The 72,089-nt window shown below is 40.8% G+C and overlaps 2 protein-coding genes and 1 non-coding gene across 3 annotated transcripts; 2 read left to right on the top strand and 1 right to left on the bottom strand.

Moving 5' to 3' along the window:
- The first annotated feature begins 16,629 nt into the window (after positions 1-16,629).
- GTF2A2 (general transcription factor IIA subunit 2) lies at positions 16,630-24,410 on the top strand. The gene is made up of 4 exons (XM_065872385.1): positions 16,630-16,750; positions 17,677-17,781; positions 21,184-21,310; positions 24,105-24,410. Exons 1-4 carry the CDS (start codon positions 16,679-16,681, stop codon positions 24,128-24,130), a joined length of 330 nt encoding a protein of 109 aa, XP_065728457.1. The 5' UTR covers positions 16,630-16,678; the 3' UTR covers positions 24,131-24,410.
- Positions 24,411-49,614: 25,204 nt separating this feature from the next.
- GCNT3 (glucosaminyl (N-acetyl) transferase 3, mucin type) lies at positions 49,615-51,431 on the bottom strand. Its single transcript, XM_065872390.1, has one exon. The coding sequence runs from the start codon at positions 51,384-51,386 to the stop codon at positions 50,064-50,066; it is 1,323 nt and encodes a 440-aa protein (XP_065728462.1). The 5' UTR covers positions 51,387-51,431; the 3' UTR covers positions 49,615-50,063.
- A 14,972-nt stretch (positions 51,432-66,403) lies between these two features.
- Positions 66,404-66,476, top strand: TRNAG-UCC (transfer RNA glycine (anticodon UCC)). Its single transcript has one exon. It is a non-coding gene; the product is annotated as a tRNA-Gly (tRNA).
- The last annotated feature ends 5,613 nt before the right edge of the window (positions 66,477-72,089 follow it).

Here is a 72,089-nt window from a genome sequence, read left to right as displayed (position 1 = left end):
CTGATATGAGATTTGCTACTCCAGCTTTCTTTTGGTTTCCATTTGCATGGAATATCTTTTTCCATCCCCTCACTTTCAGTCTGTATGTGTCTCTAGGTCTGAAGTGGGTCTTTTGTAGACAGCATATATACGGATCTTGTTTTTGTATCCATTCAGCCCGTTTGTGTCTTTCGGTGGGAGCATTTACTCCATTTACATTTAAGGTAATTATTGATATGTATGTTCCTATTCCCATTTTCTTAATTGTTTTGGGTTTGTTATTATAGGTCTTTTCCTTCTCTTGTGTTTCTTTCCTAGAGAAGATCCTTTAGCATTTGTTGTAAAGCTGGTTTGGTGGTGCTGAACTCTCTCAGTTTTTGCTCGTCTGTAAAGGTTTTAATTTCTCCGTCGAATCTGAATGAGATCCTTGCTGGGTAGAGTAATCTTGGTTGTAGGTTTTTCTCCTTCATCACTTTAAATATGTCCTGCCACTCTTCTGGCTTGAAGAGTTTCTGCTGAAAGATCAGCTGTTAACCTTATGGGGATATGTGTGTTATTTGTTGTTTTCCCCTTGCTGCTTTTAATATGTTTTCTTTGTATTTAATTTTTGACAGTTTGATTAATATGTGTCTTGGCGTATTTCTCCTTGGATTTATCCTGTATGGGACTCTCTGTGCTTCCTGGACTTGATTAACTATTTCTTTTCCCATATTAGGGAAGTTTTCAAATATAAACTCTTCAAATATTTTCTCAGTCCCTTTCTTTTTCTCTTCTTCTTCTGGAACCCCTATAATTCGAATGTTGGTGCGTTTAATGTTGTCCCAGAGGTCTCTGAGACTGTCCTCAGTTCTTTTCATTCTTTTTTCTTTATTCTGCTCTGCAGTAGATTTTTCCACTATTTTATCTTCCAGGTCACTTATCCATTCTTCTGCCTCAGTTATTCTGCTATTGATCCCATCTAGAGTATTTTTAATTTCATTTATTGTGGCGTTCATCGTTGTTTGTTTCATGTTTAGTTCTTCTAGGTCCTTGTTAAATGTTTCTTGCATTTTGTCTATTCTAGTTCCGAGATTTTGATACATCTTTACTATCATTATTCTGAATTCTTTTTCAGGTAGACTGCCTATTTCCTCTTCATTTGTTAGGTCTGGTGGGTTTTTATCTTGCTCCTTCATCTGCTGTGTGTTTTTCTGTCTTCTCATTTTGCTTATCTTACTGTGTTTGGGGTCTCCTTTTTGCAGGCTGCAGGTTCGTAGTTCCCGTTGTTTTTGGTGTCTGTCCCCAGTGGCTAAAGTTGGTTCAGTCGGTTGTGTGGGCTTCCTTGCGGAGGGGAGTAGTGCCTGTGTTCTGGTGGATGAGGCTGGATCTTGCCTTTCTGGTGCGCAGGTCCACGTCTGGTGGTGTGTTTTGGGGTGTCTGTGGACTTATTATGATTTTAGGCAGCCTCTCTGCTAATGGGTGGGGTTGTGTTCCTGTCTTGCTAGTTGTTTGGCATAGGGTGTCCAGCACTGGAGCTTGCTGGTCATTGAGTGAAGCTGGGTGCTGGTGTTGAAATGGAGATCTCTGGGAGATTTTCGCCGTTTGATATTATGTGGAGCTGGGAGGTCTCTTGTGGACCAGTGTCCTGAAGTTAGCTCTCCCACCTCAGTAGCACAGCACTGACTCCTGGCTGCAGCACCAAGAGCCTTTCATCCACACGGCTCAGAATAAAAGGGAGAAAGAGTAGAAAGAAAGAAAGAAAGAGAGGGAGGGAGGGAGGGAGAGAGAGAAAGAAAGAGGATAAAAGAAAATAAAGTAAGGTAAAATAAAGTTATTAAAATAAAAATATATTAAGAAAAAAAATTTTTTTAAGTAAAAAAAAATGGACGGATAGAACCCTAGGACAAATGGTGAAAGCAAAGCTATACAGACAAAATCTCACACAGAAGCATACACATACACACTCACAAAAAGAGGTAAAGGGGAAAAAATAATAAATTTTGCTCTCAAAGTCCACCTCCTCAATTTGGGATGATTCGTTGTCTATTCAGGTATTTCACAGGTGCAGGGTACATCAAGTTGATTGTGGATATTTAATCCGCTACTCCTGAGGCTGCTGGGAGAGATTTCCCTTTCTCTTCTTTGTTCTCACAGCTCCCGGGGTTCAGCTTTGGATTTGGCCCCGTCTCTGCGTGTAGGTCGCCAGAGGGCGTCTGTTCTTCGCTCAGACAGGATGGGGTTAAAGGAAATGCTGATTCGGGGTCTCTGGCTCACTCAGGCCAGGGGGAGGGAGGGGTACGGAGTGCGGGGCGAGCCTGTAGCGGCAGAGGCCGGTGTGATGCAGCAGCAGCCTGAAGTGCGCCGTGTGTTTTACCAGGGAAGTTGTCCCTGGATCCCGGGACCCTGGCAGGGGCGGGCTGCATAGGCTCCCCGGAAGGGGGCTGTGGATAGTGACCTGTGCTCACACACAGGCTTCTTGGTGGCGGCAGCAGCAGCCTTAGCGTCTCCTGCCCGTCTTGGGGTCCGTGCTTTTAGCCGCGGCTGGCGCCCGTCTCTGGAGCTCCTTTAAGCAGTGCTCTTAATCCCCTCTCCTCAAGCACCAGGAAACCAAGAGGGAAGAAAAAGGCTCTTGCCTCTTCGGCAGGTCCAGACTTTCCCCCGGACTCCCTCCCGGCCAGCCGTGGCGCACTAACCCCCTGCAGGCTGCGTTCATGCCGCCAATCCCAGTCCTCTCCCTGTGCTCAGACCAAAGCCCAAGCCTCAGCTCCCAGTCCCGCCCATTCTGGCGGGTGAGCAGACAAGCCTCTCCGGCTGATGAGTGCTGGTCGGCACCGATCCTATGTGCAGAAATCTCTCCGCTTTGCCCTCTGCACCCCTGTTGCTGTGCTCTGCTCTGCGACCCCAAAGCTCCCCCCATCCGCCACCCGCAGTCTCCGCCTGTGAAGGGGCTTCTAGTGTGTGGAAACCTTTCCTCCTTCACGGCTCCCTCCCAGTGGTGCAGGTCCCGTCCCTATTCTTTTGTCTCTGTTTATTCTTTTTTCTTTTGCCCTACTCAGGTACGTGGGGAGTTTCTTGCTTTTTGGGAGGTCTGAGGTCTTCTGCCAGCGTTCAGTAGGAGTTCTTCCACGTGTAGTTGTGTTTCTGATGTGTCTGTGGGGAGGAAGGTGATCTCCGCGTCTTACTCTTCTGCCATCTTTCCCCTCTCTCCCTATTTCATTCTATTTTTGTGGCTGAGTAATATTCCATTGTATATATGCCACATCTTTTTTATCCACTCCTCTGTCAGTGGACGTTTAGGTTGTTTCTGTGTCCTGGCTATCATAAATAATTCTGTAATGAACACTGCGGTGCATGTATCTTTTCGAAGTACAGTTTTCTCCAGTTATATGCCCAGGATTGGGATTGCTGGATCATGTGGCAGCTCTATATTCACTTTTGTTTTGTTTTGCAGTACGTGGGCCTCTCACTGTTGTGGCGTCTTCCGTTGCAGAGCACAGGCTTCGGACGCGCAGGCTCAGTGGCCATGGCTCGCGGGCCCAGCCACTTCGTGGCATGTGGGATCTTCCCGTACCGGGGCACGAACCCGTGTCCCCTGCATCGGCAAGCAGACTCGCAACCACTGTGCCACCAGGGAAGCCCAATATATTCAGTTTTTTAAGGAACCTCCACACTGTTCTCCATAATGGATGCACCATCAGTGTAGGGAGGGTTCCCTTTTCTCCACACACTCTCCAGCATTTATTGTTTGTAGATTTTTTTGATGATGCCCATTCTGACCAGTGTGAGGTGATACCTTATTGCAGCTTTGATCTGCATTTCTCCAATAACCAGTGATCTTGAGCATCTTTTCATGTGCTTCTTGGCAATCTGTATGTCCGCTTTGGAGAAACATCCATTTTGATCTTCTGCCTATCGTTTGATTGTTTTCTTTGTTTTGTATATTGAGCTGCATGAGCTGTTTGTATATTTTGGAGATTAATCCTTTGTAGAGCGCCTCGTTTGCAAATATTTTCTCCTATTCTCTGGGTTATTTTCGTTTTGTTTATGGTTTCCTTTGCTGTGCAAAAGCTTTTAAGTTTAATTAGGTCCCACCTGTTCATTTTTGTCTTTATTTTCATTACTCTAAAAGGTGGGTCAAAAAAGATATTGCTGTGATTTATGTCAGAGAGTGTTCTGCCTGTGTTTTCCTCTAAGAGTTTTATAGTATCTGGTCTTACATGCAGGTCTTTAATCCATGTCAAGTTTATTTTTGTGTATGGTGTTAGAGAGTGTTCTAATTTCTTTTTACATGTAGCTGTCCAGTTTTCCCAGCACTACTTACTGAAGAGACAGTCTTTTCTCCATTGTATATTCTTGCCTCCTTTGTCATAGACTAGTTGACCATGGGTGCATGGGTTTATTTCTGGACTTTCCATCCTGTTCCATTGATGTATATTTCTGGTTTTGTGCCAGTACTATACTGTTCTGATTACTACAGCTTTGCAGCACACTTTGAAGTCAGGGAGCCCGATTCCCACAGCTCCATTTTTCTTTCTCAAGATTGCTTTGGCTATTCGGGGTCTTTTGTGTTTCCATACAAATTGTGAAAGTTTTTGTTCTAATTCTGTGAAAAATGTCATTGATAATTTGATAGGGATTGCACTGAATCTGTAGATTGCCCCAGTTAGTATAGTCATTTGGACAATGTTGATTCTTCCAATCCAAGAACATGTTATGTCTCTCCATATGTTTGTGTCATCTTTCAAGTTCTTTCATCAGCGTTTTATAGTTTTCAGAGTACAGGTCTTTTGCCTCCTTAGGTAGATTTATTCCTAGATATTTTATTCTTTTTGATGCAATGGTAAATGGGATTGTTTCTTTAATTTCTCCTTCTGCTCTTTCGTTGTTAGTGTTTAGAAATGCATCAGATTTCTGTGTATTAATTTTGCGTGCTACAAGTTTACCAGATTCATTGATGAGCTCTAGCAGTTTTCTGGTAGCATCTTTAGGATTTTCTATGTACAGTATCATGTCATCTGCAAACAGTGACAGTTTTATTTTTTTTTCTTTTCCAATTTGGATTCCTTTTATTTCTTTTTCTTCTCTGATTGCCATGGCTAGGACTTCCAAAACTATGTTGAATAAAAGTGGTGAGAGGGCTTCCCTGGTGGCACAGTGGTTGAGAGTCTGCCTGCCGATGCAGGGGACACAGGTTTGTGCCCTGGTCCGGGAGGATCCCACATGCCACGGAGCGGCTGGGCCCGTGAGCCATGGTCGCTGAGCCTGCGCGTCCGGAGCCTGTGCTCCGCAACGGGAGAGGCCGTGACAGTGAGAGGCCCGCGTACTGCAAAAAAAAAAAAGTGGTGAGAGTGGACATCCTTGTCTTGTTCCTATCTTAGAGAAAATGCTTTCAGCTTTTCACTGTTCAGTATGATGTTAACTGTAGGTTTGTTATATATGGCCTTTATTATGTTGAGGTAGGTTCCCTCTATGCCCACTTTCTGGAGAGTTCTTATCATAAATGGGTGTTGAATTTTGTTAAAAGTGTTTTCTGCATCTGTTGAGATGATCATATGGTTTTTATTCTTCATTTTATTGGTGTGGTGTATCACACTGATTGATTTGTGGATATTGAAGAATCCTTGCATCCCTGGCATAATTCCCACTTGATCATGATGTATGATCCTTTTAATGTGTTGTTGGATTTGGTTTGCTAGTGTTTTCTTGAGGAATTTTGTATCTATGTTCATCTGTCATATCGGCCTGTAATTTTCTTTTTTTGTGGTATCTTTATCTGGTTTGGGTATCAGGGTGATGGTGGCCTCATAGAATGTGTTTGGGAGTGTTCCTCTGCAATTTTGGGGGATAGTTCCAGAAGGATAGGTGTTAACTCTTCTCTAAGTGGTTGATAGAATTTGCCTCTGAAGCCATCTGGTCTTGGACTTTTGTTTGTTAGAAGTTTTTAATTACAGTTTCAATTTCACTACTTGTGATTGGTCTGTTTATATTTTCTAATTCTTCCTGGTTCAGTCTTGGAAAGTTATACCTTTCCAAGAATTTGTCCAGTTTATTGGCATATAGTTGTCCAGTTTATTGGCATATAGTTGCTTGTAGTAGTCTCTTACAATCCTTTGTATTTCTGTGGTGTCCATTGTAACTTCTCAGTTTTCATTTTTTTTAAACATCTTTATTGGAGTATAATTGCTTTACAATGGTGTGTTAGTTTCTGCTTTATAACAAAGTGAATCAGTTACACATATACATATGTTCCCGTATCTCTTCCCTCTTGCGTCTCCGTCCCTCCCACCCTCCCTATGCCACCCCTCTAGGTGGTCACAAAGCACCGAGATAATCTCCCTGTGCTATGCAGCTGCTTCCCACTAGCTACCTATTTTACGTTTGATAGTGTATATATGTCCATGCCATTCTCTCACTATGTCCATTTCTAATTTTATTGATTTGAGCCCTCTCCTTTTTTTCTTGATGAGTCTGGCTAAAGGTTTATCAGGTTCATCTTTTCAGAGAACCAGCTTTTAGTTTCATTGATCTTTTCTGTCATTTTCTTCATCTGTATTTCACTTACTTATGCTCTCATCTTTATGATTTCTTTCCTTATACTGACTTGCAGTTTTGTTTGTTCTTCTTTCTCTAGTTGCTTTAGGTGTAAGGTTAGGTTGTTTGAGATGTTTCTTATTTCCTGAGGTAAAATTGTAGTGCTATAAACTCCCCTCTTAGAACTGCTTTTGCTACGTGCCATAGGTTTTGGATCGTCGTGCTTTCATTTTCAGTTGTCTCTAGGTATTTTTTGATTTCCTCTTTGATTTCTTCAGTGATCCATTGGTTGTTTAGTAGCATGTTGTTTAGCCTCCATGTGTTTGTGTTTTTTACAGTTTTTTTCTTATAGTTGATTTCTAATCTCATAGCGTTGAAGTCAGAAAAGATGCTTGATATGATTTCAGTTTTCCTAAATTTACCAAGGTTCACTTTGTGGCCCAAGATGTGATCAAGCCTGGACAGTGTACCATGTGCACTTGAAAAGAATGCGTATTCTGCTGCTTTGGGATGGAATGCTCTATAAATATCAATTAAGTCTAACGTGTCCTTTAAGACCTGTGTTTCCTCATTGACTTTCTGTCTGGATGATCTGTTCATTGATGAAACTGGGGTGTTAAAGTCCCCCACTATTATTGTGTTACTATTGATTTCCCCTTTTATGCCTGTTAGCATTTGCCTCATATATTGAGGAGCTCCCGTGTTGGGTGCATATGTATTTACAATTGTCATATCTTGGATTGATCCCTTGATCATTATGTAGTGTCCTTCCTTGTCTCTTGTAACATTCTTTATTTTAAAGTCTGTTTTATCTGATATGAGTATTGCTACTCCAGATTTCTTTTAATTTCCATTTGCATGGAGTATCTTTTTCCATCCCTTCACTTTCTGTCTGTATGTGTTCCCAGGTCTGAAGTGGATCTCTTGTAGACTGTGTGTATACGGGGTCTTGTTTTTGTATTCATTCATCCAGTCTTTGTCTTTTGGTTGGAGCATTTATTCCATTTACATTTAAGGTAATTATCTTTATGTATGTTCTTATTGCCATTTTCTTAATTGTTTTGGATTTTCTTTTTAGGTCTTTTTCCTCCCATTCCTCTTTTGTTCTGTTCTCTTTTGATGACTAACTTTAGTGTTGTGTTTGGATCCTTTTTTCTTTTTTGTGTGTGTATCTGTTGTAGATTTTCAGTTTGTGATTACCATGAGGCTTTGATATAGCAGTCTATATATAAATAAGATTGTTTTCTGTTGCTGGTCTTAATTTCAAATGTATTTCCCATATCCTGTATTTGTGCTGATTTCGATATCATATTTTTGATATGATATCGAATTGCTGATTTTGATATCATATTTGTGTGTGGATGATTTCCTACCTTTACTGTATGTTTGCCTTTAACAGTGAGTTTTTCTGTTTGTAATTTTCCTGTTTCTCATTGTGGCCTTTTCTTGTCTACCTAGAGAACTTTCTTTAGCATTTTTTGCAAAGCTGGTCTGGTGGTGCTGAATTCTCTTAGCTGTTGCCTGTGTGAAGCTTTTGATTTTGTTGTCGAATCTGAACGAGAGCCTTGCTGGGTAGAGTATTTTTGGTTGTAGGTTCTTACCTTTCATCACTTTAAATATATTTTGCTACTCCCTTCTAGTCTGCAGTTTCTGCTGAAAAATTAACTGATAACCTTATGGGAATTCTCTTGTATGTTATTTGTTGCTTTTCCCTTGTTGCTTTTAATATTTTTTGTGTGTTTAATTTTTGTCAGTTTCATTACTGTGTGTCTTGGCGTGGTCCTCCTTGGGTTTAATCCTTTATGGGACTCTGTGCTTCCTGGACTTGGGTGACTTTTTCCTTTCCCATGTTAGGGAATTTTTCAGCTATTAATCTCTTCAAATATTTTCTCAGGTGTCTTCTGTCTCTTGTCCTTCTGGGACTCATATAATGTGAATGTTGGTGCATCTAACAAAGTCTCAGAGGTCTCTTAAACTGTCCTATTTTTTTTTTCATTCTTTTTTCTCTGTTCTGTGGCAGTCATTTCCACCATTCCTTCTTCCAGCTCCCTTATCCGTTCTTCTGCCTCATTTATTCTGCTATTTATTCCTTCTAGTGTAGTTTCATTTCAGTTATTTTATTGTTCATTTCTGTTTGTTTCTTCTTTAGACCTTCTAGCTTGCTCTTAAACATTTCTTGCATTTTTTAGGTCTGTGCTTCCATTCTTTTTCCGAGATCTTGGATCGTCCTTACCATAGTTACTCTGAATTCTTTTTTGGGTAGATTGCCTATCTCCACTTCATTTAGTTGTTCTTCTGGGGCTTTATTTTGTTTTTTCGTCTGGGACATATTTCTCCAATATCGCATTTTGTCTGACTTTCTGTATTGTGGGCCTGTTCCACAGGCTGCAGAGTTGTAGTTCTTCTTGCTTCTGCCCCCTTGTGGATGAGGCTGATCTAAGAGGCTTTTGCAGGTTTCCTGGTGGGAGGGACTGGTTCCTGCCCACTGATGGGTGCAGCTGGGTCTTGTCCCTCTGGTGGGCAGGGCTGTGTCAAGAGGTGTGTTTAGGGCTTCCCTCGTGGTGCAGTGGTTGAGAGTCTGCCTGCCGATGCAGGGGACACGGGTTCGTGCCCCAGTCTGGGAAGATCCCACATGCCGCGGAGCGGCTAGGCCCTTGAGCCATGGCCACTGAGCCTGCGCGTCTGGAGCCTGTGCTCCGCAACGGGAGAGGCCACAACAGTGAGAGGCCTGCGTACCACAAAAAAAAAAAAAAAAAGAGGTGTGTTTAGCAGGCAGCTGTGGGCTCGGGATGACTTTTGGCAGCCTGTCTGCTGATGGGTGGGATGTGTTCCCACCCTGTCAGTTCTTTGGCCGGAGGTGTCCCCGCACTGGAGCCTAGAGGGTGTTGGGTGGGGCCAACTGTTGGTGAGAAAATGGCGGCCTCTAGGAGGGCCCATACCAATGAGTACTCCCCAGAACTACCTCCACCTGTGTTTTTGTACCTGCAGTGAGCCACAGCTGCTCCCTGCCTCTACAGGAGACCCTCCAATACCAGCAGGTAGGTCTGGCCCAGGATCCCGTGAGTTCACTGCTTTTTCTCCTGGGTCCTGGTGTGCACAAGACCTTGTGTGTGCTAAGAGTGAAGTTTCTGTCTCCCCCAGTCCTGTGGAATTCCTGCAGTCAAACGCCACAGACGCTCAAAGCCAGATGCTCTGGGGGCTCCTCCTCCCATTGCCAGATTCCCAGGCTGGGGATCCTGATGTGGGGCTCAGAACTTTCACTCCTATGAGATAACCTCTGTGGTAATCATCATTTTCCAGTTTGTGGATCGCCCACCCATTGGGTATGGGATTTGATTTTATTGCGATTGTGCCCATCCTGCCATCTCAATGTGGCTTCTTCTTTGTCTTTGGATATAGGATATCTTTTTCGGTAGGTTCCAGTCTTTTTTTGTCAATAGTTGTTCAGCAGTTAGTTGTGATTTCAGTGTTTTTGTGAGAGGAGGTGAACCCATGTCCTTCTACTCTGCCATCTTGTCTCCCATCCCACAGTTTCTTTATCCATTCATCCTTTGATGGACACTTAAATTGTTTTCATGTCTTGGCTATTGTGAATAGTGCTACAGTGAACATGTGGGTGCATATATCTCTTCCAGTTAGTGTTTTCTTTTTCTTCGGATAAGTACTCCAAAGTGGAATTGTTGGATCATATGGGAGTTCTCTTTTACTTTTTTGAGAAACGTCCATACTTGTCCATAGTGGCTGCACCACATTTTGCATGCCTACCAACAATGCACAAGGGTTCCCTTTAATCCACATCTTCACTGACACTTGCTATTAATTGTCATTTTGATAATAGTTATTTTAACAGGTGTGAGGTGATATTTCACTGTGGTTTTGATTTGCATTTCCCTGATAATTAGTGATGTTGAGCAGCTTTTCATGTACCTGTTGGCCATCTGTATATGTTCTTCGGAAAAGTGTTCACATCCTTTGCCCAATTTTTTTTATAGAAGTATAGTTAATTTACAACATTGTGTTAGTTTCAAGTGTACAGCAAAGTGATTCAGTTATACATATATTATAAATATATATATGTATTTTCAAGTTCTTTTCCCTTATAGGTTATTACAAGATATTGAGTATAATTTCCTTTGCTATACAGTAGGTCCTTGTTGCTTACCTATTTTATATGTAGTGTTGTGTATATGTTAATCCCAAACTCCTGATTCATCCCCTGCCCCCTCCCCTCCCCAATTCTTTTGGTAACCATAAGTTTGTTTTCTGTCTGTGAGTTGATTTCTGTTTTGTAAATAAGTTTATTTATATCATTTTTTAGATTCCACATGTGATATCGTATGATATTTTGTCTTACTCTGTCTTTACTTAATATGATCATCTCTAGGTCAGTCCATGTTGCTGCAAATGTTCTGTCCAATTTTTAATTGGATTGTTTTCTTTTTTACTATTGAGTTTTATGTATTCTTTATATATTTTGGATATCAGGCCCATATGAGATACATGATTTGCAAATATTTTTCCCCATTCAGTAGGTAGCCTATTTTTTTTATGGTTTCCTTTGCTGTGCATAAGCTTTTTAGTATTATCCTGTCCCATTTATTTTTGCTTTTATTGCTTTTGGTGTCAGATTCAAAAAATCATCACCAAGACCTGTGTCAAGGAGCTTACCACCTATGTTTTCTTCTAGGAGTTTTAGGGGTTTTATGGTATTAGGTCTTACATTTCAAGCCTTTAATCCATTTTGAGTTCAGTTTTGTGTATGGTGTATGATAATGGTCCAGTGTCTTTTTTCTTGGATGTGGATGCCCAGTTTTCCTAGCACCCTTTATTGAAGAGACTGTCCTTTCCCCATTGTTCTTCCTTCCTTCCTTCCTTCCTTGCTTCCTTCCTTCCTTCCTTCCTTCCCTCCCTCCCTCCCTCCCTCCCTCCCTCCCTCCCTGTGTTGGGTCTTTGTTGCTGCACGCTGTCTTTCTCTAGTTGCAGCGAGCAGGGGCTACTTTTCATTGTGGTGCGCGGGCGTCTCATTGCAGTGGCTTCTCTTGTTGCAGAGTACAGGCTCTAGGCGCACAGGCTTCAGTAGTTGAGGCGCGGGGGGCTCTATCTACAGCGCAGGCTCAGTAGCTGTGGCGCACGGGCTTAGTTGCTCCGCGGCATGTGGGATCTTCCCAGATCAGGGCCCGAACCCGTTCCCCTGCAGTGGCAGGCAGATTGTTAACCACTGCACCATCAGGGAAGCCCTCCCAATTGTACATTCTCGCCTCCTTTGTTGTTAATTACTTGACCGTACATGTGTAAGTTTATTTCTGGGCTCTTTATTCCATTCATCTAACATCTGTTTTTATGGCAGTAATGTACTGTTTTGATTACTGTAGCTTTGTGATAGAATTAGATATCAGCAAACATGATGCCTCGAGCTTTGTCCTTCTTTCTCAAGATTGCTTTGGCATTTTGGCGTCTTTGTGGTTTCATATATATTTTAGGACTGTTTGTTCTATTTGTTTGAAAAATGCCATTGGAATTTTGATAGGAATTGTGTTGAAACTGTAGATTGCTCTAGGTAGTATGGATATTTTAATAATTTTGATTCTTCCAGTCTACGTGCATGGAATTTCTTTCTGTTCATTTGTGTCATATTCAGTTTCTTTCATCATTGTCTTATAGTTTTCAATGTCCAGGTCTTTCATCTCTTTGGCTAAATTTATTTCTCTTTGGCTAAATTTATTTCTAAGTATCTTGTTCTTTTTGATGCAATCGTAAATGGGCTTATTTCTCTTTCTGATAATTCATTATTAACTTATAGTTATTTTCTGGTAACTCTAAGACTTGTTAAATGGGCAGGACACAAGATTCTGTACTCTCACTTTGTCAAGTTTATATCTTCTTACTGGGACCCCTTCTTGCCCTTTTTATCCCCCCTCAGCTACCCACATACATTTTACTAACTGATTTTTTTGTGTTCATTTATTTATTGAACAAATATTTCATTGTCTCCTATTACGTCTCAGGTAGTGTTTGTTCTAGACGCCTGGTTTACTTCAGTGAACAAAAACAGACAAAAGTCCCTGTCCTGGTAGGTCGTACAGTCTATTGAAGGATACAGAAAATAAACATAAACTAAGGAAACTGTATAACATGTTAGAAGGTGATGGTGCCATCAAAGAAACATAGCAGGGTGAGGGGGATTGGGCAGTTCCAGAGTGGAGGTGGGAGTTGGGGTTTTAAATATGGTGGTCTGTTTAGGCCTCATTAAGTATGTGCTATACTTGAAGGAATTAAGAAAAACAAGAGGGTATCTGGGAGAAGAGCATTCCGGGTGAAAAGGACAGTCTTTACAAAGGCTTACATAGGCAGGAACATGTCTGTCATGTTCCAAGAAAAACAAGGAGAAGCCAGTTTGTCTGGAGAAGGGCAAGAACAAGGGGGAGATGGCAAATGAGGTCAGTGAGATAATGGGTAGCCAGATTATTATAAGGACTGAATGAAATGGAAACCATGGGAGGTTTGCACAGAGAAGAGATATGTTCTAACCTGTGTTTTAAAAGATCACCTGACTGCTGAATTGGGATTAGAATCTCAGGGGCAAGCATGGAAGCAGGGAAAGCAGTTAGGAAGCTATTTCAGGAATCCCAATGACAGGTGATGGTGGCACATACCAGGGTGATAACAATGGACATGGTGAGAAATGGTTGGATTCTGAATCCATATTGAAGGTAGAGTTTACAGGTTATGCTAGGGATTGGATGTGGAGGTAAAATGGCCAGACTGGGGGTAGGGAGGGGTGGTCGGGAATAACTTCGAAGGTTTTTGCCTAAGCCCATAGAGGTATGGAGTTACATCAACGGAGATGGGAAGGACAGCACATAGAGATGTTGAGTAGGCAGTTGGATCCAGGAGTGAGAGTTCAGGGCAAGGTCGGTTCTAGTATATGAATTTGGGAATCATCAGCAATGGTATGTAAAACCATGACACAAAGCGATATCACCAAGGAACAAGTGTAGACAGAAAGCAGAGAACCAAAGCGGTGTCTTGTGACATTAAGAGTTAAGGGAGAAGAGCCTCAACCAACAAACAATATTGAGAAGGATGAACCAGTGCGTTTAAGAGAACAGCCCAAAAAGTGTACTGTCCCAGAAGCTAAGCCAAGATCCTTTATCAAAGAGGAGGGAGTAATCAGCCATGTCAAATGATTAAGTCTGGTGAGAACTAAGAATTGAGGATTATTAGTTTTAGCATTGCCACCGGTGAGTTTCACCATGTTTCATTTGAGCGCTTGAGGCAAAACTGTATAAGGAGTGAGTTTAAGAGAAAATGTGAGAAAAGGAAAGAGAGACAGTGAGTACAGACAACTCAGGAGTTTTTGCTGCAAAGAGGAATAGAGAAATAGAGTGTAGCTGGCCAGAGAAGCGAGTTGAGACTATTTTTTTTTAAGATGGGAGAAGTGCTGCCTGTTTGTTTGCTGATGGGAAGGATCCGTAGAGATGGGAAATTCGATAGGGATAGAAGGAATAGTTGAATTGTTGGAAAAATATCCTGTCTGTAACAGGGGAGATAGGACCAGATCCACAGTTAGAAGGATTGTATTTAGGTAACAGCATGGATAGTTTGACTATAGTGACAGGCAGAGTATGTGGGTGTAGATATTGGTAGGTGGTTAGATGTAGTTTTGAGAGTTGAAGTTTTCATTGCTTCACTTTCCTCAGTAAAGTAGAAAACCTATTCTAAATGTATCTAAGTGCAATACAGTTTGATATTAGCATTTTGACATATCACCTGGTTATTTATTCACTAACAAATACTTATTGAATTCATACTAGGCATTGTTCTAGATGGTAAATATATAACTGAGCAAAAGTCTTATCTTGAGGGAACGTCTGTTTTAGTGGATGGAAATAGAATAAGCATATATATGTCAGCTTCAATTAGTGATATAAATGAAAATAAAGCAGTGTAAAGGGGAAGGGAGGTAGTTCCTTCTTATAGGTTGGTCACAAAAGTCATTTCTGATGAAGTGACATCTGAGCAGAGATCTGAATCGGATGAGAGGTAAACCCTGCAGGTGTCTGCGCAGTACATTTGAAACAGAAAGAACAGCCAGTGCGAAGGCCCTAAAGCAGGAACATCTTGCCATGTTGGAGCAAGGGACTAGTATGGCTGAAGCAGAGTGAATGAGGGAGTAGGTGGAAGAAGTCAAGTTCAGAGAGGTAGTGGGGCGGGGGGGCCCAGATCATGCAGGCCTTGTAAACCATTAGGAGGACCTTGGTTTTTACTCTGAGATAGGATGCTGCGTTGGGAGGTTTTGAACAGATGAGTGATGTGATTTTATTTGTTTTAAAAGGCTCAGCATGGCTTCTCTGGGGGCAGGGGTGGGATGGACAAGGGTAGAAAGAAGGAGACGCCTTACTTGGCTATCACCATAAATCTTAGTGACAGGTTGATGGTGACTTAGTGCTAGCAGTGGCGATGGTCAAAGTTGTTGGATCCTGGTTATATTCAGAAGGAAGAACTGAAAGGATTGGCTGACAGATGGCACGCAGGGTGAGAGAGAATTTGACTATGAGGTTTTGGGGCCGTCTTACTGGAAGACTAGATTTACTGTTAATTGAGGTGGACAAACCGAGGGCAGAAAAGGTTTGAAGGAGTATCCAGAATTTGGTTTGTAACAAATTTAATTTGATCTACCACTTTATGTTTCCATCCAGTGTGTCAAGTAGGCAGTTTTATACATGGCAACACGGGCATATAAAAGGTCAGGACTGGCAATGTAAGTTTGCACATCATCAGCAGATAAATAGAACATATTTAAAGCCATAAGCCTAGATGAGGTAACTAAGGGAGTAAAGCGTATAGAGAAGACATGAGAAGCTTTGGGGCACTCAAGTAGTCAGTTACAAGTTAGATTGCTGAGGAGCAACCAACAGAAGGAAACAAGAAACAGTACTATCCAGTGAGGTGGGAGGAGAAAACTGAGTATGGGGTCCCAGAAGCCAAAGAAAAGACTTCAAGAAGGCAGACATGATCAAGTGTATCAAATGCTCACTAGGTGTGTAATGTGAAGACTGATAACATTATTTTTGCTGAGTTTTACCTGATGTTTACTCCTGAGTACGCCTGTCTCCTTCTGTCCATCTCTAAACTGAAAGTGCCATGAGGTCAGGTATCTAATACATGACATGTAGTAAAAGCTCAGTATTTGCTGAATATGTGCTACTGGCACCCTCTCAGAGCCCTCATCCCTCATCTCTTTCTAATCTTGCACTTGAGTACATTGTTTACATTGCTGCCCATCTGTCTGACCTTTCCTGTCTAGAAAGCTTCAGGGGCTCCCCATTACCTGCATTATAAAATCCTGGCACCTCTCCTGACAAATCCATCCATGTCATCTTTTTCAGCCTCATCTCCTACCACTTCCTATGCATACCTATACCCTAATATGGAACAATTTATAGTTCTGTCTACAGACTGTATTTCATCCTTCTATGGCTTTACTCATTCTATTTATTTTTTCAGCCTAAGATGACTTTCCTCCTTTGCTTGGCTAAAGTCTAGCTTGAAGAATCAGGAAGCTTTTGTTAGCCAACTCATTCAGTCCACAGGCAGCCTCCATAATAACTCTATATAATCTCTATCACAGTTCTTATTCTCTAACTTTTTTATGTGTCTGTTACGTTTTCTAAAGTATAAATTTTTTAGGGTCAGAAGTATATGTTTCTTTATCTTCCTCTCCATTGTACCTGTCACAGTGCTATTTTCTGGGTAGGCACTCTAAATACTGAATTGTAAGAGAACAGGAAAATGAGGGGGAAGGCATTCTAATGTGAGCTGAAGATTGTCTGGATCAGTGGCTTGACAGTAAGTAGAAAAGAATTGTACATGGTAAATTCTAGACTAGGTCAAAAGGTAGATATTTGAAAGAAATGGTAAAGATGTACATTTTAATATATATATCTATACTTTGTACAAAGGAGTATAAATGCCTGTGTCGAAATAATAGAAAAAATAAGTAGAAAAACTATTTTTAACTATTCCTTGCAATTCCTCAGTTATTATATAGTATGCTAATAGTATATATTAGAAAATATGAAGTAGACTGTTACATATGTAATTTATAATTTTTTTAATACTTTCATATTAAATTTTTAGGATATCAATGCAAGCCTGAATAAGAAAAAGAATTTCTCCCTCCTAAGCCATGGCATATCAGTTGTACAGAAATACCACTTTGGGAAACAGTCTTCAGGAGAGCCTCGATGAGCTTATACAGGTGAGGGAGTAAAAATCAACATTTTTATTTAGATGGATCTATAATAATTCTTGTTCTCATACTTATGAGAATGGCATAGTCTACGTAGCTTTAAGATAACTTTGGATAAGTTAATACAAGTCTTGAGATTTAAATTAGAATTTTGAATTTATATTTTAATTTTAGGAAAATTAACCTTTTTATGTAAACCTCTCATCCAAGAACATATTTCCATTTATTTTCATATATTTTGAGCTTTGATAAGATTAGACTTTTTTTTTAACGTATTATTGGTCCCAAGTTTTTTATTTAAAAGAAACTTGGTTCCTTCAATTTATCGAACACTTCTTTCCAGATACTGTGAAGGAGTGGTAGACGAAGTTTTGTCCTGGTGTTGTAACATCACTGCATGTTTTCTTTTCAAAATTATGTTTGTGTCAAGATAATGCAAGAAAATATTGTCAGCCTTTGCTTCTTAGTTGTCAGTTATGGCAAAAAAAGAAAAAGGGATTCTAGTTTAGAGGCTCTGGTTAATTAACCTCAGTTAAATTTTAGATGATAATTCATAATTTTTTGTTTTTTTAGCTTTTTAAAAAATTTTATTTTTTGCTGTGTTGGGTCTTCGTTTCTGTGCGAGGGCTTTCTCTAGTTGCGGCGAGCGGGGGCTGCTCTTCATCGCGGTGTGTGGGCCTTTCACTGTCGCGGCCTCTCTTGTTGTGGAGCAGAAGCTCCAGACGCGCAGGCTCAGTAGTTGTGGCTCACGGGCTTAGTTGCTCTGCGGCATGTGGGATCTTCCCAGACCAGGGCTCGAACCCGTGTCCCCTGCATTGGCAGGCGGACTCTCAACCACTGTGCCACCAGGGAAGCCCTATAATTCATGTATTTTTGTTTTATTTTTTCTTTAATGTTCTTCTCTAAGAAGATTCATGACCTTTATTTTTTCTCAGTCTCAACAGATTACCCCCCAGCTTGCCCTTCAAGTTCTACTTCAGTTTGATAAGGCTATAAATTCAGCGTTGGCACAGAGGGTCAGGAACCGAGTCAATTTCAGGGTAAGGATATTTTCTTAAATCTAGAAGCTGCACCATGGTTGTTACAGTAGTGCTTTTTAGGACACCTACATATTTATTAATCATAAAAAGAGATGGCTTAATCAAACTTTGGAACTTGTTTGATAACAACTAAATCCTGCTTGATTAAATCTGTATACTAAGTTCATCCACTTAATGTGAGATACAGAGTTGTTTTTAGATTCTTATTCCATTGTTTTTCACAAATCAGCCTATGTATGTTTGGCTACCTTCCCTGAAGAGTTACTGAGATTTCAAATGTCTGAAACATTATCTGCAGGATTGAAGGTAAGTGAGAGTAATCTCTAAGGATCAGTTATGTTTTTTAAACTCTGACCAGGGAAGTTCAGAGTTCTTTCTAGAAACTTCACGTAGCCGCCCACCTACTCTTTATAAAGACCTGACCTGTTGGCAGATAATGGTCTCTTCTGGTAGCTTGGTCTCATTTGAATCATTTCTACTTTGAAATCCCAAACTGAACAAGACTGTCTTTCTCAATTCGATGGTAAATTCAGATTACAAGATATGAAAATCAACAAATGAAAAGAATATAGATGTTAATTTGCATTTAAGAGAACATCAGTGTTTGGGGTTTTTGGTTTTAGTTTGTGATGAAAAGCACAAAAGAAAAATTTTATCATTTATTTAACGAACATTTCAATGCCTATTAAATACGAGGCATTGTTCTGGATATTGGGTATACAGGGCAAAAGAAGCCAGGCCCCGTTTGACTTATTTTAGTGAAGGGGTAAAATCTGCATGTATTTTATATTCATATAAATAAGTCACATGATTTTCACATGCCTAACAATTATCTGGAGTAAAACGTGGCTTTATAAAATTTTATCAGTGGATTCTTGAATGTTTAACAGTAATAATACTGGCAAAGCTTCCTTTTTGTACAACCCTACATACAACTGTGCCTAGTTTGTCATTCAGAACCTGATCCTTTAATTCTAAATTGATCCATGTTGATACATACTTGCCCATGTAGAAAATGTGTTTGACTACTTATCAGAGTCGTAGGGTTCACAAGGCCTGAGTGGTCTTCTAGTTGTATTATTGTAGGTTTCTAGTTTGGATCTCTTTAGCAAAAGGTAAATTAACTGTAAAAAAGTGTTAGTAGATATATGTAAAAAATATATGTATTTATTAGAGGTGCATTAAAGATACAGTTTAGCCACATGTTATCTATCATATAGAAGGAAACTTTTAATATAAAGAACAGAATTTCAGCATAGTTGAATGTTCACATGCTAATCATAAATAGCAGTGACTTGCCTGCCACCAACTGGATATGACAGTAACCCACACACTTATAAGATCACTGATTATACACAAGCCAGAAATGAACATTGAGGTTGGCCTTTGGTTGTTCAGCCTTCCAACGGCTCAAACTATAGTCCAGGAAGAGATCTAATTTAAAAAAAATTTTTTTTTTACGTTTACAACTGTGCATCTTTTTACTTAATACGTCCTGAGTGATTTTCTATGCATTACTCCCACCTCTCCACTGAAACTTCTCTTGCCAAGTTATTTATTGCTAAATCTAATGCATAATTAGTGATACTATTGATTAGTCTCTTTTGAAACGCATACTTCCCTTGAAATCTTACTATTTTGGCTTTTTTCTTATATTCTCTGGCCTCTCTTCTCAGACTACTTTGTATCACTTCATTGCTGGTTTTCGTTAAGGGTTATCTAGGGCTCCACATATTCTCCTTGAATGATCTCATCCAGTCCTTGGCTTTAAAATTGATATGCTCCCATGCTTGCTTCTACACTCCAGCTGCTTACTGGATATGGTAAGATGTAGCTGAAACTCAAATTTAACTTTCCTCCCAAACCAGTTTTTTCTATGAATGCGTTGTTACACAAGCCAGAAACTTGGGAATAACGAAGATTTCTGTGTTCCCCACCCTACCGTATCCAGTTGGTTATCAAGCGTTGACAGATCTACCTTTTAAAATCTCTCCACTTCCCGGGATCCCCTTGCCTCTGTTATCGCCCAGCCACTTTCACCTGTCTGATTCAGCCAGCTAAAAGCTATCGGCTTCTTAGCTTGACTCTCCTTCCTCCAGTCAGACTCCCCTCTAGTCTGTTCATGTTATCACCAAAAATGCAAATTGCAAATCTCATCATGTTACTCCTCTGCTTGAAATCCTTCATTGACGTCCTAATGCCCTCACAATAGGGAAAAGCTTGCCCAAGGTTCTCCATGATCTCTCTCACCATAGGACCTCCTGTCATATTCTCCTTTCAGGAACTTACTGTCCCATTCCAAGTGTTTGTCTTTCTTTCTGCTGTCCCACCTTTCCCTTGACTCTTTTTCATTCTTTGGGAGTCAAGCTTTCTCTGTCCTACTTGGATGCCTCTACTGTACTCCCATTGTACCCAGTAACAATCTTTCATAGCACTGTTACACTATGTATTTACTTGTTTTAGTGATCTCCCCTGCTAACCTAAGCTTCTTGGATGGCAGGGATCCTATGTGTATTGCTCACCGTTGTATCCTCAGTGCGTTGTATAGTCTAACAAATAGTAATTATTCATATTTATTAAATTTATTCATTCATAGCCATTATAATTCCCGTAATCATTCTAACTTAAGCCATTAATGAGAACTCAATTTTTGATATCACAAGTAACACTGCAGGGAACAGTTTTGTGCTGAATTTTTTTTTCTGAAGGCATATAAATGTCTCATTGAATACTAGATTTCATATGTAAATACTTGTGCATGTATATCTCTCTCAGGTTTTGATTATATTCTGTTGGTGTCCACCCTTGCACCTTCATCACACTTTTCGAAAAGTTCCTTTTAATGTTCAGATAAAATTTTTTTAGGAGAAATATGTATTAATTAGAAGAATGTGAGTTGCACAGGACAATAATGTAATTTTAGTGGCTAATACAGTAGTGCATCTGAGCTATAAGTCACAGGATGAAAATGAACGTTTCTAGGAATTCCCTGCTTTTGTACAAATTCAGAGAATCAACATACACAGTAAAATCGGTTGCGTTTAAAAAGTATTTTTTAAAAAGTATTTATATAAAAAATTCAAATGCATTTTCATAATTTAGCCACATGAGGGCAGTAGAAATACAGATTCAAATTTCCATTCAATTTTTCTTCAGATTTCAGGTAAGTAATTTGCAGGCTTTTCCAGTGCTGAAAATAGTCTGCTAACTAAACTATTTTTTAACTCAACTCTTCCCGTAAGTGATTAACACTTAAGAGTGCTTGCTTAAGATTTTCCTTAATTTTCATCCTATTTTGAGAATTATGTACTTGTAGCTAGGTTTTCTTAAATTGTCTGGAGAAAAATGTGAGGGAGAAAAAAAATGACTTTTCATGGTTTGTCTAAATGTTTTGTTTTAAAGGGCTCTCTAAATACATACAGATTCTGCGATAATGTGTGGACTTTTGTATTGAATGATGTTGAATTCAGAGAGGTGACAGAACTTATTAAAGTGGATAAAGTGAAAATTGTAGCCTGTGATGGTAAAAGTAAGTGTTTGCCCTAATTACTGTGAAAGCAAAGCTACTTGAAATCTTGTTTTCATGAGTCTTTAGAAAACTTTCATCTGACATTAAGGGAGAAAAGGGCCAGTGATCCACTCCCAGATAGAGAGACCAGGCTTCTTTCTCAGCTAGATTCTGGATTCCAGATCTCACATAGTCCTCTTACTAACTTTAGGTATAAACATTTCATATGGTATAAACATAAACATTTCATATGACACACAGACTACTTCCACAGGTTGACTTTGTGTGCAGGGTCGGGGGGGAAGCATATTACTCAGCTTTTCTTCCCTATTTCAGTTGCAGATTTGAAGTGTTTCTAAAGCTTTCCTTTTTCTTTAAGGAAGTGTTTAATTTCAACAATTTTATCCTGTGGTTTCTGTTTTGTTGGATACCTATACATACATTTCAAAAATGATTATTTAAAAGACTTTAAATAACCATAAGAGCCTTATCAGTCATAATAGTAAATATCTAGTCCTCTGATCTGTTACATGCAGATATTTTTACAGCAGACCTAGGAACTTCTTCAGGTCCTTAAATGTTTCAAAAACTATACATCTCTGCTTTCTGTTCCATGATTATTTCTTTTTACTAGTTGAATTTTAACTATATAAATTATACTTACTTTTACTTTGTAATCTGAACAATTTGTGTTTAAAGCAGCTATTCCTGAAATTAAATAGAGAATACTGTCACTTTCCAAGAAGGGGAATTTTGAAAAGCAAGAGAAAGAGAAATGTAGAAAGCAGGACCCTCCGTTTCTTAGGTTGTAGGTTAGGTTTTTATGTTTTGGGTTTCAAAGAAATGCCCTATCACTGAAAAGCTATAAAGACAGAAAACCACACAGAAGAAAAACGTCATTTGTAACGTCATCTGGAGATAACATTATCACTTAATATTTTAATGTGTAACCTTCTAGTCTTTATTTACACATATCTTTACAGTAATATATGTATGCACGTACTCATCTGCAAATATATCCTTTTTCACACATAAGTCATTAACTGTTCTCTTAAACCTGATTTTTGGTAGCTGCCTAGAATTATATACATACCTTTATCCCTTTTTAAAGAAATATCTTCCAGATGTCAGAGTCTCTGAAACTAGCAATGTTACAGTGGCTCACACATTTCATTTCGGAAGGTTAACTAGGGATAATCATTCTAAGAACTTTAAGATGACTTTTTTATATAATTACCAAATAGCTTGTTCTTTGCTGTAACAACAAAAAAAATCTCTGTTTATAATTTTATAGTTCCTGGATCACAGATAACATTTCTGTATGTCAGATAATGTATACTTTTTTCATGTCTTTCTTATAATTTAGGCTAATAGTACCCTTATAACCCTTAGGTTTTCAGATTTTTACTAGCCTATAGAATTTGAGCATTAATGTATAATTTCTAGACCACTATCAAAATGAGTTAATAATGATATGGATCAGCACTGGTCACAAAACTCGCATGCTGATGGAAATGTTTCCTGTCTGTACCCTCCAGTAGCCACATCTGACTGTTAAGCACTTGAAATGGATTAGGGCAAGTGAGAAATTTAATGTTTTAATTTTTGTTTAATTTTCTTAACTTTAAATAGCCACATGTGGTTAGCCAGTAGCTACCACATTGGACAGCACAGATGTAGACTAGTAGAGTGTCAATCGATCAATCATTTGAAACATAGCCAAGAACCAAAAAGTCAGTGAAGGCCCCTGAGCAAGCTTAATAATATCAAAGAGTCCATGTAAACATATGTATTTTACTTAGAGGTAGTCTTTAGAGTATATTTCTCTTGCTTCTTAAAGATACAAGATTGTCTGTTTTTTTCACACTTCAGTGTCTATAAAATACAAATCAGCCTTACCTACTGCAGTGGCTTCTGAGGAACTTGCCCCACTTACAGCACAGTACAGTAATTGTTCTTCAAAGAAACGATTGTTGAGTATTCAAGCAAAGCTTAGGGCTTCCCTGGTGGCGCAGTGGTTGAGAGTCTGCCTGCCGCTGCAGGGGACGCGGGTTCGTGCCCCGGTCCGGGAGGATCCCATATGCCGCGGAGCGGCTGGGCTCGTGAGCCATGGCCGCTGAGCCTGCGTGTCCAGAGGCTGTGCTCCACAACGGAAGAGGCCACAACAGTGAGAGGCCCGCGTATCGCAAAAAAAAAAAAAGAAAGAAAGAAAAGCTTAGATTGTGTTCCATGCACTCGTGTCAGCAGAAAATACAATCAATCATTAAAGTAGAAATAGTTGTGGCATTTAGAGGTAGAAGCTTAAGTAATAATTAATAATACCATTCCTTAGTAACCAGATAAAGGCAGTACTACTGCGAAATAAGCCCATTTCTTCTAAAAGTCAGCTTTCTGAAATAAAGTTCAATTCCAAATAGAGAAGCAGAGAAAGTGATTGATAGTGGCTAGAATTTTGGTCTTTTTCTCGCCAGGAATTAAAACTATTCTCTTCTATGTTATAGTCCTTTGTGGTTTTAAATTTGTGGACAGTAGAGGACTTGAAAAAAAGTATAGCAGCTGTATGAACCAAATGTAGCATAACTTGATTTCTCTTAACGTAAATGTGGAGACTGAGCGTTAACTTTCCTTTTAAGACAGAGGGAAAAAGACATTTACGTGCACAAGGTATTACTGTGGTCAGCTTTTCTTTTCCACCCTTGTCTCCCCTTCTTCACCACCATTAGTTCCTGTTTTACTTTTGAAAGAAAGATTTTTCTCAACATATTTAAATTTAAGTTGCTGCTTGAATTTACTGTGTCTCTCCTCTGTTTCCTAGATACTGGCTCCAATACTACAGAATGAATAGGAAAAAAATGGCTTTTTAATGCCATCCTGTTATTGTTCATCGCTTTTTGAAGAGAAGCATAGAAGAGACCTTTTTTTTTAATTTATTCTAGCATTGCAGAAATGACTACACTGTGCCGTACTATCAGAGAATTCCAGTAGAAAGAAGCTTATAATTCTGTACCTTGTTACATTACCTTATTATACAGCATGAAGAAACAGAACTTTTTTTTAATGACAACTCAAACATTGTGGCCTTCCTAAGACCATTCTTTAATAAATTCATTTTAAAACTCAATGTGAGTAATAACTGCTAGAGCTACTGAGCAATATGGAGATACTAGATAAGCATTTTGACAGAGCACCGTGTTCCTTGCAAAGGAAATTAGAAAATGCATTCATTTCAGTAAAGTTAGTTTTTATCAATTGTTAGTTTAACTGATGAAAGCATTAGCAGGGGCAAGACCAAAATTCCAGACTAGAACTTTACTTACAAAAATTTGTTTTGAAGTACAAAACCAAGGGTAATTATTGGCATGAAAAATCTAAGTAGAACTCAACTAGGAAAAATTAAACAGCATGTAGTCTTTACATGTAAATTATTTCTTAAATTGTCCATATGAGTCAGGTTTCATTTTTAGAATATTCTACATCTTACCAGTTATTGGACTTTCAATAAAAAGTCCTATTACGGGCTTCTCTGGTGGTGCAGTGGTTGAGAGTCCGCCTGCTGATGCAGGGGACACGGGTTCATGCCCCGGTCCGGGAAGATCCCACATGCTGCGGAGTGGCTGGGCCCGTGAGCCATGGCCACTGAGCCTGCACGTCCAGAGCCTGTGCTCTGCAACGGGAGAGGCCACAACAGTGAGAGGCCTGCGTACTGCAAAAAAAAAAAAAAAAAAAGTCCTATTAAACGTATCCCATATCTTTGTGTACTTGAAGGAAAAAGTTTCCTTTGTCAATCTAGGAATATATGATGAAGAAAGTGGCATTTCTAAGATGTCACAGAGGGAGAATGTTTATCATTTAGTAGAAGTAGGCTTTTACAGCCCCATCCTGCGGTCATTCCCAGTTCAACCCTTTTCAATGTGAAGCCGTCCTTTCACTCTCACTCTGCTGAGAGATAATAGAGTTGGCAGTAATCGTCAGCAAAATAGCTTTTCATAAACCTATTAAAGTACTAAAAAAGACCTTTATATTGCACACCGTCGCCCTATTTTTTAGTTGTAGAAGCATGTTATATAATAGGTTTCATCATTTTTAAGTAGTCAGTGCTCAGGTCTGATCTATGTAAGATAATGGCCAACATCACTAACTTCATTATCAGTGCTGTGTTACATATATTCTTCCGGATAATCCTCACAACAGCCCTGGAAGAACTTTGTTCCCCTTTTACAGATTTAGAAGCTTAATTACCAAAGGTTACCTAATTAGGATTTTTCTTAATTGCAGTGGGTCAAGATCAATACCTTTTTATTTTGGAGGTTCCACATAATGGGTAGGAGACAGGTTATATTGATAGTAAACTTACAATGGTTGTAGAAATTTCTGTTTCTTAAGGAGTAAATTATGGTTTAAACTCTTTTCATGTTACTAACAGTCACTGAGATCTTAAGAAAAGTACAGGGCTGGAGGTGTATACTTTGAGGGATTTAAAATCCTATAAGTGATGTCACTAGATTGTGCTTTCAAACATACAAAAGTAACATTGACCTAGATGATGAGTTTCTTACAGGAAATGGTTGACTGCCATGACCTACTAATTGGACTAATGCCTTCGTGCTCCTAGTATTACCTCAGCACGTCAGTGTAGTCCTTGATTCTTAAATTAAAACTAACTTTCATCCTTGTAGCCCATTCTGCACAGTCTATTCCAGTGTTCTCTTCGTGACCTTCCCTACCAATGAGCACATAGTCTGCTCCAATTAAATTTGAGAAAGAAACAAGTCAGATCTCAGATTTCTCTTTTGTCTTGGTTATGCTGTTTCCTTCATTTCTCATGACTTTCCTTTCAGAATCAAGATCCTATCCATCATTCAAAACTTAAACCCGCTTGTATCTGAGTACAACCCATATTGAGCTCTTCCCTTGTGAGCTCTTACTTAACAAAGGAGTCATGAGAAAACACAGCAAAGGACAGGAAGGACTTACATCACTCTCAGTGCTCACTCATACTCATCCAGGTAACTGGTGTGGAATACCTAGGGTTTATAGTGTACCTAGGTGTAAACCCTAGAGATTATACCACATTCCACCAGTTGAAACCAATTCTGGTATAGACAGCCACCACATACACACCTCTCTTTTCGCCTGGGCAGGAGTACAGATTGGTTGACATCAATCCCAGCGTCTTAAGGTATGTTATCGTCAGTTTTGAGTGGGTCATAATTGAATCACTAATAGTAAAATATGTAAAATACATACATATATTGGAATGTATGTGTGTGTTTTCACTCAACTGGAGAAGCAATTATTTGTAGCATAGTTATAAAATTTGGAATCAATAAAACAATGCATGGTAAGGGAAAGTGCAAATTCTCCATAAGAATCTGCAACATTTGTTCTGTCAGTCCATTCTAAAAATGCCCCCTAATTTGGTGAAAATTCATCCAGCTATTTTTTTATATGCCATAGTAATAATAGAATCTTATTTTTCTAGTACATAGGTAGACAGAATGTGCTTGGGGTTTGGGGCAAGGCATTCTACCTTGTAAGAGGTATAAGAACTTTGCAACATACAGCAAAAGATTTAGCAGCATTAGTTCAAGAGAGCATCGTGCTAGAAAACTGTCAACAGTATTCTCTCGTGAATGTCCTCTTATTCTCTGATACTTTCTTCTCTGCTTTTACTCATTCTGTTTACCAAAGTGAGCCACAAAACACCTTGAATAGCCAAAGCAAGAACAAAGCTGAAAACATCACACCTTCCTGCTTTCTGACTATATTACAAATCTATAGTAATCAAAACAGCATGATAATATTGGCATACAAACAGACACATAGATCAGTGGAACAGAATAGAGAGCCCAGAAATAAAGCCACATGTATATGGTCAATTAATCTATGACAAAGGAGGCAAGAGTGTACAAGGGGGAAAGGACAGTCTTGTCCATAAATGGTGTTGGGAAAACTGGACCACTCTCTTACACTACACACAAAAAATTAACCAAAATGGACTAAATTAGACTTGAACCTAAGACCTGAAGCCATAAAACTAGAAGAAAACGTGTGTAAAGCTCCCTGACATCAGTCTTGGCAGTGAATTTTTTGTGTTTGATACCAAAAGCGAAGGCAACAAAAGTAAAATTAAGTGGAACTACACCAAACTAAAAAGCTCTGCACAGCAAAGGAAAAACCATCAATAAAATGAGCAGGCAGCCTACAGAAGAGGAGAAAATATTTGCAAATTATATACCTGATAGATTTATATCCAAAATATAAGGAATTCAGACAATAGCTAAAAAACAGTTCTGAATAGACATTTTCCCAAAGAAGACATAAATACAGCCAACAGGTACATGAAACTGTGCTCATCATTAACCAGGGAAATGCAAATCAAAACCACAGTAAGACATCACCTCACACCTGTTAGAATGGCTACCAGCAAAAAACAACAAGCATTGGTGAAGATGAGAAAAGGGAACCCTCGTGCACTGCTGGGAAGAATGTAAATTAGTACAACCAGTATGGAAAAGTATGGAGATTCCTCAGAAAATTAAAAATAAATTTACCTTATGATCCAGCAATTCCACTTCTGGGTATTTATGTGAAGGGAATGAAATCACTATCTCGAAAAGATATCTGCATCTATGTTCAAAGCAGCATTATTTACAATAGCCAAGACAGGAAAATATGTGTCCATTGATGGATGAATGCATAAAGAAAATGTGTCATCTATGGCCCACAAAGACCAGATCATTCAGCCATTAAAAAAAGGAAATCCTGTCATTTGCAACAAAACAGATGGATCCTGAGGGCCTTATGCCAAGTGAAATAAGTTAGAGAAAGATAATGTATGACCTCATATGTGGAATCTCAAATAAATTGCACTCATGGATACAGAGAACAGATGGGTTGTTGCCAGAGGCAGATGGTGACGGGGTGAGCAAAATGAGGGAAAGTGGTCATGAGATGCAAACTTGCAGTTATAAACGAGTCCAGGGAACGTAATGTACAGCACAGTGACTATAGTTAACAATACTGTGTTGTACACCACCAGTTTGAACTGTGCGAGTCCACTTATACAGGAATTTTTTAATAGTAAATACTACAATGCTGCACGGTCCACAGTAGGTTGAATCCACAAACGTGGAACCACAGATGCAAAAGAACCACATACACAAAAGGCCAACTATAAGTTATACATGGGTTTTCAACTGCAGAGGATCAGCAACCCTAACCCCCTCATTGTTCAGGGGTCAACTGTGTATATTTAAAAGTTGCTGAGAGTAGATCTTAAAAGTTCTCATCATAAGAAAAAAGATTTCTAACTGTATGGTGATGGATATTAACATGATGGTAATCATTCTGCAGTATACATGTATATAAAATCACCATTTTGTACACCTAAAACTAATGTTATATGTCAATTTTAATCTCATTTTTTTTTTTAAGTTCCCATCTTCAGAGACTTCTAGTCATTCCAGAATAACAAGGACAGGACTTAACTTCCTTCCATAAACAACTAGAAAAGTAGACAAAATATATGAAAGTGTTTTCCAGACATTGGAAAACAGGCAGCACAAGGCTGTAATCTCTGAGAAAGGGGGCAAAGCAATAGTTGAGGTCTACAACCTTCCATCTCACTGCATGGAGGCAATACCCAGACTCTAGGAACTTCCCTGGTGGTTCAGTGGCTAAGACTGGGTCCCAGTACAGGGGGCCCAGGTTCAACCCCTAGTCAGGGAACTAGGTCCCACATGCCGCAACTAAGAGTCTGCATGCCACAACTAAAGATCCCACATGCCGCAACGAAGATCTTGCATGCCACAACTAAGACCTGATGCAGCCAAATAAATATATATATATATATATTTTTTTTTTTTAAATACCCAGATTATAGACACAGGGAGAGGGTAACCTAAACAGAGCCTGACAACCTTGCTGAGTTGAGAAGACTCTGAGATCAGAGTTTAGGAAAGCTGAGATGATTGAAAGATGCAGCATTCTAGAAAGGAATCAAAACAGTGGTCCCCTAGAGTGTTTGCTGTGTACTTGGTTGCACATAAGTAGAATGACGCCTTACAAACCCAAGCAAAGAGTAGCTAGGGAGTTAGTTATAAACAGCAATTCCCAAAGCTCACATAGGGTGGGGAACCAGAGTAAACTGTTCTCAGTAGTCACTAAGGCATCAAATAGAGTGAGATCCCAGAGGGTCATGCCTCAATAGTAGGCTAAAATGGAGTAAAAGCTACTCTAGCTTAGAACCACCCTAGCTAAGGTGAAAAACAGGATTTGAGGGGATCAAACATTAATAAATAATTGTCAAAACATTTATATATATAGCATTTTTCACAGAATTAGGACAAAAAATTCCACAATTTGTGTGGGAACACGAAAGACCCTGAATAGCCAAAGCAATCTTGAGAAAGAAAAATAGAGCTTGGGGAATCAGGCTCCCCAACTTCAAACCATACTACAAAACTACAGTAAACCAAGGCAGTATGGTACTGGCACAAAAACAGAAATATAGATCAATGCTACAGGACAGAATGCCCAGAGATAAACCCACGCACATATGGTCACCTACCTAATCTATGACAAAGGAGGCAAGAACATACAATGGAGAAAAGACAGCCTCTTTGATAAGTGGTGCTGGGAAAACTGGACAGCTACATGTAGAAATGAAATTAGAACACTACCTAACACCATACACAAAAATAAACTCCAGATGGATTAAAGGCCTAAATGTAAGACTAGACACTCTAAAACTCTTAGAGGAAAACAGGAAAAATACTCTGACATAAACCACAGCAAGCTCTTTTTTTGACCCACCTCCTAGAATAATGAAAATAAGAACAAAAATAAACAAATGGGACCTAATTAAACTTAAAAGCTTTTGCACAGCAAAGGAAACCATAAACAAGACGAAAAGACAACCCTCAGAATGGGAGAAAATATTTGCAAATGAAGCGACAAAGGATTAATCTCCAAAATATGCAAACAGCTCATGGAACTCAATATCAGAAAAGCAAACAACCCAAGCCAAAAATGGGCAGAATACCTAAACAGACATTTCTCCAAAGAAGACATACAGGTGGCCAAGAGGCACGTGAAAAGATGCTCAACATCACTAATTATTAGAGAAATGCAAGTCAAGACTACAATGAGGTATCAAATCACGCAAGTCAGAATGGCCATCATCAAAAAATTTACAAACAATAAATGCTGGAGAGGGTGTGGAGAAAAGGGAACCCTTTTGTACTGTTGGTGGGAATGTAAATTGATACAGCTGCTATGGAGAACCTAAATGTCCAACGACAGATGAATGGATAAAGGTGTGGTACGTATATACAATGGAATATTACTCAGCCATAAAAAGGAATGAAACTGGGTCATTTGTAGAGATGTGGATGGACCTAGAGTCTGTCATACAGAGTGAAGTGGGCCAGAAAGAAAAACAAATATCGTATATTAACACATATATGTGGAACCGAGAAAAAAAATGGTACAAATGAACAGGGCAGGAATAGAGACATAGATGTAGAGAATGGACATGTGGACACGGGGTGGGGGGTGAGGGAAGAGCAGGGTGGGATAAATTGGGAGATTAGGATGGACATATATACACTACCATGAGGAAAATAGATAGCTAGTGGGAACAAGCTATAAAGCACAGGAAGCTCAGCTCGGTGCTCTGTGACGACCTAGATGGGTGGGATGCGTTGGGGGAGGGGGCGGGTAGGAGGGAGGTCCAAGAGGGAGGGAATATAGGTATACATATAGCTGATTCACTGCATTGTACAGCAGAAACTAACACAACATTGTAAAACAATTATACTCCAATTTAAAAAAAAATACAGCACAGAGACAATAAGACTGGAGAAAATGAAGAGCCTCAGTGACGTGCGGGATCATATCAAGTGGAGATTTCTACATATTGTGTGCCAACAACCCCCCCCCAAGAAGGAAAGGAACAATTTTTAGGAAATAGTCAAATGTTTCCAAATTTGATGAAAATGATAAATCAACAGAGAAAAGAAGCCTTAATAAACTCTAAACAGGATAACCACATACCTCATAATATCATTGCTAAAAACCAGTGATAAAGAGAAAATTTTTTTAAGTAATCAGAGGTAAAAGTCACTTTGTAACCACAGAGACAAAGATAACCCACGGGTTTCTTGTTAAAAACTATGTACTTAGAAAACAATACAACAAAATCTTAGAAGTGCTTAAAAAAAGGGCCACCTCACATCCATTAAAATGGCCACTATCAAAAACAGAAACACAAAATATGTGTTGGTGAGGATGTAGAGAACTTGGAACTTTTGTACACCGTTGGTGTGAATGTAAAATGTTGCAGCTGCTATGGAAAACAGTATGGCAGTTCCTAAACAAGTTAAAAATAGAATTTTGATATAATCCAGCAACTTTACTTCTGCATTTATACCCAAAAGAATTGAAAGCAAAGACTCAGAAATATCAGTACACCCATGTTCATAGCAGCACTATTCACAATAGCCAAAAGGTGGAAGCAACCCAAGTGTCTATCAACAATTGAATGGATAAACAAAATTGTATATACATATACAATGAAATATCATTCGGCCTTAAAAAGAAATCCTGACACATGCTAAAATGGATGGACCTTGAGGACATTACGCTAAATGAAATAAGCCAGTCAAAAAAAGATAAACGTTATATAATTCCATTTATATAGAGAGCAGTCAAATTTTTAGAGAAAGAAAGAATGGTGGTTGTCAGGCTGTGAGGGCTAGAGGATTGAGTTGTTTAATGGGCGTAAAGTTCTGGTTTTGCAAAATGAAAAAGTTCTGGAGATTGGTTGCTCAACAACATGAATGAACTGTACACGTAAAAATGATTAAGATGGTAAATTTTATGTCTATTTTACAACTGTTATTAAACTTATAAAAAATGCTGAGGGAAAAATCTGTCTCCTCCCTGCCTATCACAGATCTGTTTGCTCTGCTCAAGCCTCACCACTTCTAAGATTTCCTCACCATTCTGCTTCACACGTTTCTTAACCTCCCCTGAACTCCCAGACCACCATACGTAGTGTTATGTAATCTACCTGTCTTGAAACTTAACCTGCAGGAGCCTTGAAAAAGACCAAGTCTTCAGCTTGTTTGGAGGCCCCTCTAGTGCCTACTTTATTTTTTTAAATAAATTTATTATTTTTTTTGGCTGTGTTGAGTCTTTCGTTGCTGCGTGCGGGTTCTCTCCAGTTGCAGCGAGCGGGGGCTACTCTTCCTTGCGGCTCTAGATGTGTGGGCTTCAGTAGTTGTGGCTCATGGGCTCTAGAGCCCAGGCTCAGTAGTTGTGAGGCACAGGCTCAGCTGCTCTGCAGCATGTGGGATCTTCCCGGACCAGGGCTCGAACCCGTGTCCCCTGCATTGGCAGGCAGATCCTCAACCACTGCGCCACCAGGGAAGTCTATGCCTACTTTAGAGGAAATGTATCGGTCATTGTCCACTGGGAAAAAGAAACCACATTAAGTATTTCAAACGGAAGGAATTTAATACAAGGAGTTTGTTACAAAGGTGTTCAAACAGCTTGAGCAACAGATGAAACGTAAGTGTGTCTAAAGAATAGGAACTGAGGAAGCAGCTAACATCCCTAGTGCTGGAGGAAGCAAAAAGGAAAACAGTATGACTCGGAGCCCAGAGTCACTATGCCACTGAGGCTGCTACTGTTGAACCATCTGCCTGATCAGAAACTAATTGTCCTACACTAACCAGCCACAGCTGCCACTGCATCTACTGTCACTTCTGCTATCACTGCCGTTGCTTGTGACACTACCAGAATGTCTAAGAAAGGTAGTTTCTCCCTTCTTCTCACCTTCCAGTATCCCAGTAGTGCCTCTCAAAGGCAGAACTAAACAGAAATCCAGCTGCAGGGAGTCTGGGAAATGTAGCTTGTGGATCTCCTCCTGCCACAGCAGTGCAAAGGGAAATACAGAAGAGTTGATACGCATCTGAAAGAAAAGAGAATATCCAGCACCCTCCTTTGAGAGGTGCTGGATATATATATATATATTCAGCATATATTCCCATCCTTTTGCCTGTTTTGAGGTTTACATACAACAACAAACTATCTCTTCTACAAAATATGCTTAATCCATCCCCCACAAGAAAGACACAAATTCCTACCACTATGAACATCTGCTAGAGATGTTAATTCCTTTCCTAGTTAATTCAACACACATACCCACTCCCCAGATATTCTGTACTGTTAAGACTACGTTATAAAAATTAGTCGCCACTGAAACTTTTATATGTAACAACAGAAGAGAGAGGGAAATGATTAACATGTAATGTTTATACACACACACACACACACACACACATGGAACAGACAGCATAGTTCTCATTTTTATAAATTAAATAGCCATCAGACTGATCTTTCTTTTCATAGCCCATATCATTTTCCAGTTGCCTTCAGTCAGCACCTTAGCTGACTGGGGGTCTTTACCTGGTGGGGAGACCCTAAACTTCATTCCTGAAGTATTTAAGTTTTTAGTGAATTTTCCTTTAATGAATTGCTATAGCCTTAACTTTTACAACTGAATATGGGGGCACTAAGGAGGCACTCCAGAGAGTCACATTGTTTAGCAGCAGCCATATGTTCCTTGATAATTAGGATCAAGCACCACAGTCAATATAATAACCCCCTTCTTTTCCCATTGGTCTAGTGGCACAAGAACCCTAAATGCTCAAATGGGAGTCTCAATTTCCAGTTCACTGGGAGCATTGTTGGTTTCCTAGTGGATGTGTTCTTCCTTTGGGACCCAACCAGCAGAGCCCAAAATTACAGGTACGGGAAGCAAAAATTCTTTGAGTGGGTTATTAGATGTAACTTTGCCAAGTGTCATTCTCACTTACCCCCTTGATTCCTGGACCTTTTGATTCAATGACAACCCATTAGCAGAGAGCATCCCTAATGCACGAATTGTGGTTTATAAATACCATTCACACTTTAAAAATAAAAACTATGAGAATGGCTGATTAAAGGTAAGGGATAGGAAATATAATAAGCTTCGAAAGTCTTCTTGAAAGAGAAAATAAGGAAGTTAACCAAAATTACTAGAGTCATGTCACAAGGAAACAGGAGCCATCTTTAAAGGGTTCTCACTAGTTTTCATATGCTGAATAATGGTCCCCAGGGATATCAGGTCCTAATCCCTAGAATGTGTAAATGTTTCCTTATATGGTAAAAATTTTGCAAATGTTACTAAGGATCTTGAGGTGGGGAAAGTATAGGATAATCAGGATAGGTCCTAAGTGTAATCACATGTATTTTTACAAGAGAGATGCAGAAGGAGATTTGACATACAGGAGAAAAGCAAGCAATATGACCATGGAGGTAGAGCTTAGAGTGATGTGGCTACAAGCCAAGGAATGCTGGCAACCACCAGAAGCTGGAAGAGACAAGGAACAGATTCTCCCCTAAAGCCTCCAAAGGGAGTGTGGCCACGCCAACACCTTGACTTGGCCCAGTGAAACCGATTTTGAACTTTTGGCATCCAGAACTGTGAAACAATAAGTTTCTATGGTTTTAAGCCACTATGTTTGTGATAATTTGGTACTGTAGCCATAGGAAAATACACTAGCCAAAGATAGAGCATTTTGAGCTTCATCAAATAATTGCAGTGAATCACAGCATATGAAGTATGTGGTGTTTTGTGTGTGTGTGTTTTTTTTTTTAAACAATTCTTGAGTGCTAAATGAATACACATAAATTTGTTTGTCATCAGGTAACCAATTCATTGTTCTGAAAACTGGTAACGGGAAATAATTGTTCTTCAGAGTAGCAATACTGTTGATAAGGAAAAGTTTTGCTTTATAAAAAATTTTAAATAAAAAAGGATTTGTAGGGCTTCCCTGGTGGCGCAGTGGTTGAGAGTCCGCCTGCCGATGCAGGGGACACGGGTTCGTGCCCCGGTCCGGGAAGATCCCACGTGCCGCGGAGCGGCTGGGCCCGTGAGCCATGGCCGCTGAGCCTGCGCCTCAGGAGCCTGTGCTCCGCAACGGGAGAGGCCACAACAGTGAGAGGCCTGCGTACCGAAAAAAAAAAAAGGAATTTGTAGAATTAGGATACCACCATTTTGCAATTTGTTATGAAATAAAAGAACAGTGATCATCAATGGCTACTAAAACGATTAGGTAAAAAGGTTACGGGAAATGTATAATCGGGCTGACAACTTCCAAACCCCACAGTTCAATCCCAACATTAAAAAAGAAGAAGAAGAAGAAAAAACAGACCAAACAGACATATGTACCTCCTGATGTGATGGAATAGGAAATACAAAATACCAAAATGAAATTTTCTTGACAAAAATTCAAACCTGAATCCCTTCAAGCTTCTAAATCTAAATACCAGTTTACAAGAAATATTGGGGATGGGAATATATTAAATAATATTGCTGAGATCCTATCAGCAGAATCCAAAATATGGGGAACTGTTGAGGAAAAAGACCGAGTTTGTTCAACAAATAAACTGCCAATACAATAAACGTAGAGGGAGGAATCTACAATTAAAAGAGATTTAAGAGATATATCAACCCAACATGTCTTAATTCAAATAACCCACTGTAAAACATAATTATGACACAGTGGGGGAAATTTAAAAATATTTGGTATCTCATTAAATTAAGGAATTACTATTACTACTTTAGGTATGATATAGTTGGTTGAGTTTTTTAAATGTTTATTACTTATCTCAATTGTGATATACATACTAAAGAATGAATGGAAAAATGTATTTGGGCTTTACTTCAAAACAGCCCAGTTGGGGTTGGAAATTTAGGCCAAGGGTAGATAAAACAAGGGTGGTCAGGAGTTGATAATTTTTGAAACTGGATGATGGGTACTTGGGAATTTCATTATGCTATTCTCTCTATTTACGTATATGCTTGAAGATTTCCAGATTAAAGATCTCTTTTAAAAGTATCTTCTACAGATCCTCATTGCTTACAGATAAAGTCCAAACTACTTGACAGAAGCAGAACACTAGGTTTTCTGTAATCTGGCCACCTTCTAGGCTCATCTTCACCTGGCCTCATTCCCAGCTACCTCCTCTTTACCTATAAAGAGCTACGTTTATTTCCCTGTACATACCCTGTATTTTCGTGCATTTGGTAATCCCACTTGCTTACCTAGAAAACCCTTCATTACTTTCATCATTTTGTGAACTCCAAGACCTAGTTCAAGTGTCACTGTTTCTAAAAATCTTTAATAGACTCCTTGAAATAGGACTACTCCCTCACTTCAATAGACTCCTTGAAGTAGGATTAATCCCTCACTTCAAAGCAATCCCAACACATCATGGACATGACACTCCAGTACACCCCTTATATCATCCCATCATCATCCCCTCCCCTCCCCACGTTACTCAGATAAAATTCTATGGTCCATCGTTATGATCACTCCCTTTAATGTAACCTCAGCTCCTTTGCCTCTCGCTCGTACTTGCTAGGATAAATCACAAACCTGAGTAAATGCTACCCTCTGCCTACTGTATGCCTGTAGTCTTGAAGCTAAACGTGAATGAGTGGCTGATTTCTTTTCAAACTCACTTTCCCTAATGTCATTGGGTTCTTAATACTGCCAGGCATCATTTTTCCCCCCTTAATCTGGCTTATTTTCCAGTTTCCAATCTGAAACAATCATTTAATACATTTTCCTCTCTTTTCTAAACTTCCAATATCTCTTCCCCCATACACATCTCATAAAGTCATCTTTATTTCACTGAACAAAACAAAGGTAATCAAAAGAATTTCCAGGATAACCAAATGGCAATAAGCGTATGAGAAGCTACCGGGTTGGCCAAAAATTTCGTTCGGGTTTTTCTGTGCCATCTTACGGAAAAACCCAAAAGAACTTTTTGGCCAAACTGATACTTAACATCATCAGTCATTAGGGAAATGCAAATTAAAACCACCATCTGATACCACCAACACCCAGCAGAATGATTAAAATGACCAAGACAGATGAATAATATTAGCAAGGAAGTGAAGCAAATGCACCTCTCACACGTTGCTGGCGAGAGTTAAATTGGTAGATGATGTTGTAAAAACTATATGACAGTATTTACCAAAGGTAAACATATGTATACCTTATGGCCCAGCAATTTCACTCCTACATACCTACTCGATTGAAATGTATGCATATGTTCCCTATAAAACATTTCAAGAGGTTCATAGAGCACAATTCATAATATATAGATAAAAGCTGAAAGCAACCCAAATGTCCATCAGCAATAGAATAAAGTATGGTATATTCATATAGGGAATATTACACAGCAGTAAAAATCATTGAGCTATGGCTACACACAACAACATAGGTGAACCTCAATGTTGAGCTTAAGGAGCCATAAACAAAAGAGAACATAGTATTTATTTTAAAAATTCAAAAACAGGCCAAAAAACCTATGGTGTTGTTACTGAACGCAACTTGGGTCCACTCACCTGACACGCAGCAAAGCCAATCTAACACCAGGCTGTAATAAAGGAAAGTACTGCATTTATTTGCAAGGCACCAAGCAAGGAGAATTAGCAGCTAATGCTCAAAAGACCCAAACTTCCCAATGGCTTTTGGTTTTTAAAGGCAACTTTAGGGGTGAGGGTTGCAGGATTCGTGATCAGCTTGTGGACTTACTTCTGATTGGTTGGTGGTGAGGTAACAGGGTGAAGTTTCAGGAATATTAATCATTAATCTTCTGGTTCCTACCAGTCTGGGGTCTATGATCTTGTGATCCACATGTAGTCAACACCCTCCACCAGATGTGAGTCTTAGTTTCTGCAGAACAACTCAAAGATATGCATCAGACTGTTATCTATATCCCTTCAGGAGGAACTAGGAGTCCTCTGACTCTTGTTCAAGCCCTTTGTTTCGCATTTTCTACTTCTCTAATCATTAATTTGAGTCTGCTATTCGAAACTTCAGGAAGGCCTAGGAAAGGAAAGCTTTTTCTACAAACCAGAACTGGAGACACAGAAGGGCTTGCATCCAGGAGCGCCCTGCAGGGTCCTGCTCAGTTTCAGTGTCAGGACAGTGGTTATCCTTGCTGCAGCTTGGGTAGTAACTGGAAAGGGACACAGGAGCCCTCTGGGTTGCTGGTAATGTTCTGTTTCTTGATCTGGGTTCTAGTTAATACAGCTTTGTTCACTTTGTAAAAATTACAAGCTATATATTTGGAAATTTTATACTTTTCTAGATGGATATTATACCTAAAATAAATTATTAAAGAATAGAAAAATAGAACTCCACAAATTTCACAAACCACCACATTGACCCATCTATGTACATCTGAGCCCAACTGCCCTGCCTGCACTCCTGTTACTGTGGGTGAACTGTTGTTCACGCTTCCATCAGAGACAGGCCCTTTCTCCTGTGCACCACATAACTACCCTCTTCTTCACAAGGGTGTCACCCTGGCAGGTATCCCATCTCATTCCTACATCTTCTCTTCTTGACTAGATCTTTCCCGTCAACTACAAACATGCTATCACTTTCCTAATTTTTAGGACAAACTGCTCTTAACCTTCCATTACTTTTATTCTCCTTCTCTTGCCTTAAAGCAAGACTCAAACAATTCATCTATACTTGCTGAATCCAGACTTGTTCTAACATTCTCCTTGAACCACCTCCAATCATGTTCTCACCTCCACACTCCACAAAAACTGATCTTATCAAGGTCACCTCCACATTGTTAAATCCAACAGTCACTTCTTCATTCTCATCTTAACTCATTAACCAGTTTTGGGCATAGTCATCAACTTCCTCTTTCCTGAATCACCTTCTCCTTCACGCTTCTAGAATATTATTCCGGTTTTCCTTCTATTTACTACACTAGCTGCTTCTTTCCAACTCTCTCTTGTTGGTTCCTCTTTGCCTCTGTGATCTCTGCATTTTTTTTTTCACATCTTCATTGGAGCGTAAGTGCTTTACAATGTGTTAGTTTCTGCTGTACAACAAAGTGAATCAGCCATATGTATACATATATCCCCATATCCCCTCCCTCCCACCCTCCCTATCCCACCCCTCTAGGTCATCACAAAGCATCAAGATGATCTCCCTGTGCTATGCGGCTGCTTCCCACTAGCCATCCATTTTACATTTGGTAGTGTATACATGTCAATGCTACTCTCTCACTTCACCCTAGCTTCCCCTTTCCCGCCGTGCCCTCAAACCCATTCTGTACGTCTGCGTCTTTATTCCTGCCTAGCCACTAGGTTCATCAGTACCGCTTTTTTAAATCCCATATATATGCATTAGCATACAATATTTTTCTCTTTCTGACTTACTTCACTCTGTATGACAGATTCTAGATCCATCCATTTCACTACAAATAACTCAATTTCGTTCCTTTTTATGGCTGAGTAATATTCCATTGTATATATGTGCCACATCTTCTTTATCCATTCATCTATTAATGGACATTTAAGTTGCTTCCATGCCCTGGGGCTACTCTCTTCATTGTGGTGGGTGGGCTTCTCATTGCGGTGGCTTCTCTTGTTGCGGAGCATGGGCTCTAGGTGCGCGGGCTTCAGTAGTTGTGGCACACCGGCTCAGTATGTGGCATATGGGCTTAGTTGCTCCGCAGCATGTGCAATCTTCCCGGACAGGGACCGAACCCATGTCCCCTGCATTGGCAGGTGGATTCTTAACCACTGCGCCACCAGGGAAGTCCCACGTGTATCTTTTTGAATTATGGTTTTCTCAGGGTATATGCCCAGTAATGGGGTTGCTGGGTCACATGGTAGTTCTGTTTTTAGTTTTTTAAGGAACCTCCATACTGTTCTCCATAGTGGCTGTATCAATTTACATTCCCATCAACAGTGCAAGAGGGTTCCCTTTTCTCCACACCCTCTCCAGCATTTATTGTTTCTAGATTTTTTGATGATGGCCATTCTGATCGGTGTGAGGTGATACCTCATTGTGGTTTTGACTTGCATTTCTCGGATGATTAGCAATGTTGAGCATCTGTTCATGTATTTGTTGGCCAACTGGATGTCTTCTTTGGGGAAATGTCTGTTTAGGTCTTCTGCCCATTTATGGATTGGGTTGTTTTTTTGTGTGTGATATCGAGCTGAATGAGCTGCTTGTATATTTTGCAGATTAATCCTTTGTCTGTTGTTTCACTTGAAAACATTTTCTCCCATTCTGAGGTCTTTTTGTCTTGTTTATAGATTCCTTTGCTGTGAAAAAGCTTTTAAGTTTAATTAGGTCCCATTTGTTTATTTTTATTTCCCTTCCTCTAGGAGGTGGGTCAGAAAGGATCTTGTGGTGATTTATGTCATAGAGTGTTCTGCCTATGTTTTCCTCTAAGTGTTTTATAGTGGCTGGCCTCACATTTAGGCATTTAATCCATTTTGAGTTTATTTTTGTGTATGGTGTTAGGGTGTGTTCTAATTTCATTCTTTTACATGTATCTATCCAGTTTTTCCAGCACGACTTGTTGAAGAGGCTATCTTCTCCACTGTATATTTTTGCCTCCTTTGTCAAAGATAAGGTGACCATACGTGCATGGGTTTATCCCTGGGCTTTCTATCCTGTTCCATTGATCTATATTTCTGTTTTTGTGCCAGTACCATACTGTCTTGATTACTGTAGCTCTGTAGTATAGTCTGAAGTCAGCGAGCCTGATTCCTCCAGCTCCATTTATCTTTTTTAAGATTGCTTTGGCTATTCGGGGTCTTTTCTGTTTCCATGCAAATTGTAAAATTTCTTGTTCTAGTTCTGTGAAAAACGCCACTGGTAATTTGATAGGGATTGCACTGAACCTGTAGATTGCTTTAGGTAGTAGAGTCATATTCACAATATTGATTCTTCCAATCCAGGAGTATGGTATATCTCTCCATCTGTTTATGTTATCTTTGATTTCTTTTATCAGTGTTTTATAGTTTTCTGAGTACAGGTCTTTTACCTCCTTAGGTTTATTCTAGGTATTTTTTTTGTTGTTGTTGCAATGGTAAATGGAAGTGTTTCCTTAATTTCTCTTTCTGATCTTTCATTGTTAGTGTACAGGAATGCAAAAGATTCTGTACATTAATTTTGTATCCTGCTGTTAACATTACCAAATAAATTCATTGATTAGTTCTAGTAGTTTTCTGGTGGCATCTTTAGGATTTTCTATGCATAGTATCATGTCACCAGCAAACAGTGACAGTTTTACTTCTTCTTTTCCAATTTGTATTCCTTTTATTTCTTTTTCTTCCCTGATTGCTGTGGCTAGGACTTCCAATAATATGTTGAATAATAGTGGTGAGAGTGGACATCCTTGTCATGTTCCTGATCTTAGAGGAAATGCTTTCAGTTTTTCACCATTGAGAATGATGTTGGCTGTGGATTTGTCATATATGGCTTTTATTATGTTGAGGTAGGTTCCCTCTATGCCCACTTTCTGGAGAGTTTTTATCATAAATGGGTGTTGAATTTTGTCAAAAGCTTTTTCTGCATCTATTGAGATGATCATATGGTTTTTATTCTTCAGTTTGTCGATGTGGTGTATCACATTGATTGTTTTACATATATTGAAGAATCCTTGCACCCCTGGGATAAATCCCACTTGATCATGGTGTATGATCCTTTTAATGTGTTGTTGGATTCTGTTTGCTAGTATTTTGTTGAGGATTTTTGTGTCTATGTTCATCAGTGATATTGGACTATAATTTTCCTTTTTGTGTTACCTTTCTCTGGTTTTGCTACGAGGGTGATGGTGGCCTTGTAGAATGAGTTTGGGGGTGTTCCTCCCTCTGCAATTTTTTGGAAGAGTTTGAGGATAGGTGTTAACTCTTCTCTAAATGATTGATAGAATTAACCTGTGAAGCCATCTGGTCCTGGACTTTTGTTTGCTGGAAGATTTTTAATTACAGTTTCATTTTCATTACGTGTGATTTGTCTGCTTATATTTTCTAATTCTTCCTGGTTCAATCTTGGAAGGTTGTACTTTTCCAAGAATTTGTCCATTTCTTACAGGTTGTCCATTTTATTGGCATATAGTGGCTTGTAGTAGTCTCTTATGATCCTTTGTATTTCTGTGGTATCCATTGTAACTTCTCATTTTTCATTTCTAATTTTACTGATTAGAGCCCTCTCCTTTTTTTTCTCGATGAGTCTGGCTAAAGGTTTATCAATTTTGTTTATCTTCTCAAAGAACCAACTTTTAGTTTTATTGATCTTTGCTACTGTTTTCTTCATTTCTATTTCAATTATCTCTGTTCTGATCCTTATGCTTTCTTTCCTTCTATTAACTTTGGGTTTTCTTTGTTCTTCTTTTTCTAGTTGCTCTAAATGTAAGGTTAGGCTGTTTATTTGAGATTTTTCTCAAATAAAAGGTGAGAAAATTGAGGTGAGTTTGAATTGCTATGAACTGCCCTCTTAGAACTTCTTTTGCTGTGTCCCATAGGTTTTGGATCAGCATGATCATGGTGTTTTTGTTGTCATTTGTTTCTAGGTTTTTTTGAATTTCTCCTTTGATTTCTTCCGTGATCTCTTGGTTATTTAGCAGCGCACTGTTTAGCCTCCATGTATTTGTGGGTTTTTTTCCTGTAATTAATTTCTAATCTCATAGCATTTGTGGTTGGAAAAGATGCTTGATATGATTTCAGTTTTCTTAAATTTTCCAAGGCTTGATTTGTGACCCAAGATGTGATCTATTCTGGAGAAGGTTCCATGTGCACTTGAGAAGAAAGTGTATTCTTCCTCTTTCCAGCAGAATATCCTAAAAATATCAATTAACTCTATCTGCTCTATTGTGTCATTTAAAGCTTGTGTTTCCTTATTTATTTTCTGTCTAGATGATCTATGGGTGTAAGTGGGGTGTTAAAGTCCCCCACTACTATTGCGTTACTGTTGATTTCTCCTTTTATGGCTGTTAGCATTTGCCTTATGTATTGAGGTGCTCCTATGTTGGGTGCATAAATATTTATAATTGTTGTTTTCTTCTTAGACTGATCCCTTAATCATTATGTAGTGTCCTTCCTTATCTCTTGTAACAGTCATTATTTTAAAGTCTATTTCATCTGATACGAGTATTGCTACTCCAGCTTTCTTTTGATTTCCATTTGATGGAATATCTTCCATCCCTTCACTTTCAGTCTGTATGTGTCACTAGGTCTGAAGTGGGTTTCTTATAGACAGCATATATAAGGGTCTTATTTTTGTATCCATTCAGCCAGTCTGTGTCTTTTGGCTGGAGCATTTAATCCATTTACATTCAAGGTGACTATCTTGAATGTATGTTCCTATTACCATTTTCTTAATTGATTTGGGTTTGTTCTTGTGCGTCTTTTTCTTCTTGTGTTTCCCGCTTAGAGAAGTTCCTTTAGCATTTTTTGTAAAGCTGGTTTGGTGGTCCTGAATTCTTGTAGCCTTTGCTTGTCTGTAAAGCTTTTGACTTCTCCGTCAAGTCTGAATGAGATCCTTGCTGGGTAGGTTTTTCCCTTTCATCATTTTAAGTATGTCCTGCCACTCACTTCTGGCTTGCAGAGTTTCTGCTGAAAGATCAGCTGTTAACCTTATGGGGATTCCCTTGTATGTTATTTGTTGATTTTCCTTTGATGCTTTTAATATATTTTCTTTGTATTTAATTTTTGATAATTTGATTAATATATGTCTCGGTGTGTTTCTCTTTGGGTTTATCCTGTATGGGACTCTCTGCACTTCCTGGACTTATTTCCTTTCCCATGTTATGGAAGTTTTCTACTATAATCTCTTCAAATATTTTCTCAGACCCTTTCTCTTTCTGTTCTTCTTCTGGGACCTCTATAATTTGAATGTTGGTGCGTTTAATGTTGTCCCAGGTCTCTGAGACTGTCCTCTATTCTTTTCATTCTTTTTTATTTATTCTGCTGCCCGGCAGTTATTTCCACCATTTTATCTTCCAGCTCACCTATCCGTTCTTCTGCCTCAGTTATTCTGCTATTGATTCCTTCTAGAGTATTTTTAATTTCAGTTACTGTGTTGTTCATCACTTTTCTCTTTCATTCTTCTAGACCCTTGTTAAGCGTTTCTTGTATTTTCTCCATTCTGTTTCTGAGATTTTGGATCATCTTTGCTATCATTACTCTGAATTCTTTTTCAGGTAGGTTGCCTATTTCATCTTCATTTATTTGGTCTTGTAGGTTTTTACCTTGCTTCTTCGTCTGTGACTTTTTTTTTTTGTCATTTCTTTTTTTTTGGATAGGTGGGGCTGTATTCCTGTCTTACTGGTTGTTTGGCCTGAGGCATCCAGCACTGGAGTTTGCAGGCAGTTGGGTAGAGCCGGGTCTTGGTGCCAAGATGAAGACCTCTGGGAGGCCTCACTCCAATTAATATTCCTTGGGGTTTGAGGTCTCTATTAGTCCATAAGTTTGGACTTGGTGCTCCCAAAACAGGAGCTCGGGCCCAACCTCCGGCCTGGGAACAAAGATCCTGCGAGCCGCATGGCACAGCAAAAAAAAAAAAAAAAAAACCAAAAAAACAAAGGAAAATAAGGGCAGTACAATAACAAAGAATAAAAAATAAAATAAAATTAGAAAGATAAAAAAATATATTAGGAAAAATAAAAATATAATTGAAACAATGGCAACAAGGTAAAACAAAACCACAACAAAAAAATGAAAAAAAAAAGGGGAAGACAAGCCAAAAGGAGAATAACAAAGTATAAAGAATAAAATAAAATTAGAAAAATAAAAGATTAGAAAATATATATATATAAATGAATCAACAACAACAAGGTAAAACAGAACCCCAACCTAAAAGAAGAAAGAAAAAAAAGGCCTTGGCTACGGGAGTGGAGTTTAGGCGGGGGTGGAGTTTAGGGGCGGGGTTTAGGGTGGGGCAGGACCGAGGCAGGCAGCAGGGTGATGTATGAGCGTGTGGCAGGGCCTAGGCTCAGGGCCGGTGCAGCTGGAAAAGGCCTCGGGGACAGTGCCTAGGTGGGGTAACGTTCAAGCATGGGGTGGGGCCTCTGCTTAGGTCCTGTGCAGAAGGGGAGAGGCAGTATGCCCAAAGGGGGGCCTCTGCAGTGTGGACTTCCAGGGTTTGGCGGTAGGGCCCTTGAGTGAGGGTTTGTGGGTGGAGTTTAGGCCCAGCACGCTGGAGGGAGGGGGTCTCTGAGCGTAGAGGTGGGGCCCTGGGTGGGGGTGTAGGGGGTGGGGCTTGGGGGTCTGCATAGCAGGAGGGAGGCTCCGAGGGCAGGATTAGGCCCAGGAGCCCAGTAGGCTCCCTGGTGCCTAAGTGGACAGGGAAAGAGCTGGCTGCGTTCCCTTCCGTTTCTCTGCTCCCCCACCACCCCAGCCAAGGGCCTCCCCCAAGGGTCTCCCCCATTGCCACCACCAGACCCCTAACCGTGGGTGGGTCCCACTGGGTGTAGGAACTCCTCCCCTCCCCCAGCCGCCCCTCAGGGATGCCGGTCCGGGAGGTCCGGCTTTTATTTTTGCTTCCCCTTCCCTCCCTCCCACTCCCTCAGGACCCGTGGCTGGAGGGGGCCTCGGTGGGCAGAGGATCAGGCCCAGGATCTCAGCAGGCTCCCGGGGGCCCAAGTGGGCAGGGGAAACCTGTCCACACTCCCTTTTGATCCTCTGCCCTCCCAGTGGTCCCCCAATTTCCCCCTTCGGGCATGGGATCCCTTCGTGTCCCCCAGCCGCCCCTCAGGGGCACCAGTCCCGTAGTGCCTCCACTTCTCCTCCCCCCTCACTCCCCCCCACGCCCCATGTCCTACCTGGTCACTGTGGATTCCTCCTGACCCCTTAGGTGTCCGTGGTCCCCCACTGGTGCCTGGCAGGTGCCCTAGTTGTACAGAGATGCGAATTCTGCATCCTCCTAGTCCGCCATCTTGACTCCACCATCCTCTGCATTTTGGAGAGCCCTCAGAAGTCATTTGGGAGGCTCTTTTTTTCCATTTCTGCCACTCCTTTGGGACTCTCATCCAGTTTCATGGGTTTACATATAAGCTGATGAATACCATATAAGTGTCTCCAGTCTAGACCTCTCTCCTGAACCCAGATTCCTGTCACGTTCATCTCCTCAACATCTCTTACTCAGATGTCTAATAGGCATCTCCAATTTAACATGTTCAAAATCAACCCCCTGATCTTCCCCTAAGAAACCACTCTTTCACAGTGTTCCTCTCTTGGTTGACGGTAACTCTGTCCTTCTAACTTATCATCAGAACAAAAGCCCTGGAGTCATTCTTGACTCCTCCATTGCTCTCATACACAAATTCAATCTGTCAGCAAACTCTCGGACTGAACCTTCAAAACATTTCCAGAATCTGACCACTTTCACCATTTCTACTGCTCGTGCTGAGATTAGTACCATAGCCTCCTAACGAGCCTCCCTGCTCCCACCCCTACCTCCCAACCAGTGTCCTCAACGCAGCATTAAAATGTTAGTCAGATCACGTCAGCCCGCTGCTCAAAACCTGCCAGGGGCCTACAATATCTCTCAGAGAAGACAAAGTCCATGTAATGGGGCACAGGGGCCTTTACAATATATCCTCCTCCCCTGTATTCTTAACTCTTCTCCCCCTCCTTTACTCTGCTCCGTTTACACCAGCTTCCTTGCTGTTCCTCTAACGTGCTTCAGTGCTGAGCAAGTCTTTCTTTCCTCTTGGCCTAGAATGCTCTTCCCGCATTTGTCCTCACGGATCATTCCTTCATCTCCTTCAAATGTTGACTCAAATGTCACCTTTTCATTAAGGGCCTCCCTGACCACACTATTTAAGATTTTCCTCCCCACTCTACTCTCCTAAGGTCTCATTCACTTCCTTCAATTTCTCTCCAGCGCTCGTCTCCTCCTAATATACATATACATTACTTATCCGTTTGTAGTTGTTTTCCCACTGGTATGCACATACCAACATGAGCATGGGGATTCCTGTTTTGTTGACTGCACTATCCCCAGTGTCAAAAGCAATATCTGGTAAATAGTCAGAGCTTACTTAATATCTGCGGAGTGAATGAATGAGTTATTTCATCGCTCATCATACACTCAAGCGTCACAGAGATGGGAACCATACCTTTGTCATGACGGACCGACTAAGGGGAAGAAGTAAGAATAGGTATGCAGTGCAATTGAAGGACTTAAGGCAGGCAATGGATTTAATTATTCTTTCCATTTTTTAACTGAAATACTTTTTCTCCTCAAACAAATTATATCTTCTGTTGCCAGACAGGGTTAACTGTCTGTTCCTTTCTTAACTTTTCGCTCAGTCAAGAAAAGAGCAAAGATTACAACAGGCAGAGTGTGCAACAAAAACTATAGTTATTAAAACAACACTTACCGGGACTTCCCTGGTGGTCCAGTGGTAAAGAATCCACCTTGCAATGCAGGGGATGCGGGTTCAATCCCTGGTCCGGGAACTAGGATCCCACATGCCGTGAGGCAGCTAGGCCGGCGTGCCACAACTACAGAGCCCATGCGCCCCGGAGCCTGTGTGCCACAACTAGAGAAGAGAAAACCCGCACGCCACAACTACAAAAAAGCCCGCACACCTCAACAAAGAGCCTGCACCCCACAATGAATGATCCTGTGTGCCGCAACTAAGACCCAACACAGTCGAAATTAAAATAAAAAAAAAATCACTTACCAACAGGCCACAAATCAAAAATAAAGAGGAAATTCAAACCTTGAGAATATAAACATAGTTGCTCCATTCTTTAATGAGATTTTTCCTTTCCAGAGAATGGGTATAGAAACAGATACGACTCAGAGGGAAGGAAAAATCAACAGATGTGTCGGTTTAATTGTACGGTTTCTAAAACACACTCACCAAATAAGGGAGAAATTTGACCCTTCTGATAAGAAGACCTTAGGTTTTTTATTAAATAAAGAGCACTTCCTATTCACCTTTGAATGTATTTCTAGAGGAAATTTCCATGCTTGGAGAATTCCAGCAACTTGCTCCCCCAAAATGACAAGTTCACATTTTAATCTTTTTAACGTATTTATATAAAACCTCATTTATTTCACGTGATAATTTAAAGAGGAAGTTGACTATGAAGCCAAAAACCCACGTTGTTTTCTCAGAACACATGCACTCGGAAACTTTTCTTCCCCCTTGCAGCCCTCTCAGAGGACGACCAAGGACAGTCACAAAGGCTAGCAGGTGGAGAGGTTCACAACCACCACTGCTAGGGACAGACCTTACAGGGCTCATCTGTGGAGCATCCAGCTATTCATTAGTCATCCCCATGATGGGGCTGAGAGCAAAGTGAAGAGGACTCAGTGTGACAGTGCAGGTAAGTTGGTGGTGGCAATGCCCATTACCAAAGGAGTACAATCTTACAAAAAGCAATCACTAACTTGGAAAATTCACTGTGTCAGACACAGTGATAGCTATGTCAGAGTACATGGGTTGCAGGGAAAGTTGGTTGTGAGAGAACACTCGATTAACTGAATCAAGATCAGAAAAGAAGAAACACACTAATGACATCACGACATATTAATGGGAACATCATTCAAAGTACACAAATTAACTGGTATATAGATCACTTTTGCAGAGCAGATTGTATGCAGAAGACCAGCTCTACCATATAAAAGATATGCTTATCTGTTTATGAGGTATCCTTTTCCCATCACAGAAGAATATAACTAACAGCTAATTGCCTTCCGATTACCTGACAATTATCTCTGAAGCTTTAGAAAGGAAACTATTTCGCCACGTAACATTTGTTAGGCAGGTGGATGGAAGTGTGGGGCAGAGAACACATGTACACACACACACACACACACACACAACTGTTTCCCCACATGGAAATGTATAAGCCACAGAACTATGAACAATGACCATTCCATTCACATACATAAATAAGAGTTTAGACTCAAGACGCATAAAGATAGAATAACCAGACCTAGTTTATTCTTGTTATCTAACATAATTATTAATACTACAGCACCCACCCACCCCCAAGTAAAATGTGTTCCAGTTTTGACAATAAATTATACAGTGACCTTACTTAATGGCAACTACCATCTTTCTCATGGAACGTTAAGCTTTGGTTGTGAAGCTTGCAAAATCAGTGCCGTAATTTCCCCATAAGGATATGGAGGGTCATATTGGTTAAATCACCCTGCCTTTTCCCTTACAGAAAAGTCATGAATCTGGCGATGTTAACAAAATGAGGAGGGCTTTCAATAATGAAAGAATCAGCTGTGTTCCTCTATATTCTTTTGCATCTGCCATTTATACAGCTTGCCATGATCATTCCGGAACAATGGGGATTCCCTTGGTAGCCACCAGGGATTTTAAATGTCACCAGTAGTTATGAGAAAACGTCTCAGAGTTTTATCTTATCTCTGGCTTACTAGACAAAGAGTAGAGTCAGGGATGTGAATCAGAAGCTCTTTATTTTTAAGCTAGTAGTACAAAATACAAGGCCTTTTTTCCCTCAAAGTCCCCTCCCTACTACCAAGCCTAGAATTATTAGGAATGGCATCTCCAAAGAGTGAAAAGGCCAATACCAAGAATTGAACTAAAATCCAGGGTCTCCTGCCACACTTCCCTCCCTTATTCATGCAGAGAGCTGGTTCTTATTCCCAACTCGGTGGGAAAGTCAGTGGAGAAGCTATTGGAAGTGAGGTGAGGACACAACAGTGTTCACCCAGAGCAGCGATTTGCAAGGCAACAAATCTACTCATCACACTCCGAGAGCCGCCCCCTGACCCAGGGAGATGCCACGGATTCCAGCGCCCTGGTCTCCCACCCCACACTGTCCCAGCATGTTCTGGGCACGTTTGTACATGTTCCTGCCCCTTGGGTAGCAATCCTCTCACGGTGTGTCTCAGAGTGCAGTCCCATAGATGGCCTTATAACGTAAATACTCTTCTAAGCACTGCAGAACGTTATCATCCACCTTTGGGTCAAACTTGTTCGCCAAGAGGTGATGACTCTGAAGAATCCAGTGCAGGTCCCCAGCCCCATAAATGCAGATAGCCCGCTGGTGGATTCCAGAGCAAGGTGCATAAGGTGCCCCCATACTGATGTCTCCCTCATGGAACTGCCATTTGACCAGCCTGGCAATGGCGGTCATGTCTGAGATGTGAAACTTGGGGTGGTAGGGGACAGAGCCAGGCATCCACGGTGCACGCTGAAGGGTGGCCCAGAGGTGTTCATCGGGGCTATAGGTGTCTTTTACCCATTCGATCAGTCGTTGGGATTTGGGGTTCTCTAAGACATGTTGGACAAAGGCTCGAGAAGCCACAAAATAGGCATTCCCTGTGAACACAGGTAAGTTATCAGGGGGAGGGTCCTTCATCTTGCTGGTTAGGTGCAATGTGTCTGTCACCTCATAGTGGTATTTCCAGCGAGACTTTTTGTACTCAGTAGGTATCTCGGACTCCATACTGTTCTTCCCATTCAACATCTTGAGGGCCAGGACCATCTCAGCATTGGTCTTTATAGGAAAATCTGTCCCACATGTATTCAGTAAGTATTTCCATGGCACCGAGCTCCGGAGCAAGTCTTCCATACAGTTCAGGTCAGCCTGCACCCTGGACCAGGAGGCGTAAACCACCCGGACCAACTTACTGGCCATGAAGACATTTGGGAAGCAGGAAATAATGGCCTTGACTGCCTCTTTGAAAGTTTCTGGGGACTTCTCATCCACATGGACGCAGTATATGTTCTGAGGGGCATACACAGCTCGCAGCAGCCGTTCAAAGTTTTCAATCTTCTCATGGACCACCACAGAGTATGCGATGGGGAAGTCTAACTCTTCTTTGCTCAGTGGGAACTGTATGAACTTCCTTTGGGACTTAAACTGCTCACAATCTCTGGTCATGTTGAGGTAATCGGTGTCTGTGAAAGGCTCCCGCTTCTTCTTGACCTCCAGATTGTCCAGGAGAGCCTTGACCACTGCTTCCTGGTCCCCTCGGGTGACCCCAGAACAGTTGATGGATCTCTTTGCTGGCAGCTTCAGGGACTTGTACAAGATGTCCCTACAGCGCTGGCTTTGAAAGTCCCTGGATTCCAGATCCAGGAAATCTATGTCACATTTTAACCTGAGAGAAAGTCTCAGAGCAACAACGGCCAGCAGCATATAGCAGCCCACGGCCCACAGGTGATGCCCCCTGCAGAGTTTCTTCTTCCACCCAATCATCTTCATGGAATGGGAGATCGGTAGAGTTTGGGCACAGGGAAGGAGGAGGATGAAATCCTTGGACAGAACAAAATGCCTTCAGTTACAAACTAACCTGGAACATGCTCAAGGAACATCAAGTTCAACTCCGCAGTGATGGCAAAAATAGGTTTCTTCTCTACACAAATATCCTAAGTCCTGCCCAGGAACTTCATACACCCAGCTCACTGATGGAGGTCTAGAGCCTGACACTACAAACCAGCTGATCATGCTGGCATTGGAATCAGGATCTGGGTCCACCTCCACCTCAGGAGAGAGAAAGGGAAGCAGAGCTGAGTACCTGTTGCTGTAGAGGTGTAATTAATAAGAGAACTCCCCACCCTTCATTTTTCCTTCTTCCCCCCAAACCTTACCACCCTGTTTCTAACATAGCTCTTAACTGGGGAATAGAATTTCTGATCGGTCTAGAGAGAAAATTCAAACTCTCAGCTTCAGTTCTAGAAATGTCCTTTTGAAAGATAAAGTAGGGCTTCCCTGGTGGCGCAGTGGTTGAGAGTCCGCCTGCCGATGCAGGGGACACGGGTGCGTGCCCCGGTCCGGGAAGATCCCACATGCCGCGGAGCGGCTGGGCCCGTGAGCCATGGCCGCTGAGTCTGCGCGTCCGGAGCCTGTGCTCCGCAACGGGAGAGGCCATAACAGTGAGAGACCCGCGTACCGCAAAAAAAAAAAAAAAAAAAAGTACAGTTCTTGCTCTTATTTGGCAGTTTACATTTTAGGATGCTTTCACCACATATAATTCATTGGTTAGATGTGGCATCTAGCCACGCTTTAAAGAAAATGTTCTTAAACAAGTACAAAAAATTGGATGTAATTCCAAAAATACATTGTAATCATTCATACAGATAACTCTCAGTCTATCCAAATTTAAAATATATCCACACAGAGACACACAAAGCTATGCATATGCAATATTTAATGAGAACTTTCTTTGAGCCAGAAATTTCTTTACATTTTCCCATTGAATCTTCACAACATGCCTAAAACATAGTGATATTAGGCCTCTTTTATAGAGAGGAAAACGGAAGCAAAATAACATGCCAAATGTCCTATACATTATAGGAAGCAAATCTGGGACTCTTCCATGCTCCCTCTTCCCCCAATTTTTTTTTGGGGGGGCGTGTGTCTGTTAGCCTAATACTTGTTCCTCCAAACCACAGCTACCTTTTAAATATAAGACAGGGTACTTAAAACTACTATGTAAAAAACAGATAAACAACAAAGTCCTACTATACAGCACAGGGAACTATATTCAATATCCTGTGATAAACCATAATGGAAAAGAATATGAAAAAGTATGTGTATCTGAATCACTAAGGGTACTTAGTACCAACAAAGAAAACCAGATAGTATAGGGGAAAAAAAAATCCCCAAAAGGAGAAAAAGAGGAACAAAGTGTGACATATCCTTCCAGCAATAATTCTTTTCCCTTATCGTAATCTTGTTCAAAGCATAAGACTGTATCCTCTTTAGTAATAACTTATGGGAATCTAAGAGGATGAAAAAATGAAAAGTAAAGAAAACTCTCACCTTTAATAGCTTCTTTCCTATTTAGGGAAGATCTTTTTCCCAAGGGAAGAGCTGTTGGGTTCCATGGAAGCAAATGTGAACACCATGTCTCTTCTTTTTTCAGCCTCTCCAAAATATATTTTCCAACATTCACAGGATGTCCAAGAAACTGTGTCAGACTCCTTAATCTCTGCAAAGTAAAGAGTAGCAGGTGGCTCTGTCACTCACCTTCTAGCTTCCTGCTCTCAGATAAGAGAGCCAGCTCAGATATATCATTCAGGAGTATATTCTCAAGAACAAGTCATTCAGGGAGGTGAGCAAGTAGGAAAAACATGCTGGCAATGCGTGAGCAGGCAAGCAGCTATTTCATCCAGAATAGCCCAGTTTGTACTCGTTCTCCTGCCACAAAACCATTCATAAAAACTTTTCAGTACTCATACAAGAACTTGAAAGCTTTTTTTCCCCTTAACAAGGAACCATGGAAACACACAGGTATGCCCCTATCTTCTTTTGGCCTGGAGTTCAAATATCTCTCCTCTTATGTTCCCTGAATACTCCCTGAATTTCACTGAAGAGTGAGGCAATAAAAATGACCTTCAAGGATTATTTCTTTTGTTCTTTTACTTTAAAGGAAAAGTCGGTGAAAAACAGACTTTGCTCTTCCATGGCAACTACTCAAAAAAAAAATTCATTTGCCTGTCTTTCCATTACTGTTAATAATTTGTAAGTTGGAGAAATATCCTCGGGGCTCCAGACTGTAGATCTCCGTCACTAATGTCTGTGAGTCTAGGGTTCCTGGCAGTCTGAACAAGGCTAAAACTAAGGGTGGTTGGACTTCAGTGAGAGCCCCATGGGTGGTTTTGGCAATACAGTGTGAAAACTTACTTCTTCAAAACTGCTGCCATTGTTTGCCACTGTTTGCCTCTCCCCATCACCCCCAAAGCACCCCTCCAAATATGCAGCATTCCTGGCCAAATATTTGAAATAACAAATTTAATAATTTCACATAAAGAACTTAACCAGGTATCAAGTTAAGTAGACAACGGAAAGCAGGGGGAGGGGTAGATGATGCTAAATTATTAAGGAAGTAACAATTGCTGGAAGTAGCTACCACCCCTAGGCTGGAAGAAAGAGGAAAATATTGGGAGATTATTGAGAATTTGGTAAGGGGATGCCAACAAGCGGAAACTCAGACCTCTGGTTGGTGCTGGGGTCTCTGAGCTCAGAGGAGGGTCTCCTAGGCTGAGATCCAGACATCTCCTGAGGAGCCTGGTGTCTCTGTGCTCCGTTACTGTAAACTAGGTTCAGGGCAGCTACATAAAGGAATCACACAACTGCGAAGGAAAAGGGCGTTGACATAGTGACGCTCACAGAAGCAGGAAATATGTTCGACGCCAACAGGAAGTCCCGCCTCCAGTCTGTCTTCCTCCAACGCCCCCTATTGGCAGACCCTAATAAGGGGCAGCTGGCAAAGCACAAACGTGATTTGCAGACTTCCCTCATCCAGCACCACAAAGCTGAGTCCAGGAGGGCAGGCTTCATCTGAAGACAACAGCTTAATAACGAAGATGAGTTAGCGTTGCCTTCCTCCTGCAAGAATTGTTTATGCAGCCCGCAATAAAGCACCGGGAATTTAGGTCTTTTCTTTTTTTGGACCTCCTCCGCCTGTTTCTGACTGTAGATGAACACAGACCAATGGCACGGAGCCATATGGAGTCATGTGCGCCCGCTCTTTTATTGACCCCGCTCCACCGGCTCTGTCTTCTGTCAGCTTTGGTCACTCCGGGGCAAAAACGATTAAAGGATCAACACTTGCTCCAGTATCGGAATCTAGCAAAATCTTTCTAATTTGTTTATATCTTACGTCTCTGATGGCCACCTCAAAGTCCCACCTTCTTTCCCATAAAAAAAATCAAAGAATCTCTCAATAGAGAGAAAATATTTTAAATATTTGATTTTTAAGGTAACCAAAACAGGTATCCACTTTTATTTGCTAAATATATGCTAATGTAACATTAACAAATTGTGGATATATTTTGTTAAGATAATCTACGTATGAGTAACACCAAGTGGCTAGTAGTTATGGGCACACCTGGGCTTTGGCAGGAGAGAGCTAGGTCTGAATCCTGGCCCTGCTACTTTCTAGCTGTGTGACCATGGGAAAATTCTGTAATCCCTCCGTGCTTCAGTGATTTCCTTGGTATAACTGGGGCTAATACTAAATAGCTATTTTATAGGATTGCTGTGAAGATTAAACAAGATAACACATATTGGGGCTTCCCTCGTGGCGCAGTGGTTGAGAGTCCGCCTGCCGATGCAGGGGACACAGGTTCGTGCCCCGGTCCGGGAAGATCCCACGTGCCGCGTAGCGGCTGGGCCCGTGAGCCGTGGCCGCTGAGCCTGCGCGTCCGGAGCCTGTGCTCCACAACGGGAGAGGCCACAACAGTGAAAGGTCCGCGTACCGCAAAAAAAAAAAAAAAAAAGGTCGGATCCCTGCTGCCTTCCCAGGGCCTTCCTCTGACGCTCTTGTTGGGACTGCAGGTTCCCCTGTACCTCCATCGAAGTTAACACCAAACTCCACTGGATTCTTTCAGATCCACCCTGATGCGCCTGGCTTAGTCTCCCCATTATTGGAACGCTTAGACCATTTCACAGACATACAGGGATTTACAGTTCAAAATAGCAGAAGGAGGCAAAACTATCTGCCCAGTAATCAGACTAAACTCATGATTAGGAGAAAAGGATTGAGGTGTCTGAGCAGGAAAAGTCTGCTATTTCAGAAATGACACCATAGCAGTAGTCATTGTGGGAACTCTGGACTGTGTTAGGCTTATACTTATTATCGGGTTTAATGTTGCTTTTATTCTCAGTACTTGAGGGAGCTGAGTGCTCTCATCATTTTCAGTGCTTGGGACTTGTAAGTATCTTCATGTAATCCTGGACCCTTGGACACATTTGCCCCCAGGCTCACCTGGCTCTGTTGGGCCTCAGCAGGGCTAAAAGAAACCCCTATGAAGGGATTCATTCCTTAGATCTGGGCTCCTACACCTTGAAACTTGCCTGGTCCCCACCTTCTCTTTATGGTCAGCATGGAGTTAAGGTGTGGAATCTGCTGCTTTGTGATCTCTGCGGGTTACCCGGCTCCTGATCTTCCTGTGCCTCTCTCCAGCTATTCTGTTTCCTCTCTTGCACTTCCCTGGGGTCAGCTGCAGCTCACCTCTCCCCTCTGCACTGCTAACACTGACCACTTAAACTGAGCCTCTTTCCAGAGCACAGAGAAGGGAACAATTCCAGGTCTCTTCCCTGATCTACCCACATCACCAGCATCAATACCTTCCCTTGATCCAGAATTAAAGAACACTATTTGTACCCTCCTTGAGCTATTCTGTGAGCAAAATGGCCTCTGTCGGCTGGTACTGGAGACTACTTAACAGTAACCTTCACCCAGGGCCTGCATATGCCAGGTTTTAAGTCTCCCATATGTGTTATCTTTTTTTTTTTTTTGCGGTACGCGGGCCTCTCCCGTTGCGGAGCACAGGCTCTGGACGCGCAGGCTCAGCGGCCACGGCTCACGGGCCCAGCCGCTCCGCGGCACGTGGGATCTTCCCGGACCAGGGCATGAACCCGTGTCCCCTGCATCGGCAGGCGGACTCTCAACCACTGCGCCACCAGGGAAGCCCGGGATCCGACCATTTTAAGCTGAGTTTACAAACTGGCAAATGCACCCTTTTACTTATTTCATCGTGGTGGTGTTTATCTCTAGTATGTGTCTGTTTTGTCCTCTCATTAGACTACAAGCTCCTGGAAATCATATTCATTCTCTCTCAGCACCCAGCACAGTAGGTGTTGGCAGAATTCTAAGGCTGCGCAGAAGAGAAAGGTTGCATGTGGTCACGGAGAGCAAGGGGAGCCCCACTGACTGGCTAAGGAGAAGAGGCCATGACTAGGAGAGGCAGGAAATAGAAAGAGAGAAGCAAGCCAAGTTCATTTGTTACCAGATGGGTGGAGCTGGAGTCTCAAAGAGACAAAAGGTACTGAAGAAGATGGGGTGCGGGTACCTTGAGCCCTAACCTTATTCAATGTTCTGCATCAGTAGGCTCTTGGAGAAGATGGGCTATGATCTCTAGCCACAGAGAAGTGGTTCAAAGACTCAGTATGATCATCTTTGTCTCCAATCAGGGATGTAGGACACAGCTCAGGGTCAGCTGAGATTTGCTGGCTGGCTGGCTGGGGGCACTCTCCAATCCCACCCAGACCTCCACTCCCTCTATGCACCCAAAGCTCTCCCTCCCCCTGGACACACTCCACCTACAGTGAAGGAAAAAAGAGATTCAAGAAAAAAAAGAAAAGAAAAAAAAAAAACAGCCCACAGAACTCAATAAGTACTTATTTGCTGAATGCAGAGGAAACTTTTGAGAGTAGAGAAGAAAACAATCTCCTTGGGTGAAATAATCCAACTTGTTCCTCCCTGCTCCTCATGTTTCCAAGGTGAATCATTTGCTAAATTATAAAGGAGGCCACCTTTCCTTACTCCCCATGCCCCACCTTTGGGTGATGCTCTGATTTCTACCAAGACCAAGGTTCCTGCTTCTCAGCAGGAAGAGGGGCAGCCACGCAGACCGAGGGGCAGCCACGGCTAGGCTTTTTCTATGCCACCCCCGCCCCATGAACTCATCAAAACTCACTCATCCTTGGGCTTCCCTGGTGGCTCAGTGGTTGAGAGTCCGCCTGCCGACGCAGGGGACACGGATTCGTGCCCCGGTCTGGGAAGATCCCACATGCCGCGGAGCAACTGGGCCCGTGAGCCATGGCCGCTGAGCCTGCGCGTCCGGAGCCTGTGCTCCGCAACGGGAGAGGCCACAGCAGTGAGAGGCCCACGTACCACACACACACAAAAAAAAACCTCACTCATCCTCATTGTGGTGTCCTGATCCCAAGGGCAAAGGCCATTTCTAACTCAGCTCTGCCTCCTTAGAGCAGCTAGCATGAGAACTTCCAAGTGACAGATGCACCAGGAATGTTTCCTGAATGAACAGCTTCCCCAGGGTCCCTGAGAGGTCCTCTAAGTACTGGAGTCTTGAAACCCTGGCTTACTAATAGTTACTGGAATTGATGTATGGAGGTACCCTCCAATTGTCCACAAAAATACAATGCCACAGAGTTGAAACCAACTGAAGTCCAAACAGCATTAATGGGATTAATTTTGTTGAGGAAACTTCCTCAGAAGTAACGTCCCAAAAATGAGATTTAACTAAGAGATTAAGGTACCTCCTACTGAGTCATTATAAAGTAACCTTTTAAAGGGAACTTGTAACAAATGGCGTGTAACATGACACTCTTTCATTCGTTCAGTCAGTTTAACATTGATTGAGCAAGCTGCTAAATTTTCAATGTTAGAAATACCAAGTGGATTAAGACAGTCCCTACTCTCAAGGTGCTCACAGTCCTGTGTGGGTGAAATGTTTGAACATGGATTATAATGCCATGTATGAGTGCAAAAAAGGACGTGTGTTGGATACAATGGAGGTCCAGAGGTTAAAACTAAAAAGGGAATGGTTAGCAATACAAGTGTGAGCAAATTAGTGTAGGTCTGAATGAAACCTAGAAAAAAAAGATTAAGAATTTGTCTGGGTGCCTCTTGTACTGTCTAGGGAAGGATCTTGGCTAATGGCTACAAGAGGAACAGATATTGTGGGTTAAAGAAAATGTCCCTTTACAGCAGCGATTTGGAAAAAGAATGTTAGATCTCTACCCCACTCTATAAACATAAATAAATTTCAGATTAAAACTAAAGAGAAAAAAACAGTTCTAAAATTCCAGAAAATGTACAGAATACTTTAATGATACTAGGTTGGGAAGATATTTTTACTATTATACCAAAACCTGAAAATTATAAACAAAAAAGAAATAGATTTGACTATGAAGAAATCATAAATAAAATTACAATTAAAAGTATAAAAGGGGACTTCTGGGAAAGCTCCTTAAAAGCGAGAGGCTAAGCCCTTCTTCCCTTCCTTCTTTTACTATCATGAATGCAGATGTAATGGTTGGAGCTCCAGCAGCTATCTAGGACCTGGAGGCAACAATGAGAAAGGAAGTCATGAGCTGAAAGATAGTCATACCATACAGCCACTTCACCAGTTCTAGACTGCCTACTTCTGGGTTTCATTTATATGAGAAAGAAACAAATTTCTGCCTTATACAGCCACTACTTTTTCAGGTCTCTTACATGAGTCACAAATTCTTAACCCATACAGAAGCTGTTTCCTAATTCAGGGACATTTAGAAACATAGGTATGAAAAAGGCATAGGTTTCAGGGAAGTAAAAAGAAGTTAGTCTGACGCCTGCAGAGTACAGAACAGGAGCTCTAATTCCCGTTCTCTCTACCACCACTTCTCCCGTCCCCATACCACCACCACCACCACTGTTTGTGTCTTATTTAAAAACACATTTCAGGAAAAAGTCCGGAAAGGAATGCACTAAAATATTAAGCACGGTATTCTGGGTTGTGTAATTGCTACTGGTTTTCCGTTTCCTTTTTTTTGTCTTATCAGTTTCTAGAATGCACAGGTATTGTATATTTTTTAATTTAAAAAAAAACCTATTTTAGAATCATCTTAGGAAGCAAAACAAAATAATGCCTTCCACTATTTACAATAGCCAAGACATGGAAGCAACCTAAATGTCCATTGACAGAAGAATGGATAAAGAAGATGTGGTATATATTTATACAATGGAATACTACTCAGCCATAAAAAAAGGATGAAATAATGCCATTTGCAGCAACATGGATGGACCTAGAGATTATCATACCAAGTGAAGTCAGTCAGAAAGAGAAAGACAAACACTATATGATATCACTTATATGTGGAATCTACAATATGGTACAAGTGAACTTATTTACAAAACAGAAACAGACTCACAGACATAGAAAACAAACTTATGGTTACCAAAGGGCAAACGGGGTGGGGGAGAGATAAATTAGGAGTTTGGGATTAGCAGATACAAACAACTATATATAAAATAGATAACCAACAAGGTCCTACTGTATAGCAAAGGGAACTATATTCTGTATCCTATAATAAACCATAATTTAAAAATGAAAATATATATTTACATGAATCATATATATATGTGATATATCACATATATATATACTGAATCACTGCTGTATACCAGAAACTAACGTAACGTTGTAAATCAACTATTCTTCAATAAAAAAAATATCATGTTGTCTTTGATTGCAGAAGTCAACCATGATTTTACCTCTTTGCAGGTCTATGTGAACAGATCCAGTCTTTATTTTGGGGGGGAATGTAGGATCGTGTGCATGTGTATATGTATGTATATGCATGTATTTATGTCTAACTGGATACTAATAGAAGTACCTTTTTAATGAATGTCAAACTGGAAGTTTTTATAATGAGAGCAACTTAAACAAGATAATTGAAATACTTGCACCACCTCACACTCACAGAATGCCACTTCACTTACTCATATGATCTTTTAAAGGAAAATGACCACCATGCCAACTAATATGAAAATATAAAAATGTATGAAATGACAAAACAACACACAGTACATCTTAGTTCTATTTTCTTGGTCTTAAAAAACAAATTAGAAATAAGGAAACTACCGGCTCTTCATGCCATCCTTTTGGATAGCACGTGAAGAAAGTATTTCTAGGGTAGGGCCCTCTCTAGGCTGTCTTAGCCCATAAGGTCCCATCATCTGTGTACACTCTGTGGTTATGGTCATGGCCATCTTTCAGGCATAGACCATTGAGACAACATGCTGGGCCCCAGGCAGAGAGAATCTCCCTTCTTGGGTGGGGAGCAGATGGAAAGGTGAAGGGGGGGGAGTGCAGGCCTGTAGGAACCAGTGGCGTCTATGACTTCTCTCCAACCCACACCTACCAGTCAGGAAGGCAGAATGGATTCCTGAGCAACCGAGAGGCCAAGCAGACTGAACTTGGTCCTCGGTACCTCTCAAGCCCTCAAATACTGTAGTTCCAGCTCATCAGAGATGGGCTTTGTCTGTTTTTCTTTTTACCTGTTTTTAAAATTGAAGTCTAGTTGATTTACAATGTTGTGTTAATTTTGGGTGCACAGCACAGTGATTCGGTTTCATACATAGACGCGTGTACGTGTACATATATGTATATTCCTTTTCAGATTCTCTTCCCTTAGAGGTTATTACAAAATACTACATAACGAGCTTTGTCTTTGCCCTGACCAGCAAAGCTCGGCTGCAGCCCACATCTGGCCTGGGTATGTACCTGCTTCCCGTAGTTGGTAGTGGACGTGAGTCCATGGTGTAACGGTTGTGGAATTTAAGAACTCGAGCGAAAATTCTATCTCCCTTTGTCCTTGGGGAAGCTCCTGGACCCTCTCCTGGCCTCTGTGAGCTCATCCATACTAACAGGTATGCATTGGTAAACAAGTGCCATGCAAATATCACCATGGAGGAGCTCCTAGTTTGGTAGGAAGAGCAATCAACAAGCAGGGACAATAAAGTTTGGAAAGTACCAAGGGTACTCGTACCAAGTAGACATAAAGCTCTGTGGGAAAGTGGGATCCCTGGAAGACATCCTGGAGGAGGTGGCATTTAGGCTAATACTTGATGGGTAAAGAGATCAGTCAGGCAAATAGTAGGGATAGAGGAAACAGCCAGGCTGAATGTCCACCTTAGTCGCCTTATCCTCAAAATCAGGATACCTGTGCTCAGGGATTTCACCTGCTTTACTTTCAACTCCTGGAAACAACAAGGCTCAATCTCAGCTCTGGACTTTGACCCTGGCTGTTCTGTCTACCCAGAGGGAATGACCACCTCTGCCTCCTCTAGGTCTCAGCTTGGCTGTGGCTTCCCCTGGGCAGCCTCCCCTGACCCTCCAAGCCTGGGTTGGAGGCCCCCCTTCCTCGCTCTCTTAACATCCTGAAACATTACCTCATCATAGTATTTCCCACACTCTATTCTCCACTGTGTCATAAATGCCTTCAGTTACAAGGACTGTGCTTTCTGGTCCACCTTTTAATCCCCAGTACCTTGCAAATGATAATCATAGACTGAGACATATTGTGTGCCGGGCACCGTCTTAAGCACCTTACATTTAATTCTCACAACAAATCCTGTAAGGCACAGAGACGCTGAATAACTTACCCGAGACTACACAACTAGTAGGTGGCAGGGCCAGAATCTGTACCCTGATGTCTGGCCCGGCTCCCACCCCCTTATCACCTCTGCACGCCAGCTGCCCACACTAGGAATACAATTCCTAGCCAGGCTGCCTCTCCTGGGACAGTTCTAGCTCAGCCTCTGCCTGTCCCTAACTGGGAAGCCACCTAGGATGCAGCGTGTACCTTCACTGGGCCTCAGTTTTGCCACCCATGATGGAAGGTAGAGTGGATCATGTATAAGGGAAGAAATTAACCTGCCCGAGAAGAGCGCCATGTGACGGGTTCACACTTAGGCAATCCCATTTCACAGTCACTTTACTTAACCTCACTCACTGCCTCAGGTGCACAACGAAAATTTGTGCAATTAGTGAGTGAGCAGGTGATTGAGTGGCTGAACCCTGACCCTCTCTGAAGGGACGGAGGATCACTGAACCTATTAAGAGCTATTAATCCAGCAACCTAATTACTGACTCATGGTATCTTTGTAGGAATCTTCTAGAAGAATGCATATCAACAGCAGTCAAAATATATTATTCTAATGATGATGCAAAAAACTGGATTCTGTTTTACCTGCCCTTTTGAATCTTGCTTTTTCTCTTTACAATACACACTGAAAGACATTCAATGTCAGTACATTTTTATTATCTATGTAAATGAAGTTATTTCCAACACATTTTCAATTATAAAAATTGCTGCATTAAAAATTACAGTTTTGTACATTTGTTATTTTTATAGAATAATTTATTCTATAAAAATAACTTCTAATAATTTATTAGAAGAATAATTTCTAGGTCAAAGATGCAGATTTAAAATTGTTTAATTGGCACTACCCAAAAGGTTTTACCCACTTTAACCATAAAAGTACCTGTTCCCCTCATCATCACCTGGTATTATCTTTCATTTTTTGTCTTTTCCACAATCAGTAGATGACAAATGATAGCCTACTATGATTTTCATCTACTTTTCTTTGATCATTAGTAAGCTTGGGCTTCTTTTCATGTTTTTGGCCATTTGCATTTCATTTTTTTTTTTTTTTTTTTTGGCCATGCCTTGTGGCTTGCAGGGTCTTAGTTCCCCAACCAGGGAATGAACCCAGGCCCCAGCAGTGAAACCATCAAGTCCTAACCACTGGACCACCAAGGAATTCCCTATATTTCTTTTTAAATTTCTTTCCTGTTGATTTTTTCTAACCATTTTTCTATTGGATTGTTAGTTTTTCTTATTCATTTGTGAGAGCTCTTTGAATTTATCAGTTAATTATCCTTTGTGTTCTGGTTTTGGAGGTATTTCACCCCAGTGTGTTGTTTGACTTTGACTATGTTTTATGGGGTTCTTTCCAAGGCGCAACATCTGATACGTAGAAGTTGTGCAGTTACTTTACGTAGTTAAATTTATCTATCTTTTCCCTTTGGCTTCCAAAATTCATATAATCCTTAGAAAGCCCAGTTCCACTCCAGGGTCATACAAAATGTTCACCCACACTTTCTTTTAAAAAATGTTCTGCGATTTGTTACATTTAAACTTTGGATCCATCTGGAATATATTTTGAGGTATGGAATGAAATAGTCAAGGCAATGATTATGCTAGGACCAAACAGCTATGCTTTGAAAACAAGCTATGAACCTTTTGGCTTGGCACTTCAGGAAAAAGCCAAACACCAATGAATGGAGGGAGGAATGGGCATGGGGACCTAAGGGCACAGTGCTGGCTTGAAGGGGAGGTGTCACTAAGTTCCAAAAATGCACTTCAATTTTGATTATGTAAACACCAGTCAGTGATTTTGAAAAACCACACAATGCTGACGATTTTGGAGGGGAAATCAGAACCTGGCTAAAGAAGGAGAGAGCAAACAAACTAAATCGTAGCTGGTATTACACATGGGACTGTACTACCTCTATTAGGGACCATCTAATCTTGGCTACATCCTGAGAGGCAGAGCCCAGATAACTCAGGTGTTATTTAAATATTCTTGTGGGCTCTAATCATGACCCCGATTGCAAGAAAGTGGATATGATGTGTACTTCGATCTAGGCAATCGCGCAAAGATAAACAGCATGTAACACAAAGCTGACTCAATTATAGTTGTAGGGGAAAAGTTTAAGGGACTAACTCACTTACTGGTTCCCTGTGGGAGAACCACAAAAAGGAGCGGTTAGAAGGTAGTATTCGTGGAGGAAGAGAGAAGTAGCACTGGGAGGCCAGAGGGCTGGAAGAAAGCAGAAACAGACCGTGGGAGGAAAAAGAAAACAGAATTAATTATGGGAGTATCAGGATAAACCAGCCACATGATCCAATGAGTGGCGGAAGAAGGAAGCCAGCCCTATCTGTTGTAAAAGTGGGCAAGATACTGAAGCCAAAGGAAACGGGTCAGGACGGCTCTGGGAGGTGCTGATTGAAGCCAGAAAAGCTTGGATTAATTGGCACTCCCTTCTCCATGCCCATTAACGGAAATACTTTCTGCCCTGTACTTTGCAATGGAAGTGACGGGGGAACAGGTAACAGCTGGGATTTATGCACAAAGCCAGTTTCCAGAGACTCTCCCAGCACATTCAACCTGATTACTAACCTCTTCAAAATGATTCCCCTCCCTCCCTGTGTGACTTTAACTGGGTCTCTGTTTCCTCACTGTGTGGGAACCCTAACCCGAAACCTTAACCCTAACCCCTAACCCTGAATCTGAAAGACCAGCTTTTTCACAGCAGCACTATCTACAATATCCAAGACATGGAAACACAACCTAAATGTCCATGGACAGGTGAATTGATAAAGAAGATGTAGTACATATACATAATGGAATATCACTCAGCAATCAAAAAGAATGAAATAATCCTGTTTGCAGCAACATGGATGGACTTGGAGATTATCATACTAAGTGAAATCAGTCAGAAAGAGAAAGACAAATACCATATGACGTCACATATATGTGAAATCTAAAATACAATACAAATCAACATATCTGTGACAAAAACAGACTCACAGACATAAACAACAGACTGCGGTTGCCAAGGGGGAAGGGGAAGGGGGTGGGGGAGGGAAGGAGTGGGAGTTTGGGATTAGCAGATGCAAGCTATTGTATACAGGATGGATAAACAAGGTCCACTGCATAGCACAGGGAACTATATTCAACATCCTATGACAAACCATAATGGAAAAGAATATGAAAAAATATATGTATGTATAACGGAGTCACTTTTCTGTACACCAGAAATTGACACAATATTGTAAATCAAGTATACTTCAATAAAATTTAAAAAAAGAAAAAAAGAAATTCTGTGTTCCTGCTGCCTGTTTGTCTTTGTCCTACAAACATCATGTCAGAGCCACAGTTCAAAAATCCTTATTTGGAGGTGGATCTTATCAGGGATGGAAGGAAGGGGCAAAAGACTGGCAGTGAGGAAGCCTGTGGGGGGCAGATATTACAGTGGTCAAGTGGATATGATGAGGGTCCAACCAGGTGGGTGGCTGGTCGATGTGGATAGCAAGAGGAGAGGGCTGTGTGGGACAGGAAGAATGTTAAAGCACCAGAGAGAGACATTTGAGAAGGCTTGGGAACCAAATCTGAAAGCTAGGAGCCTTCTGACCCAAAGTTCACAGTGGCAGCCCCAGATCATAGGACTGCCAGGAAAATTAACCATGCTAAAGCATAACTTTCCCTGAAGTTAAAAAACCACTCTCCCCAAATACACATTGAACGTGCACCAAATGCTCAGCTCACTACTTAACGGACGCAGTAAGATGGTAAATCTGGTTCCAAGAGCACTTTGCGAAACTGACTATTTGTACGCACTTATAAAGGAAGGTTAGAGTCAAGTTTCTAGTGTAGATGTACTACCGGTTAACGCCCTACAAGATAATACAAAACCATACCATTTGGAATCTCCCTTCTACTGGGGAAAAATTATTTGCTTCTCAACAGAGTAAGATCTGCAAATTGAGAAGTAACTGGACCGAGTGTGAGCCTTTAACAGCAAAGAGCAGATGTTCGATAGCAAATAACAAATGTTCATTCTTCTAAATCTGTGATTCTCAGACAGGGGCAGTTTTGCCTCCCAGGGGACATTTGGCATTATCTGGAGACACTTTTGGCCACAACTCAGCCAGGAGTAGGGAGTGGGGAAGAGGGATGGCCTCTAGTAAGGAGAGGCCAGTGATGCTGCTGGACACCCCACAGCACACAGGCCAAGCCCCACACAAAGAAGTATCCTGCCCAAAAGATCAGTAGAGTGAAGGTGAGAAGTCCTGCCCCAGATAATGAACGAGCCTGCAGGTAAGCTTCTTAAAGAATGCCCTTGTGTGGGACTTCCCTGGTGGTCCAGTGGTTAGGACTCTGTGCTTCCACCGCAGGGGGCACGGGTTCGATCCCTGGTCAGGGAACTAAGATCCTGCATGCCATGCAGCATGGCCAAAAAAAAAGAGAATACCTTCGTGCAAAGATATGCTGCCCCCCTCTTTTTCTTATTTCCAAGTTCTAAATAATCTTTCTTAATGGTAATCGTCAACCATCTGCCTTTAAAGGAAAGTAGACTTCTTTTTACGAATATTTCACCTGAGTATGTTAAAAAGGTTTCTAATTTACCTGAAGGACATCAGAAAAATTCAGTTAAACAGCACACCCCTTCCCAGTTACTGAGCCTTTTGTCTTATTAAGATCTTACTACAGTTGCTGTCCAAAGACTATGGGATTTTTCCAGAGGGCATGCAAACGCCTGGAAGTTTCTTAAAAACAAGAATATCCAACCCCCCAGAAAAGCAACAACCAAAAAGATGTGCTGATATCACTGGGAGAAGTTGGCAGCAGGGCAGAAGCATAGTCACAGGAAGTACACCTGGGAAAAGACAGAGGCTGATGACCCCTCCGCTGACCCAGCTGGGACACATCTCCTTCCTCCCTGTTCCTGCTCCAGCCCCATTGTTCCAAATCTTGGCCAACTCTACCGTCTACCCAGGTACCCAGGCCAGACTTCGCAACGACGCCTTAGCTTCCTCTTCTTTCCCTCCCATCTACAGGAATTCGCTCGTTCAGTAAGACATTTATGGATGGAGCAATGACTCCCAAGCACCAAGTATATACAGAGCAGTGAGCACAACGGGCTTGCAGCAGATTGCCAAGGCCCTCGGATTCTTCCTTGATTAACTCTCCATTCTCACCACCCTCCTTTCTTGCCTTTAAGCTCTGTAGCTGCAGCCTCTTAAATTATTCCCCCGAGTCTAGCCCCTCCTGTTTTCAGATTATCACCTTGAAACCCAGCTCTGCCTGTACAGCTCCCCTGCCAAAAACAACTTTGAACTTCCCTTTGCTCAGGGAATGGGCTCAAAGAATAAAATCCAGACACCTTTGCACAGCAACCAGGTTCCTTCATACTTAACCCACCTTGCTCAGACACTACTGCCAAAAGCAGCATTCACAGCTCCCAGGACAGATGGCAGGCTTTCCCACACCCATGCCTTTCTTTCTGCATCCTCATTTTTGTCAATTCCCTCATCCACAGGTATCAAAATGTACCGATTAACATATCTGTTATGCTAGATAAATACTTGCCGGCCCCCAAATAAATTTCCTAATGTGAGAAGACAATTTATGATAATCTACAGCATGTCTGTAGGTTAACAACACATTTTAAAAGATTTTTCATTAAAAAAAAATAAATTTTGCTACTTTAAAAGATTCAAAGGTAGAGTTTTAGAAACCTAAATAGGAGGAATAAATTCTCTGGAAAAAAAACATTCATCAAGGGAAGCAAGTTCCTAAAATTCTCTTTAGGAAATTTTCACAAAGAACATTTATCATTTCAATACTGCATAAAAGGGTGTACTTGGTGGACCAAATGTGGGCTTATCTCAGGACATAACAGACTTCTAGAGAATACAAGCAGGTATTAGACCATGAGTTAGATGATCGGATAATGTGCTTTGGAAACAAGTATGTGGGTCAGAGAGGACTCGTGAAAGAGGTCACTTCTAGGCTGAGACCTAATGTTTGTTTCTTTTCATTTTTTTCATTTTGTTTTATAAGCAGAAAGCTAATTAAGACTGGATTGTCCAGTTCAAAACCTGAACCTCTTTTAGCACTTGTCACAATGCAGCATAGAGAGTCATTTAATCTCTGGCCTTGCACCCCACTACCTCACTCCTTTGGCCTGTCACCTTGTTGCAGATAAAGATTGCATCTCACTCATTATGTATCCCCAGGACCTAGGATTGTGGCTAGTATTTGTGCCAAACAAATGTTGTTGGAACAGACTGGAACGAAATGAATGGAATGGAAAATGAATTCATGTGGTTATATTGGTGAACAAATTCAATTAATAAGTGATTGATTCACCTATAATGGAAAAGAATCTGAAAACGAATGTGTGTGTATATATACGTATATGTGTGTGTGCGTGTATATATATATAACTGAATCACTTTGCTGTACACCGGAAACATCATAAATCTGCTATACTTCAATTAAAAAGAATGTGATCCATTCAGTCCAAACACTGCATTGACTTCCCTTTTCTCCACTGAAGTGAACTTACCAAGCCAACCCTCCCACAGGCAATTGCCACTTAAAACACTCTATAGCACAGCTGGCCCAGAATGGAGACTGGTTAAATGAATCTACATATCTACCTTCTCTTTCTCAAGTGCTATGTATGAATCCCAGAAATGAACAAGAAGGCAGTAAATATTTATTGGTGTGTGAGAGGCTGAACTCACACAGCAGCTGAAAGGTATGCAGGGCTGGGCATTTAACCATACTTCTCTCATCTCAGGGAAGACTAGCTGAGTTTGAAGTTATCCGGCTGACCTTTGAATTACACAGGTTTGAACTGTACAGGTCCGCTTCTACGTGGACATTTTTTTTTTCAGTAAATACAAACTACAGTACTCCACAATCTGTGGTTGGCTGAATCCATGGACGTGGAACTGCAGATATGGAGGGCTGACTGTAAAGTTATATGTACTTGGATTTTTGACTGCATGGGGGTCAGCGCCTCTAACCCTTGTGTTGTCCAAGGGTCAACTGTAGTTTGAATGCATGTGAAATGTTTCAGATTGGACTAGTAATAATACATAAAAAGGACTGTCTAGGTGTGGTTGACCAGGTGAATCTTCAGACCAGGTGGGATCCCATCCTGTGCTGCTTGTACCCAAGCTGCCCCTAAGACCTAAGGTGGAGGACACAAAGGCATCTCAAGAAGGAAGTGAAAACCAGAAACGTCTCACTTGGAAGCTTGAAACTCCCTTTCATATCTTTTCCTAAGCACCGCCTTTCTTCAAATTAGATTCCGTTGATTAAAAGATACATCGCTGTTTTATGAGCCACTGAGGAAGAACAAATGCCACAACAAATAAAGCTGGACACAAAGCTTTCTGGGCATTTATTTATTTATTTTCATATCACATTTTAGTGATGTGAAAATAAATAAAGGTAATTTTTAAATTTTAATTCATAACACAATCACAGAGCACTTAGCTCTCTTAATGAACATACTTCTCATACTCCAGGGAATTTTAAAAATCTCTCAGTTCAATTACAAAATGCTCAGTGAGATTCAGTCATACTGAGTGCTTGTTCTATATTCCAAGGGTAAATAATACATTAGTGCTCACATATATATATGGAGTCTAAAGAAAAAAAAAATGGTTCTGAAGAACCTAGGGGCAAGACAGGAATAAAGACGCAGATGTGGAGAATGGACTTGAGGACACAGGGAGGGGGAAGGGTAAGCTGGGACAAAGTGAGAGAGTGGCATAGACATATATACACTACCAAACGTAAGGTAGATAGCTAGTGGGAAGCAGCCGCGTAGCACAGGGAGATCAGCTCGGTGCTTTGTGTCCGCCTGGAGGGGTGGGATAGGGAGGATGGAAGGGAGGGAGACACAAGAGGGAAGAGATATGGGAACATATGTATATGTATAACTGATTCACTTTGTTATAAAGCAGAAATTAACACACCATCGTAAAGCAATTATACTCCAACAAAGATGTTAAAAAATAAAATAAAATAAAGAATCAGGATAAAGAATAATAGAAAAAATAATAATATATTAGGACAAGCAACAGGTACAAGATGGGGAGGAGTTAATTAACATCCAATTCAAAATGCTTCTATGGACATCAAAACAACGAACTGTTTTTTGTTTTGCTGTTTGTTTTCATAAAGAATGCAAATATTCCAAGAATCAAGCAAATCTGTACAAAATACAATAAATGTGACTGGAAAAGACTGAGTAGTTGTACAGCCAACTAAATGAATAAATTATTTCAGTATTTCAGGCAAGCTCTCCTTTTGTAATCAAAAAGGCTGTGCCTTGGTCAGTGATAGTTAAGAATGAAAACTGTCTGCATAATTTCACATAAATGTTTGAATTTCATATCAGGAAAACAAGACAACATTATTTCTGTAGGGAGACACTGGTGAGTAATGCTTACCACATATCATTAAAAAATAATTTAACTGTTGGAATTTGAGTATAAACTGAAAAATAAAAAGTGAGTTTGTTGTGTTTCTAGACTAGTACTAGTTCAAAAAACTTAGAATCTTTTCAGCTATAGCCAGGTATTTTAACAAGTAACATATTTCAATTCAGCAGAAAACAATTCTTTTGAGTTATGCTAATAATAAACACAACACATTTTATTCAATGGGATAAGAAACAAAGAAACAGCAGTGTTGTACAAATTCACATTATTAATCTAACTCTTACATGACAAGGATCGTTATATTAAATAGAAACAGATTGCTTTGCCTTAGCTGGAATGCCCATCCTGGATGGACTACTTTACATGGTAAAGTAAATTTGGTCAATAGAAGGTTGGTTTGAATTTTAGAACCTGGAAGAGTTTAGAGACAATCTACATATACCCTCTATTATGTTTTCTGTTTTGCTGTTCTCTCAATTTCTCTTTTCCTATCCAAACCCATTCTTTGATTGCTGTACACCTGAAACTGACACAACATTGTAAATCAACTATACTCCAATAAAAATTAAAACAAACAGAACAACACCACAAAACCCCATTGTTTGAATAGAGAAATAGCCTTTGGTAAGTCCACCTAGCACAGCAACACCAAAGTATCTTCCTCAATAATCTTCTTGATTCATTTCAACCTCTTTGAGGTCATATTGTTATTATTATTACCTATAAAGGTTTGGTAGAAATTCCTTGAATTAATTTTCCTCCTCTTTCCCTGCTTGTGATTTCTTGACAATCAGTGTGACCCTTAGACAAGCCTGTTTTCCACTCAGATTTGTTCATGCTGTTGAAAGAAATGTCCTGTAAGCATGACTAGGGCTGTTGCTAGTAGAACCTTCCTATAAACACCTTACTTATTTTTATTTTTTTAATAAATTTATTTTTATTTATTTTTGGCTGCATTGGGTCTTCATTGCTGCACACGGGCTTTCTCTAGTTGCGGCGAGCGGGGGCTACTCTTCGTTGCAGTGTGCGGGCTTCTCATCGCGGTGGCTTCTCTTGTTGCGGAGCACGGGCTCTAGGCACGCGGGCTTCAGTAGTTGTGGCACACAGGCTCAGTGGTTGTGGCTCGTGGGCTCTAGAGCGCAGGCTCAGTAGTTGTGGCGCTTTCTGGTCATTTAGAATGTTTACCTTATGCTTACAGAAAGAGCTCCTTCCTGTTTGAACATATTTGAACACAAATGACCTGTAACCTGTGCTCTAACTTTTAGCATTTACATTGTAATTTTGAGCATGAAGAGCCCTGGGGTTTAGGCAGCATTTTATATTTGGCTACATTTGTAGTTTGGGTTTTGGCTCCACTGAATCATCTGTCTCTGGATTTTGAGCAGCTTCTGTTCAAACTCAGCAGGAAGCTCCCAACGATTAACGATCAACTCCTTAATCATAGTTCACTGTGATGCACACCACGTTGACGTGTCATGGCTTTGAAATTTGTTTCAAGGAATGTGTCAATTCTTCCTAACTTCAGGTACAGTGCTTGGCCTAGTATCAGTAATAAAATACAAGTTTTTATGA

This window comes from Phocoena phocoena, chromosome 2 (assembly GCF_963924675.1).
Source record: "Phocoena phocoena chromosome 2, mPhoPho1.1, whole genome shotgun sequence".
Classification (NCBI taxonomy): domain Eukaryota; kingdom Metazoa; phylum Chordata; class Mammalia; order Artiodactyla; family Phocoenidae; genus Phocoena; species Phocoena phocoena.
This window is presented reverse-complemented; position numbering and strand designations above follow the sequence as displayed.

Coding starts and splice junctions, on each gene's coding strand:
- GTF2A2 (XM_065872385.1), top strand. CDS start 16,679: ATGGCATATCAGTTGTACAGAAATACCACTTTGGGAAACAGTCTTCAG. Junction 16,751..17,676: donor GCCTCGATGAGCTTATACAG/GTGAGGGAGTAA, acceptor ATTTTTTCTCAG/TCTCAACAGATTACCCCCCA. Junction 21,311..24,104: donor TGTAGCCTGTGATGGTAAAA/GTAAGTGTTTGC, acceptor TCTGTTTCCTAG/ATACTGGCTCCAATACTACA.
- GCNT3 (XM_065872390.1), bottom strand. CDS start 51,386: ATGAAGATGATTGGGTGGAAGAAGAAACTCTGCAGGGGGCATCACCTG.